Below are 72,089 nucleotides of genomic sequence, written 5' to 3'. Positions count from 1 at the left end.
TTCAATTATCACAAAGTGACAGTTGAGCTCAATGAACTTCAATGGATGTTATTCGATGATATCTGAAGAAGTTAGATGCAAACTCACTCAAATATATGAGAAATGTTGAAATTCGACTTCAAATTAGGAAGATAGAATTTGAAAATTTTCAATTATCACAAAGTGACAGTTGAGCTCAATGAATTTCAATGGATGTTATTCGATGATATCTGAAGAAGTTAGATGCAAACTCACTCAAATATATGAGAAATGTTGAAATTCGACTTCGAATGAGGAAGATAGACTTTGAAAATTTTCAATTAACACAAAGTGACAGTTGACCTCAATGAGCTTCAATGGATGTTATTCGTTGATATCTGATAAAGTTAGATGCAAACTCACTCCAATATATAAGAAATGTTGGAATTCGACTTCAAATTAGGAAGATAGACTTTGAAAATTTTCAATTATCACAAAGTGACAGTTGAGCTCAATGAACTTCAATGGATGTTATTCGATGATATCTGAAGAAGTTAGATGCAAACTCACTCAAATATATGAGAAATGTTGAAATTCGACTTCGAATGAGGAAGATAGACTTTGAAAATTTTCAATTAACAAAAAGTGACAGTTGACCTCAATGGGCTTCAAAGGATGTTAATCGACGATATCTGACAAAGTTAGATGCAAACTCACTCAAATATATGAGAAATGTTGAAATTTGACTTCAAATTAGGAAGATAGACTTTAAAAATTTTCAATTAACACAAAGTGACAGTTGACCTCAATGAGCTTCAATGGATGTTATTCGTTGATATCTGATAAAGTTAGATGCAAACTCACTCAAATATATAAGAAATGTTGAAATTCGACTTCAAATTAGGAAGATAGACTTTGAAAATTTTCAATTATCACAAAGTGACAGTTGAGCTCAATGAACTTCAATGGATGTTATTCGATGATATCTGAAGAAGTTAGATGCAAACTCACTCAAATATATGAGAAATGTTGAAATTCGACTTCGAATGAGGAAGATAGACTTTGAAAATTTTCAATTAACACAAAGTGACAGTTGCCCTCAATGGGCTTCAAAGGATGTTAATCGACGATATCTGACAAAGTTAGATGCAAACTCACTCAAATATATGAGAAATGTTGAAATTTGACTTCAAATTAGGAAGATAGACTTTAAAAATTTTCAATTAATACAAAGTGACAGTTGACCTCAATGAGCTTCAATGGATGTTATTCGTTGATATCTGATAAAGTTAGATGCAAACTCACTCAAATATATAAGAAATGTTGAAATTCGACTTCAAATTAGGAAGATAGACTTTGAAAATTTTCAATTATCACAAAGTGACAGTTGACCTCAATGAGCTTCAATGGATGTTATTCGATGATATCTGAAAAAGTTAGATGCAAACTCACTCAAATATATGAGAAATGTTGAAATTCGACTTCGAATGAGGAAGATAGACTTTGAAAATTTTCAATTAACACAAAGTGACAGTTGACCTCAATGAGCTTCAATGGATGTTATTCGTTGATATCTGATAAAGTTAGATGCAAACTCACTCAAATATATGAGAAATGTTGAAATTCGACTTCGAATGAGGAAGATAGACTTTGACAATTTTCAATTAACACAAAGTGACAGTTGACCTCAATGAGCTTCAATGGATGTTATTCGATGATATCTGAAAAAGTTAGATGCAAACTCACTCAAATATATGAGAAATGTTGAAATTCGACTTCGAATGAGGAAGATAGACTTTGAAAATTTTCAATTAACACAAAGTGACAGTTGACCTCAATGAGCTTCAATGGATGTTATTCGTTGATATCTGATAAAGTTAGATGCAAACTCACTCAAATATATAAGAAATGTTGAAATTCGACTTCAAATTAGGAAGATAGACTTTGAAAATTTTCAATTAACACAAAGTGACAGTTGACCTCAATGAGCTTCAATGGATGTTATTCGATGATATCTGAAAAAGTTAGATGCAAACTCACTCAAATATATGAGAAATGTTGAAATTCGACTTCGAATGAGGAAGATAGACTTTGAAAATTTTCAATTAACACAAAGTGACAGTTGACCTCAATGGGCTTCAAAGGATGTTAATCGATGATATCTGACAAAGTTAGATGCAAACTCACTCAAATATATGAGAAATGTTGAAATTCGACTTCAAATTAGGAAGACAGACTTTGAAAATTTCTAATTATCACAAAGTGACAGTTGACCTCAATGAGCATCAATGGATGTTATTCGATGATATCTGATAAAGTTAGATGCAAACTCACTCCAATATATAAGAAATGTTGGAATTCGACTTCAAATTAGGAAGATAGACTTTGAAAATTTTCAATTAACACAAAGTGACAGTTGACCTCAATGAGCTTCAATGGATGTTATTCGATGATATCTGAAAAAGTTAGATGCAAACTCACTCAAATATATGAGAAATGTTGAAATTCGACTTCGAATGAGGAAGATAGACTTTGAAAATTTTCAATTATCACAAAGTGACAGTTGAACTCAATGAGCTTCAATGGATGTTATTCGATGATATCTGATAAAGTTAGATGCAAACTCACTCAGATATATGAGAAATGTTGAAATTCGACTTCAAATTAGGAAGATAGACTTTGAAAATTTTCAATTAACACAAAGTGACAGTTGACCTCAATGAGCTTCAATGGATGTTATTCGATGATATCTGATAAAGTTAGATGCAAACTCACTCAAATATATAAGAAATGTTGAAATTCGACTTCAAATTAGGAAGATAGACTTTGAAAATTTTCAATTATCACAAAGTGACAGTTGAGCTCAATGAACTTCAATGGATGTTATTCGATGATATCTGAAGAAGTTAGATGCAAACTCACTCAAATATATGAGAAATGTTGAAATTCGACTTCGAATGAGGAAGATAGACTTTGAAAATTTTCAATTAACACAAAGTGACAGTTGCCCTCAATGGGCTTCAAAGGATGTTAATCGACGATATCTGACAAAGTTAGATGCAAACTCACTCAAATATATGAGAAATGTTGAAATTTGACTTCAAATTAGGAAGATAGACTTTAAAAATTTTCAATTAACACAAAGTGACAGTTGAACTCAATGGGCTTCAATGGATGTTATTCGATGATATCTGACAAGTTAGATGCAAACTCAGTCAAATATCTAAGGAAAGTTGAAATTCGACTTCAAATTAGGAAGATAGACTTTGAAAATTTTCAATTATCACAAAGTGACCGTTGACCTCAATGGGTTTCAAAGTATGTTAATCGACGATATCTGACAAAGTTAGATGCAAACTCACTCAAATATATGAGAAATGTTGAAATTTGACTTCAAATTAGGAAGATAGACTTTAAAAATTTTCAATTAACACAAAGTGACAGTTGACCTCAATAAGCTTCAATGGATGTTATTCGTTGATATCTGATAAAGTTAGATGCAAACTCACTCAAATATATGAGAAATGTTGAAATTCGACTTCAAATTAGGAAGATAGACTTTGAAAATTTTCAATTAACACAAATTGACAGTTGACCTCAATGGGCTTCAAAGGATGTTAATCGACGATATCTGACAAAGTTAGATGCAAACTCACTCAAATATATGAGAAATGTTGAAATTTGACTTCAAATTAGGAAGATAGACTTTAAAAATTTCCAATTAACACAAAGTGACAGTTGACCTCAATGAGCTTCAATGGATGTTATTCGTTGATATCTGATAAAGTTAGATGCAAACTCACTCAAATATATAAGAAATGTTGAAATTCGACTTCAAATTAGGAAGATAGACTTTGAAAATTTTCAATTATCACAAAGTGACAGTTGAGCTCAATGAACTTCAATGGATGTTATTCGATGATATCTGAAGAAGTTAGATGCAAACTCACTCAAATATATGAGAAATGTTGAAATTCGACTTCGAATGAGGAAGATAGACTTTGAAAATTTTCAATTAACACAAAGTGACAGTTGCCCTCAATGGGCTTCAAAGGATGTTAATCGACGATATCTGACAAAGTTAGATGCAAACTCACTCAAATATATGAGAAATGTTGAAATTTGACTTCAAATTAGGAAGATAGACTTTAAAAATTTTCAATTAACACAAAGTGACAGTTGACCTCAATGAGCTTCAATGGATGTTATTCGTTGATATCTGATAAAGTTAGATGCAAACTCACTCAAATATATAAGAAATGTTGAAATTCGACTTCAAATTAGGAAGATAGACTTTGAAAATTTTCAATTAACACAAAGTGACAGTTGCCCTCAATGGGCTTCAAAGGATGTTAATCGACGATATCTGACAAAGTTAGATGCAAACTCACTCAAATATATGAGAAATGTTGAAATTTGACTTCAAATTAGGAAGATAGACTTTGACAATTTTCAATTAACACAAAGTGACAGTTGACCTCAATGAGCTTCAATGGATGTTATTCGATGATATCTGAAAAAGTTAGATGCAAACTCACTCAAATATATGAGAAATGTTGAAATTCGACTTCGAATGAGGAAGATAGACTTTGAAAATTTTCAATTAACACAAAGTGACAGTTGACCTCAATGAGCTTCAATGGATGTTATTCGTTGATATCTGATAAAGTTAGATGCAAACTCACTCAAATATATAAGAAATGTTGAAATTCGACTTCAAATTAGGAAGATAGACTTTGAAAATTTTCAATTAACACAAAGTGACAGTTGACCTCAATGAGCTTCAATGGATGTTATTCGATGATATCTGAAAAAGTTAGATGCAAACTCACTCAAATATATGAGAAATGTTGAAATTCGACTTCGAATGAGGAAGATAGACTTTGAAAATTTTCAATTAACACAAAGTGACAGTTGACCTCAATGGGCTTCAAAGGATGTTAATCGATGATATCTGACAAAGTTAGATGCAAACTCACTCAAATATATGAGAAATGTTGAAATTCGACTTCAAATTAGGAAGACAGACTTTGAAAATTTCTAATTATCACAAAGTGACAGTTGACCTCAATGAGCATCAATGGATGTTATTCGATGATATCTGATAAAGTTAGATGCAAACTCACTCCAATATATAAGAAATGTTGGAATTCGACTTCAAATTAGGAAGATAGACTTTGAAAATTTTCAATTAACACAAAGTGACAGTTGACCTCAATGAGCTTCAATGGATGTTATTCGATGATATCTGAAAAAGTTAGATGCAAACTCACTCAAATATATGAGAAATGTTGAAATTCGACTTCGAATGAGGAAGATAGACTTTGAAAATTTTCAATTATCACAAAGTGACAGTTGAACTCAATGAGCTTCAATGGATGTTATTCGATGATATCTGATAAAGTTAGATGCAAACTCACTCAGATATATGAGAAATGTTGAAATTCGACTTCAAATTAGGAAGATAGACTTTGAAAATTTTCAATTAACACAAAGTGACAGTTGACCTCAATGAGCTTCAATGGATGTTATTCGATGATATCTGATAAAGTTAGATGCAAACTCACTCAAATATATAAGAAATGTTGAAATTCGACTTCAAATTAGGAAGATAGACTTTGAAAATTTTCAATTATCACAAAGTGACAGTTGAGCTCAATGAACTTCAATGGATGTTATTCGATGATATCTGAAGAAGTTAGATGCAAACTCACTCAAATATATGAGAAATGTTGAAATTCGACTTCGAATGAGGAAGATAGACTTTGAAAATTTTCAATTAACACAAAGTGACAGTTGCCCTCAATGGGCTTCAAAGGATGTTAATCGACGATATCTGACAAAGTTAGATGCAAACTCACTCAAATATATGAGAAATGTTGAAATTTGACTTCAAATTAGGAAGATAGACTTTAAAAATTTTCAATTAACACAAAGTGACAGTTGAACTCAATGGGCTTCAATGGATGTTATTCGATGATATCTGACAAGTTAGATGCAAACTCAGTCAAATATCTAAGGAAAGTTGAAATTCGACTTCAAATTAGGAAGATAGACTTTGAAAATTTTCAATTATCACAAAGTGACCGTTGACCTCAATGGGTTTCAAAGTATGTTAATCGACGATATCTGACAAAGTTAGATGCAAACTCACTCAAATATATGAGAAATGTTGAAATTTGACTTCAAATTAGGAAGATAGACTTTAAAAATTTTCAATTAACACAAAGTGACAGTTGACCTCAATAAGCTTCAATGGATGTTATTCGTTGATATCTGATAAAGTTAGATGCAAACTCACTCAAATATATGAGAAATGTTGAAATTCGACTTCAAATTAGGAAGATAGACTTTGAAAATTTTCAATTAACACAAATTGACAGTTGACCTCAATGGGCTTCAAAGGATGTTAATCGACGATATCTGACAAAGTTAGATGCAAACTCACTCAAATATATGAGAAATGTTGAAATTTGACTTCAAATTAGGAAGATAGACTTTAAAAATTTCCAATTAACACAAAGTGACAGTTGACCTCAATGAGCTTCAATGGATGTTATTCGTTGATATCTGATAAAGTTAGATGCAAACTCACTCAAATATATAAGAAATGTTGAAATTCGACTTCAAATTAGGAAGATAGACTTTGAAAATTTTCAATTATCACAAAGTGACAGTTGAGCTCAATGAACTTCAATGGATGTTATTCGATGATATCTGAAGAAGTTAGATGCAAACTCACTCAAATATATGAGAAATGTTGAAATTCGACTTCGAATGAGGAAGATAGACTTTGAAAATTTTCAATTAATACAAAGTGACAGTTGCCCTCAATGGGCTTCAAAGGATGTTAATCGACGATATCTGACAAAGTTAGATGCAAACTCACTCAAATATATGAGAAATGTTGAAATTTGACTTCAAATTAGGAAGATAGACTTTAAAAATTTTCAATTAACACAAAGTGACAGTTGACCTCAATGAGCTTCAATGGATGTTATTCGTTGATATCTGATAAAGTTAGATGCAAACTCACTCAAATATATAAGAAATGTTGAAATTCGACTTCAAATTAGGAAGATAGACTTTGAAAATTTTCAATTAACACAAATTGACAGTTGACCTCAATGGGCTTCAAAGGATGTTAATCGACGATATCTGACAAAGTTAGATGCAAACTCACTCAAATATATGAGGAATGTTGAAATTCGACTTCGAATGAGGAAGATAGACTTTGAAAATTTTCAATTAACACAAAGTGACAGTTGCCCTCAATGGGCTTCAAAGGATGTTAATCGACGATATCTGACAAAGTTAGATGCAAACTCACTCAAATATATGAGAAATGTTGAAATTTGACTTCAAATTAGGAAGAGAGACTTTAAAAATTTTCAATTAACACAAAGTGACAGTTGACCTCAATGAGCTTCAATGGATGTTATTCGTTGATATCTGATAAAGTTAGATGCAAACTCACTCAAATATATAAGAAATGTTGAAATTCGACTTCAAATTAGGAAGATAGACTTTGAAAATTTTCAATTAACACAAAGTGACAGTTGACCTCAATGAGCTTCAATGGATGTTATTCGATGATATCTGAAAAAGTTAGATGCAAACTCACTCAAATATATGAGAAATGTTGAAATTCGACTTCGAATGAGGAAGATAGACTTTGAAAATTTTCAATTAACACAAAGTGACAGTTGACCTCAATGGGCTTCAAAGGATGTTAATCGATGATATCTGACAAAGTTAGATGCAAACTCACTCAAATATATGAGAAATGTTGAAATTCGACTTCAAATTAGGAAGACAGACTTTGAAAATTTCTAATTATCACAAAGTGACAGTTGACCTCAATGAGCATCAATGGATGTTATTCGATGATATCTGATAAAGTTAGATGCAAACTCACTCCAATATATAAGAAATGTTGGAATTCGACTTCAAATTAGGAAGATAGACTTTGAAAATTTTCAATTAACACAAAGTGACAGTTGACCTCAATGAGCTTCAATGGATGTTATTCGATGATATCTGAAAAAGTTAGATGCAAACTCACTCAAATATATGAGAAATGTTGAAATTCGACTTCGAATGAGGAAGATAGACTTTGAAAATTTTCAATTATCACAAAGTGACAGTTGAACTCAATGAGCTTCAATGGATGTTATTCGATGATATCTGATAAAGTTAGATGCAAACTCACTCAGATATATGAGAAATGTTGAAATTCGACTTCAAATTAGGAAGATAGACTTTGAAAATTTTCAATTAACACAAAGTGACAGTTGACCTCAATGAGCTTCAATGGATGTTATTCGATGATATCTGAAAAAGTTAGATGCAAACTCACTCAAATATATGAGAAATGTTGAAATTCGACTTCGAATGAGGAAGATAGACTTTGAAAATTTTCAATTATCACAAAGTGACAGTTGAACTCAATGGGCTTCAATGGATGTTATTCGATGATATCTGACAAGTTAGATGCAAACTCAGTCAAATATCTAAGGAAAGTTGAAATTCGACTTCAAATTAGGAAGATAGACTTTGAAAATTTTCAATTATCACAAAGTGACCGTTGACCTCAATGGGTTTCAAAGTATGTTAATCGACGATATCTGACAAAGTTAGATGCAAATTCACTCAAATATATAAGAAATGTTGAAATTCGACTTCAAATTAGGAAGATAGACTTTGAAAATTTTCAATTAACACAAATTGACAGTTGACCTCAATGAGCTTCAATGGATGTTATTCGATGATATCTGAAAAAGTTAGATGCAAACTCACTCAAATATATGAGAAATGTTGAAATTCGACTTCGAATGAGGAAGATAGACTTCGAAAATTTTCAATTAACACAAAGTGACAGTTGACCTCAATGGGCTTCAAAGGATGTTAAACGACGATATCTGACAAAGTTATATGCAAACTCACTCAAATATATGAGAAATGTTGAAATTTGACTTCAAATTAGGAAGATAGACTTTAAAAATTTTCAATTAACACAAAGTGACAGTTGACCTCAATGAGCTTCAATGGATGTTATTCGTTGATATCTGATAAAGTTAGATGCAAACTCACTCAAATATATAAGAAATGTTGAAATTCGACTTCAAATTAGGAAGATAGACTTTGAAAATTTTCAATTAACACAAATTGACAGTTGACCTCAATGGGCTTCAAAGGATGTTAATCGACGATATCTGACAAAGTTAGATGCAAACTCACTCAAATATATGAGGAATGTTGAAATTCGACTTCGAATGAGGAAGATAGACTTTGAAAATTTTCAATTAACACAAAGTGACAGTTGCCCTCAATGGGCTTCAAAGGATGTTAATCGACGATATCTGACAAAGTTAGATGCAAACTCACTCAAATATATGAGAAATGTTGAAATTTGACTTCAAATTAGGAAGAGAGACTTTAAAAATTTTCAATTAACACAAAGTGACAGTTGACCTCAATGAGCTTCAATGGATGTTATTCGTTGATATCTGATAAAGTTAGATGCAAACTCACTCAAATATATAAGAAATGTTGAAATTCGACTTCAAATTAGGAAGATAGACTTTAAAAATTTTCAATTAACACAAAGTGACAGTTGACCTCAATGAGCTTCAATGGATGTTATTCGATGATATCTGAAAAAGTTAGATGCAAACTCACTCAAATATATGAGAAATGTTGAAATTCGACTTCGAATGAGGAAGATAGACTTTGAAAATTTTCAATTAACACAAAGTGACAGTTGACCTCAATGGGCTTCAAAGGATGTTAATCGATGATATCTGACAAAGTTAGATGCAAACTCACTCAAATATATGAGAAATGTTGAAATTCGACTTCAAATTAGGAAGACAGACTTTGAAAATTTCTAATTATCACAAAGTGACAGTTGACCTCAATGAGCATCAATGGATGTTATTCGATGATATCTGATAAAGTTAGATGCAAACTCACTCCAATATATAAGAAATGTTGGAATTCGACTTCAAATTAGGAAGATAGACTTCGAAAATTTTCAATTATCACAAAGTGACAGTTGAGCTCAATGAACTTCACTGGATGTTATTGGATGATATCTGATAAAGTTAGATACAAACTCATTCAAATATATAAGAAATGTTGGAATTCGACATCAAATTAGGAAGATAGACTTTGAAAATTTTCAATTATCACAAAGTGACAGTTGAACTCAATGAGCTTCAATGGATGTTATTCGATGATATCTGATAAAGTTAGATGCAAACTCACTCAGATATATGAGAAATGTTGAAATTCGACTTCAAATTAGGAAGATAGACTTTGAAAATTTTCAATTATCACAAAGTGACAGTTGAGCTGAATGAACTTCAATGGATGTTATTCGATGATATCTGATAAAGATAGATGCAAACTCACTCAAATATATGAGAAATGTTGAAATTTGACTTCAGATTAGGAAGATAGACTTTAAAAATTTTCAATTAACACAAAGTGACAGTTGACCTCAATTGGCTTCAATGGATGTTATTCGATGATATCTGACAAGTTAGATGCAAACTCAGTCAAATATCTAAGGAAAGTTGAAATTCGACTTCAAATTAGGAAGATAGACATTGAAAATTTTCAATTATCACAAAGTGACCGTTGACCTCAATGGGTTTCAAAGTATGTTAATCGACGATATCTGACAAAGTTAGATGCAAATTCACTCAAATATATAAGAAATGTTGAAATTCGACTTCAAATTAGGAAGATAGACTTTGAAAATTTTCAATTAACACAAATTGACAGTTGACCTCAATGAGCTTCAATGGATGTTATTCGATGATATCTGAAAAAGTTAGATGCAAACTCACTCAAATATATGAGAAATGTTGAAATTCGACTTCGAATGAGGAAGATAGACTTCGAAAATTTTCAATTAACACAAAGTGACAGTTGACCTCAATGGGCTTCAAAGGATGTTAAACGACGATATCTGACAAAGTTATATGCAAACTCACTCAAATATATGAGAAATGTTGAAATTTGACTTCAAATTAGGAAGATAGACTTTAAAAATTTTCAATTAACACAAAGTGACAGTTGACCTCAATAAGCTTCAATGGATGTTATTCGTTGATATCTGATGAAGTTAGATGCAAACTCACTCAAATATATGAGAAATGTTGAAATTCGACTTCAAATTAGGAAGATAGATTTTGAAAATTTCTAATTATCACAAAGTGACAGTTGACCTCAATGAGCTTCAATGGATGTTATTCGATGATATCTGATAAAGTTAGATGCAAACTCACTCCAATATATAAGAAATGTTGAAATTCGACTTCAAATTAGGAAGACAGACTTTGAAAATTTTCAATTATCACAAAGTGACAGTTGAGCTCAATGAACTTCATTGGATGTTATTGGATGATATCTGATAAAGTTAGATGCAAACTCATTCAAATATATAAGAAATGTTGGAATTCGACATCAAATTAGGAAGATAGACTTTGAAAATTTTCAATTATCAGAAAGTGACAGTTGAGCTCAATGAACTTCGATGGATGTTATTCGATGATATCTGATAAAGATAGATGCAAACACACTCAAATATATGAGAAATGTTGAAATTTGATTTCAAATTAGGAAGATAGACTTTAAAAATTTTCAATTAACACAAAGTGACAGTTGACCTCATTGAGATTCAATGGATGTTATTCGATGATATCTGATAAAGTTAGATGCAAACTCACTCAAATATATAAGAAATGTTGAAATTCGACTTCAAATTAGGAAGATAGACTTTGAAAATTTTCAATTATCACAAAGTGACAGTTGACCTCAATGAGCTTCAATGGATGTTATTCGATGATATCTGATAAAGTTAGATGCGAACTCACTCCAATATATAAGAAATGTTGAAATTCGACTTCAAATTAGGAAGACAGACTTTGAAAATTTTCAATTATCACAAAGTGACAATTGAGCTCAATGAACTTCAATGGATGTTATTCGATGATATCTGATAACGTTAGATGCAAACTCACTCAAATATATAAGAAATGTTGAAATTTGATTTCAAATTAGGAAGATAGACTTTAAAAATTTTCAATTAATACAAAGTGACAGTTGACCTCATTGAGCTTCAATGGATGTTATTCGACGATATGTGAGAAAGTTAGATGCAAACTCACTCAGATATATGAGAAATGTTGAAATTCGACTTCAAATTAGGAAGATAGACTTTGAAAATTTTCAATAATCACAAAGTGACAGTTGAGCTCAATGAACTTCAATGGATGTTATTCGATGATATCTGATAAAGATAGATGCAAACTCACTCAAATATATGAGAAATGTTGAAATTTGACTTCAAATTAGGAAGATAGACTTTAAAAATTTTCAATTAACACAAAGTGACAGTTGACCTCAATGAGCTTCAATGGATGTTATTCGATATCTGACAAAGTTAGATGCAAACTCACTCAAATATATAAGAAATGTTTAAATTCGACTTCAAATTAGGAAGATAGACTTTGAAAATTTTCCATCAACACAAAGTGACGGTTGACCTCAATGGGCTTCAATGGATGTTATTCGATGATATCTGACAAAGTTAGATGCAAACTCACTCAAATATATAAGAAATGTTGAAATTCGACTTCAAATTAGGAACATAGACTTTGAAAATTTTCAATCAACACAAACTGACAATCGACCTCAATATATAAGAAATGTTGAAATTCGACACCAAATTAGGAAGATAGACTTTGAAAATTTTCAATTAACACAAAGTGACAGTTGAGCTCAAAGAACTTCAATGGATGTTATTCGATGATATCTGATAAAGATAGATGCAAACTCACTCAAATATATGAGAAATGTTGAAATTCGACTTCGAATGAGGAAGATAGACCTTGAAAATTTTCAATTAATACAAAGTGACAGTTGACCTCAATGGGCTTCAATGGATGTTATTCGATATCTGACAAAGTTGGATGCAAACTCACTCGAATATATAAGAAATGTTCAAATTCGACTCCAAATTAGGAAGATAGACTTTGAAAATTTTCCATCAACACAAAGTGACGGTTGACCTCAATAGGCTTCAATGGATGTTATTCGATGATATCTGACAAAGTTAGATGCAAACTCACTCAAATATATAAGAAATGTTGAAATTCGACTTCAAATTAGGAACATAGACTTTGGAAATTTTCAATCAACACAAACTGACAATCGACCTCAATATATAAGAAATGTTGAAATTCGACACCAAATTAGGAAGATAGACTTTGAAAATTTCCAATTAACACAAATTGACCGTTGACCTCAATGGGCTTCAAAGGATGTTAATCGACGATATCTGAGAAAGTTAGATGCAAACTCACTCAAATATATAAGAAATGTCTAAATTCGACTCCAAATTAGGAAGATAGACTTTGAAAATTTTCAATTAACACAAATTGACAGTTGACTTCAATGAGCTTCAATGGATGTTATTCGATGATATCTGAAAAAGTTAGATGCAAACTCACTCAAATATAAGAGAAATGTTGAAATTCGACTTCGAATGAAGAAGATAGACCTTGAAAATATTCAATTAACACAAAGTGACAGTTGACTTCAATTGGCTTCAATGGATGTTATTCGATATCTGACAAAGTTCGATGCAAACTCACTCAAATATATAAGAAATGTTTAAATTCGACTTCAAATTAGGAAGATAGACTTTGAAGATTTTCAATTAACACAAAGTGACGGTTGACCTCAATGGGCTTCAATGGATGTAATTCGATGATATCTGAAAAATTTAGATGCAAACTCACTCAAATATATAAGGAATGTTGAAATTCGACTTCAAATTAGGAACATAGACTTTGAAAATTTTCAATCAACACAAAGTGACAGTTGACCTCAATGGGCTTCAATGGATGTTATTCGACGATATGTGACAAAGTTGGATGCAAACTCAATCAAATATATGAGAAATGTTGAAATTCGGCTTCAAATTAGGAAGATAGACCTTGAAAATATTCAATTAACACAAAGTGACAGTTGACCTCAATTGGCTTCAATGGATGTTATTCGATATCTGACAAAGTTCGATGCAAACTCACTCAAATATATAAGAAATGTTTAAATTCGACTTCAAATTAGGCAGATAGACTTTGAAGATTTTCAATTAACACAAAGTGACGGTTGACCCCAATGGGCTTCAATGGATGTAATTCGATGATATCTGAAAAAGTTAGATGCAAACTCACTCAAATATATAAGGAATGTTGAAATTCGACTTCAAATTAGGAACATAGACTTTAAAAATTTTCAATTAACACAAAGTGACAGTTGACCTCAATGAGCTTCAATGGATGTTATTCGATATCTGACAAAGTTAGATGCAAACTCACTCAAATATATTCGACTTCAAATTAGGAAGATAGACTTTGAAAATTTTCCATCAACACAAAGTGACGGTTGACCTCAATGGGCTTCAATGGATGTTATTCGATGATATCTGACAAAGTTAGATGCAAACTCACTCAAATATATAAGGAATGTTGAAATTCGACTTCAAATTAGGAACATAGACTTTGAAAATTTTCAATCAACACAAATTGACAGTTGACTTCAATGAGCTTCAATGGATGTTATTTGATGATAACTGAAAAAGTTAGATGCAAACTCACTCAAATATATGAGAAATGTTGAAATTCGACTTCGAATGAGGAAGATAGACCTTGAAAATATTCAATTAACACAAAGTGACAGTTGACCTCAATTGGCTTCAATGGATGTTATTCGATATCTGACAAAGTTCGATGCAAACTCACTCAAATATATAAGAAATGTTTAAATTCGACTTCAAATTAGGAAGATAGACTTTGAAGATTTTCAATTAACACAAAGTGACGGTTGACCTCAATGGGCTTCAATGGATGTAATTCGATGATATCTGAAAAAGTTAGATGCAAACTCACTCAAATATATAAGGAATGTTGGAATTCGACTTCAAATTAGGAACATAGACTTTGAAAATTTTCAATCAACACAAAGTGACAGTTGACCTCAATGGGCTTCAATGGATGTTATTCGACGATATGTGACAAAGTTGGATGCAAACTCAATCAAATATATGAGAAATGTTGAAATTCGGCTTCAAATTAGGAAGATATACTCAGAAAATTTTCAATCAACACAAAGTGGCAGTTGACCTCAATGGGCTTCAATGGATGTTATTCGATGATATCTGACAAAGTTAGATGTAAACTCACTCACATATATGAGAAATGTTGAAATTCGACTTCAAATTAGGAAGATAGACATTGAAAATTTTCAATTATCACAAAGTGACCGTTGACCTCAATGGGCTTCAAAGGATGTTAATCGACGATATCTGAGAATGTTAGTTGCAAACTCACTCAAAAATATAATAAATGCTGAAATTCGACTTCAAATTAGGAAGATAGACTTTGAAAATTTTCAATCAACACAAAGTGACAGTTGACCTCAATGGGCTTCAATCGATGTTATTCGATGATATCTGATGAAGATAGATGCAAACTCACTCAAATATATAAGGAAAGTTGAAATTCGACTTCAAATTAGGAAGATAGACATTGAAAATTTTCAATTATCACAAAGTGACCGTTGACCTCAATTGGCTTCAATGGATGTTATTCGATATCTGACAAAGTTCGATGCAAACTCACTCAAATATATAAGAAATGTTTAAATTCGACTTCAAATTAGGAAGATAGACTTTGAAGATTTTCAATTAACACAAAGTGACGGTTGACCTCAATGGGCTTCAATGGATGTAATTCGATGATATCTGAAAAAGTTAGATGCAAACTCACTCAAATATATAAGGAATGTTGAAATTCGACTTCAAATTAGGAACATAGACTTTGAAAATTTTCAATCAACACAAACTGACAATCGACCTCAATATATAAGAAATGTTGAAATTCGACACCAAATTAGGAAGATAGACTTTGAAAATTTTCAATTAACACAAAGTGACAGTTGAGCTCAATGAACTTCAATGGATGTTATTCGATGATATCTGACAAAGTTAGATGCAAACTCACTCAAATATATAAGAAATGTTGAAATTCGACTTCAAATTAGGAAGATAGACATTGAAAATTTTCAATTATCACAAAGTGACCGTTGACCTCAATGGGCTTCAAAGGATGTTAATCGACGATATCTGAGAATGTTAGTTGCAAACTCACTCAAATATATAAGAAATGCTGAAATTCGACTTCAAATTAGGAAGATAGACTTTGAAAATTTTCAATCAACACAAAGTGACAGTTGACCTCAATGGGCTTCAATGGATGTTATTCGATGATATCTGACAAAGTTAGATGCAAACTCACTCAAATATATAAGAAATGTTGAAATTCGACTTCAAATTAGGAAGATAGACATTGAAAATTTTCAATTATCACAAAGTGACCGTTGACCTCAATGGGCTTCAAAGGATGTTAATCGACGATATCTGAGAATGTTAGTTGCAAACTCACTCAAAAATATAATAAATGCTGAAATTCGACTTCAAATTAGGAAGATAGACTTTGAAAATTTTCAATCAACACAAAGTGACAGTTGACCTCAATGGGCTTCAATCGATGTTATTCGATGATATCTGATGAAGATAGATGCAAACTCACTCAAATATATAAGGAAAGTTGAAATTCGACTTCAAATTAGGAAGATAGACATTGAAAATTTTCAATTATCACAAAGTGACCGTTGACCTCAATTGGCTTCAATGGATGTTATTCGATATCTGACAAAGTTCGATGCAAACTCACTCAAATATATAAGAAATGTTTAAATTCGACTTCAAATTAGGAAGATAGACTTTGAAGATTTTCAATTAACACAAAGTGACGGTTGACCTCAATGGGCTTCAATGGATGTAATTCGATGATATCTGAAAAAGTTAGATGCAAACTCACTCAAATATATAAGGAATGTTGAAATTCGACTTCAAATTAGGAACATAGACTTTGAAAATTTTCAATCAACACAAAGTGACAGTTGACCTCAATGGGCTTCAATGGATGTTATTCGACGATATGTGACAAAGTTGGATGCAAACTCAATCAAATATATGAGAAATGTTGAAATTCGGCTTCAAATTAGGAAGATAGACCTTGAAAATATTCAATTAACACAAAGTGACAGTTGACCTCAATTGGCTTCAATGGATGTTATTCGATATCTGACAAAGTTCGATGCAAACTCACTTAAATATATAAGAAATGTTTAAATTCGACTTCAAATTAGGCAGATAGACTTTGAAGATTTTCAATTAACACAAAGTGACGGTTGACCCCAATGGGCTTCAATGGATGTAATTCGATGATATCTGAAAAAGTTAGATGCAAACTCACTCAAATATATAAGGAATGTTGAAATTCGACTTCAAATTAGGAACATAGACTTTAAAAATTTTCAATTAACACAAAGTGACAGTTGACCTCAATGAGCTTCATGGATGTTATTCGATATCTGACAAAGTTAGATGCAAACTCACTCAAATATATTCGACTTCAAATTAGGAAGATAGACTTTGAAAATTTTCCATCAACACAAAGTGACGGTTGACCTCAATGGGCTTCAATGGATGTTATTCGATGATATCTGACAAAGTTAGATGCAAACTCACTCAAATATATAAGGAATGTTGAAATTCGACTTCAAATTAGGAACATAGACTTTGAAAATTTTCAATCAACACAAACTGACAATCGACCTCAATATATAAGAAATGTTTAAATTCGACTTCAAATTAGGAAGATAGACTTTGAAAATTTTCCATCAACACAAAGTGACGGTTGACCTCAATGGGCTTCAATGGATGTTATTCGATGATATCTGACAAAGTTAGATGCAAACTCACTCAAATATATAAGAAATGTTGAAATTCGACTTCAAATTAGGAACATAGACTTTGAAAATTTTCAATCAACACAAACTGACAATCGACCTCAATATATAAGAAATGTTGAAATTCGACACCAAATTAGGAAGATAGACTTTGAAAATTTTCAATTAACACAAATTGACCGTTGACCTCAATGGGCTTCAAAGGATGTTAATCGACGATATCTGAGAAAGTTAGATGCAAACTCACTCGGATATATAAGAAATGTTGAAATTCGACTCCAAATTAGGAAGATAGACTGAAAATTTTCAATTAACACAAATTGACAGTTGACTTCAATGAGCTTCAATGGATGTTATTTGATGATAACTGAAAAAGTTAGATGCAAACTCACTCAAATATATGAGAAATGTTGAAATTCGACTTCGAATGAGGAAGATAGACCTTGAAAATATTCAATTAACACAAAGTGACAGTTGACCTCAATTGGCTTCAATGGATGTTATTCGATATCTGACAAAGTTCGATGCAAACTCACTCAAATATATAAGAAATGTTTAAATTCGACTTCAAATTAGGAAGATAGACTTTGAAGATTTTCAATTAACACAAAGTGACGGTTGACCTCAATGGGCTTCAATGGATGTAATTCGATGATATCTGAAAAAGTTAGATGCAAACTCACTCAAATATATAAGGAATGTTGAAATTCGACTTCAAATTAGGAACATAGACTTTGAAAATTTTCAATCAACACAAAGTGACAGTTGACCTCAATGGGCTTCAATGGATGTTATTCGACGATATGTGACAAAGTTGGATGCAAACTCAATCAAATATATGAGAAATGTTGAAATTCGGCTTCAAATTAGGAAGATATACTCAGAAAATTTTCAATCAACACAAAGTGGCAGTTGACCTCAATGGGCTTCAATGGATGTTATTCGATGATATCTGACAAAGTTAGATGTAAACTCACTCACATATATGAGAAATGTTGAAATTCGACTTCAAATTAGGAAGATAGACTTTGAAAATTTTCAATTAACACAAAGTGACAGTTGACCTCAATGAGCTTCAATGGATGTTATTCGATGATATCTGATAAAGTTAGATGCAAACTCACTCAAATATATAAGAAATGTTGAAATTCGACTTCAAATTAGGAAGATAGACTTTGAAAATTTTCAATTATCACAAAGTGACAGTTGAGCTCAATGAACTTCACTGGATGTTATTCGATGATATCTGATAAATTTAGATGCAAACTCATTCAAATATATAAGAAATATTGGAATTCGACATCAAATTAGGAAGATAGACTTTGAAAATTTTGAATTATCACAAAGTGATGGTTGACCTCAATGGGCTTCAATGGATGTTATTCGATGATATCTGACAAAGTTAGATGCAAACTCACTCAAATATATAAGAAATGTTGAAATTCGACTTCAAATTAGGAAGATAGACATTGAAAATTTTCAATTATCACAAAGTGACCGTTGACCTCAATGGGCTTCAAAGGATGTTATTCGATATCTGACAAAGTTCGATGCAAACTCACTCAAATATATAAGAAATGTTTAAATTCGACTTCAAATTAGGAAGATAGACTTTGAAGATTTTCAATTAACACAAAGTGACGGTTGACCTCAATGGGCTTCAATGGATGTAATTCGATGATATCTGAAAAAGTTAGATGCAAACTCACTCAAATATATAAGGAATGTTGAAATTCGACTTCAAATTAGGAACATAGACTTTGAAAATTTTCAATCAACACAAAGTGACAGTTGACCTCAATGGGCTTCAATGGATGTTATTCGACGATATGTGACAAAGTTGGATGCAAACTCAATCAAATATATGAGAAATGTTGAAATTCGGCTTCAAATTAGGAAGATAGACCTTGAATATATTCAATTAACACAAAGTGACAGTTGACCTCAATTGGCTTCAATGGATGTTATTCGATATCTGACAAAGTTCGATGCAAACTCACTCAAATATATAAGAAATGTTTAAATTCGACTTCAAATTAGGCAGATAGACTTTGAAGATTTTCAATTAACACAAAGTGACGGTTGACCCCAATGGGCTTCAATGGATGTAATTCGATGATATCTGAAAAAGTTAGATGCAAACTCACTCAAATATATAAGGAATGTTGAAATTCGACTTCAAATTAGGAACATAGACTTTGAAAATTTTCAATCAACACAAACTGACAATCGACCTCAATATATAAGAAATGTTTAAATTCGACTTCAAATTAGGAAGATAGACTTTGAAAATTTTCCATCAACACAAAGTGACGGTTGACCTCAATGGGCTTCAATGGATGTTATTCGATGATATCTGACAAAGTTAGATGCAAACTCACTCAAATATATAAGAAATGTTGAAATTCGACTTCAAATTAGGAACATAGACTTTGAAAATTTTCAATCATCACAAACTGACAATCGACCTCAATATATAAGAAATGTTGAAATTCGACACCAAATTAGGAAGATAGACTTTGAAAATTTTCAATTAACACAAATTGACCGTTGACCTCAATGGGCTTCAAAGGATGTTAATCGACGATATCTGAGAAAGTTAGATGCAAACTCACTCGGATATATAAGAAATGTTGAAATTCGACTCCAAATTAGGAAGATAGACTGAAAATTTTCAATTAACACAAATTGACAGTTGACTTCAATGAGCTTCAATGGATGTTATTTGATGATAACTGAAAAAGTTAGATGCAAACTCACTCAAATATATGAGAAATGTTGAAATTCGACTTCGAATGAGGAAGATAGACCTTGAAAATATTCAATTAACACAAAGTGACAGTTGACCTCAATTAGCTTCAATGGATGTTATTCGATATCTGACAAAGTTCGATGCAAACTCACTCAAATATATAAGAAATGTTTAAATTCGACTTCAAATTAGGAAGATAGACTTTGAAGATTTTCAATTAACACAAAGTGACGGTTGACCTCAATGGGCTTCAATGGATGTAATTCGATGATATCTGAAAAAGTTAGATGCAAACTCACTCAAATATATAAGGAATGTTGAAATTCGACTTCAAATTAGGAACATAGACTTTGAAAATTTTCAATCAACACAAAGTGACAGTTGACCTCAATGGGCTTCAATGGATGTTATTCGACGATATGTGACAAAGTTGGATGCAAACTCAATCAAATATATGAGAAATGTTGAAATTCGGCTTCAAATTAGGAAGATATACTCAGAAAATTTTCAATCAACACAAAGTGGCAGTTGACCTCAATGGGCTTCAATGGATGTTATTCGATGATATCTGATAAAGTTAGATGCAAACTCACTCACATATATGAGAAATGTTGAAATTCGACTTCAAATTAGGAAGATAGACTTTGAAAATTTTCAATTAACACAAAGTGACAGTTGACCTCAATGAGCTTCAATGGATGTTATTCGATGATATCTGATAAAGTTAGATGCAAACTCACTCAAATATATAAGAAATGTTGAAATTCGACTTCAAATTAGGAAGATAGACTTTGAAAATTTTCAATTATCACAAAGTGACAGTTGAGCTCAATGAACTTCACTGGATGTTATTCGATGATATCTGATAAATTTAGATGCAAACTCATTCAAATATATAAGAAATGTTGGAATTCGACATCAAATTAGGAAGATAGACTTTGAAAATTTTGAATTATCACAAAGTGATGGTTGACCTCAATGGGCTTCAATGGATGTTATTCGATGATATCTGACAAAGTTAGATGCGAACTCACTCAAATATATAAGAAATGTTGAAATTCGACTTCAAATTAGGAAGATAGACATTGAAAATTTTCAATTATCACAAAGTGACCGTTGACCTCAATGGGCTTCAAAGGATGTTAATCGACGATATCTGAGAATGTTAGTTGCAAACTCACTCAAATATATAAGAAATGCTGGAATTCGACTTCAAATTAGGAAGATAGACTTTGAAAATTTTCAATCAACACAAAGTGACAGTTGACCACAATGGGCTTCAATGGATGTTATTCGATGATATCTGACAAAGTTAGATGCAAACTCACTCAAATATATAAGAAATGTTGAAATTCGACTTCAAATTAGGAAGATAGACATTGAAAATTTTCAATTATCACAAAGTGACCGTTGACCTCAATGGGCTTCAAAGGATGTTAATCGACGATATCTGATGAAGATAGATGCAAACTCACTCAAATATATAAGGAAAGTTGAAATTCGACTTCAAATTAGGAAGATAGACATTGAAAATTTTCAATTATCACAAAGTGACCGTTGACCTCAATTGGCTTCAATGGATGTTATTCGATATCTGACAAAGTTCGATGCAAACTCACTCAAATATATAAGAAATGTTTAAATTCGACTTCAAATTAGGAAGATAGACTTTGAAGATTTTCAATTAACACAAAGTGACGGTTGACCTCAATGGGCTTCAATGGATGTAATTCGATGATATCTGAAAAAGTTAGATGCAAACTCACTCAAATATATAAGGAATGTTGAAATTCGACTTCAAATTAGGAACATAGACTTTGAAAATTTTCAATCAACACAAAGTGACAGTTGACCTCAATGGGCTTCAATGGATGTTATTCGACGATATGTGACAAAGTTGGATGCAAACTCAATCAAATATATGAGAAATGTTGAAATTCGGCTTCAAATTAGGAAGATAGACCTTGAAAATATTCAATTAACACAAAGTGACAGTTGACCTCAATTGGCTTCAATGGATGTTATTCGATATCTGACAAAGTTCGATGCAAACTCACTCAAATATATAAGAAATGTTTAAATTCGACTTCAAATTAGGCAGATAGACTTTGAAAATTTTCCATCAACACAAAGTGACGGTTGACCTCAATGGGCTTCAATGGATGTTATTCGATGATATCTGACAAAGTTAGATGCAAACTCACTCAAATATATAAGGAATGTTGAAATTCGACTTCAAATTAGGAACATAGACTTTGAAAATTTTCAATCAACACAAACTGACAATCGACCTCAATATATAAGAAATGTTTAAATTCGACTTCAAATTAGGAAGATAGACTTTGAAAATTTTCCATCAACACAAAGTGACGGTTGACCTCAATGGGCTTCAATGGATGTTATTCGATGATATCTGACAAAGTTAGATGCAAACTCACTCAAATATATAAGAAATGTTGAAATTCGACTTCAAATTAGGAACATAGACTTTGAAAATTTTCAATCAACACAAACTGACAATCGACCTCAATATATAAGAAATGTTGAAATTCGACACCAAATTAGGAAGATAGACTTTGAAAATTTTCAATTAACACAAATTGACCGTTGACCTCAATGGGCTTCAAAGGATGTTAATCGACGATATCTGAGAAAGTTAGATGCAAACTCACTCGGATATATAAGAAATGTTGAAATTCGACTCCAAATTAGGAAGATAGACTGAAAATTTTCAATTAACACAAATTGACAGTTGACTTCAATGAGCTTCAATGGATGTTATTTGATGATAACTGAAAAAGTTAGATGCAAACTCACTCAAATATATGAGAAATGTTGAAATTCGACTTCGAATGAGGAAGATAGACCTTGAAAATATTCAATTAACACAAAGTGACAGTTGACCTCAATTGGCTTCAATGGATGTTATTCGATATCTGACAAAGTTCGATGCAAACTCACTCAAATATATAAGAAATGTTTAAATTCGACTTCAAATTAGGAAGATAGACTTTGAAGATTTCCAATTAACACAAAGTGACGGTTGACCTCAATGGGCTTCAATGGATGTAATTCGATGATATCTGAAAAAGTTAGATGCAAACTCACTCAAATATATAAGGAATGTTGAAATTCGACTTCAAATTAGGAACATAGACTTTGAAAATTTTCAATCAACACAAAGTGACAGTTGACCTCAATGGGCTTCAATGGATGTTATTCGACGATATGTGACAAAGTTGGATGCAAACTCAATCAAATATATGAGAAATGTTGAAATTCGGCTTCAAATTAGGAAGATATACTCAGAAAATTTTCAATCAACACAAAGTGGCAGTTGACCTCAATGGGCTTCAATGGATGTTATTCGATGATATCTGACAAAGTTAGATGTAAACTCACTCACATATATGAGAAATGTTGAAATTCGACTTCAAATTAGGAAGATAGACTTTGAAAATTTTCAATTAACACAAAGTGACAGTTGACCTCAATGAGCTTCAATGGATGTTATTCGATGATATCTGATAAAGTTAGATGCAAACTCACTCAAATATATAAGAAATGTTGAAATTCGACTTCAAATTAGGAAGATAGACTTTGAAAATTTTCAATTATCACAAAGTGACAGTTGAGCTCAATGAACTTCACTGGATGTTATTCGATGATATCTGATAAATTTAGATGCAAACTCATTCAAATATATAAGAAATGTTGGAATTCGACATCAAATTAGGAAGATAGACTTTAAAAATTTTGAATTATCACAAAGTGATGGTTGACCTCAATGGGCTTCAATGGATGTTATTCGATGATATCTGACAAAGTTAGATGCAAACTCACTCAAATATATAAGAAATGTTGAAATTCGACTTCAAATTAGGAAGATAGACATTGAAAATTTTCAATTATCACAAAGTGACCGTTGACCTCAATGGGCTTCAAAGGATGTTAATCGACGATATCTGAGAATGTTAGTTGCAAACTCACTCAAATATATAAGAAATGCTGAAATTCGACTTCAAATTAGGAAGATAGACTTTGAAAATTTTCAATCAACACAAAGTGACAGTTGACCTCAATGGGCTTCAATGGATGTTATTCGATGATATCTGACAAAGTTAGATGCAAACTCACTCAAATATATAAGAAATGTTGAAATTCGACTTCAAATTAGGAAGATAGACATTGAAAATTTTCAATTATCACAAAGTGACCGTTGACCTCAATGGGCTTCAAAGGATGTTAATCGACGATATCTGAGAATGTTAGTTGCAAACTCACTCAAATATATAAGAAATGCTGAAATCGACTTCAAATTAGGAAGATAGACTTTGAAAATTTTCAATCAACACAAAGTGACAGTTGACCTCAATTGGCTTCAATGGATGTTATTCGATATCTGACAAAGTTCGATGCAAACTCACTCAAATATATAAGAAATGTTTAAATTCGACTTCAAATTAGGAACATAGACTTTGAAGATTTTCAATTAACACAAAGTGACGGTTGACCTCAATGGGCTTCAATGGATGTAATTCGATGATATCTGAAAAAGTTAGATGCAAACTCACTCAAATATATAAGGAATGTTGAAATTCGACTTCAAATTAGGAACATAGACTTTGAAAATTTTCAATCAACACAAAGTGACAGTTGACCTCAATGGGCTTCAATGGATGATATTCGATATCTGACAAAGTTAGATGCAAACTCACTCAAATATATTCGACTTCAAATTAGGAAGATAGACTTTGAAAATTTTCCATCAACACAAAGTGACGGTTGACCTCAATGGGCTTCAATGGATGTTATTCGATATCTGACAAAGTTCGATGCAAACTCACTCAAATATATAAGAAATGTTTAAATTCGACTTCAAATTAGGCAGATAGACTTTGAAGATTTTCAATTAACACAAAGTGACGGTTGACCCCAATGGGCTTCAATGGATGTAATTCGATGATATCTGAAAAAGTTAGATGCAAACTCACTCAAATATATAAGGAATGTTGAAATTCGACTTCAAATTAGGAACATAGACTTTAAAAATTTTCAATTAACACAAAGTGACAGTTGACCTCAATGAGCTTCAATGGATGTTATTCGATATCTGACAAAGTTAGATGCAAACTCACTCAAATATATTCGACTTCAAATTAGGAAGATAGACTTTGAAAATTTTCCATCAACACAATGTGACGGTTGACCTCAATGGGCTTCAATGGATGTTATTCGATGATATCTGACAAAGTTAGATGCAAACTCACTCAAATATATAAGGAATGTTGAAATTCGACTTCAAATTAGGAACATAGACTTTGAAAATTTTCAATCAACACAAACTGACAATCGACCTCAATATATAAGAAATGTTTAAATTCGACTTCAAATTAGGAAGATAGACTTTGAAAATTTTCCATCAACACAAAGTGACGGTTGACCTCAATGGGCTTCAATGGATGTTATTCGATGATATCTGACAAAGTTAGATGCAATCTCACTCAAATATATAAGAAATGTTGAAATTCGACTTCAAATTAGGAACATAGACTTTGAAAATTTTCAATTAACACAAACTGACAATCGACCTCAATATATAAGAAATGTTGAAATTCGACACCAAATTAGGAAGATAGACTTTGAAAATTTTCAATTAACACAAATTGACCGTTGACCTCAATGGGCTTCAAAGGATGTTAAAGTTGGATGCAAACTCAATCAAATATATGAGAAATGTTGAAATTCGGCTTCAAATTAGGAAGATAGACCTTGAAAATATTCAATTAACACAAAGTGACAGTTGACCTCAATTGGCTTCAATGGATGTTATTCGATATCTGACAAAGTTCGATGCAAACTCACTCAAATATATAAGAAATATTTAAATTCGACTTCAAATTAGGCAGATAGACTTTGAAGATTTTCAATTAACACAAAGTGACGGTTGACCCCAATGGGCTTCAATGGATGTAATTCGATGATATCTGAAAAAGTTAGATGCAAACTCACTCAAATATATAAGGAATGTTGAAATTCGACTTCAAATTAGGAACATAGACTTTAAAAATTTTCAATTAACACAAAGTGACAGTTGACCTCAATGAGCTTCAATGGATGTTATTCGATATCTGACAAAGTTAGATGCAAACTCACTCAAATATATTCAATGGATGTTATTCGATGATATCTGACAAAGTTAGATGCAAACTCACTCAAATATATAAGGAATGTTGAAATTCGACTTCAAATTAGGAACATAGACTTTGAAAATTTTCAATCAACACAAACTGACAATCGACCTCAATATATAAGAAATGTTTAAATTCGACTTCAAATTAGGAAGATAGACTTTGAAAATTTTCCATCAACACAAAGTGACGGTTGACCTCAATGGGCTTCAATGGATGTTATTCGATGATATCTGACAAAGTTAGATGCAAACTCACTCAAATATATAAGAAATGTTGAAATTCGACTTCAAATTAGGAACATAGACTTTGAAAATTTTCAATCAACACAAACTGACAATCGACCTCAATATATAAGAAATGTTGAAATTCGACACCAAATTAGGAAGATAGACTTTGAAAATTTTCAATTAACACAAATTGACCGTTGACCTCAATGGGCTTCAAAGGATGTTAATCGACGATATCTGAGAAAGTTAGATGCAAACTCACTCGGATATATAAGAAATGTTGAAATTCGACTCCAAATTAGGAAGATAGACTGAAAATTTTCAATTAACACAAATTGACAGTTGACTTCAATGAGCTTCAATGGATGTTATTTGATGATAACTGAAAAAGTTAGATGCAAACTCACTCAAATATATGAGAAATGTTGAAATTCGACTTCGAATGAGGAAGATAGACCTTGAAAATATTCAATTAACACAAAGTGACAGTTGACCTCAATTGGCTTCAATGGATGTTATTCGATATCTGACAAAGTTCGATGCAAACTCACTCAAATATATAAGAAATGTTTAAATTCGACTTCAAATTAGGAAGATAGACTTTGAAGATTTTCAATTAACACAAAGTGGCAGTTGACCTCAATGGGCTTCAATGGATGTTATTCGATGATATCTGACAAAGTTAGATGTAAACTCACTCACATATATGAGAAATGTTGAAATTCGACTTCAAATTAGGAAGATAGACTTTGAAAATTTTCAATTAACACAAAGTGACAGTTGACCTCAATGAGCTTCAATGGATGTTATTCGATGATATCTGATAAAGTTAGATGCAAACTCACTCAAATATATAAGAAATGTTGAAATTCGACTTCAAATTAGGAAGATAGACTTTGAAAATTTTCAATTATCACAAAGTGACAGTTGAGCTCAATGAACTTCACTGGATGTTATTCGATGATATCTGATAAATTTAGATGCAAACTCATTCAAATATATAAGAAATGTTGGAATTCGACATCAAATTAGGAAGATAGACTTTGAAAATTTTGAATTATCACAAAGTGATGGTTGACCTCAATGGGCTTCAATGGATGTTATTCGATGATATCTGACAAAGTTAGATGCAAACTCACTCAAATATATAAGAAATGTTGAAATTCGACTTCAAATTAGGAAGATAGACATTGAAAATTTTCAATTATCACAAAGTGACCGTTGACCTCAATGGGCTTCAAAGGATGTTAATCGACGATATCTGAGAATGTTAGTTGCAAACTCACTCAAATATATAAGAAATGCTGAAATTCGACTTCAAATTAGGAAGATAGACTTTGAAAATTTTCAATCAACACAAAGTGACAGTTGACCTCAATGGGCTTCAATCGATGTTATTCGATGATATCTGATGAAGATAGATGCAAACTCACTCAAATATATAAGGAAAGTTGAAATTCGACTTCAAATTAGGAAGATAGACATTGAAAATTTTCAATTATCACAAAGTGACCGTTGACCTCAATGGGCTTCAAAGGATGTTAATCGACGATATCTGAGAAAGTGAGATGCAAACTCACTCAAATATATAAGAAATGTTGAAATTCGACTTCAAATTAGGAAGATAGACTTTGAAAATTTTCAATTAACACAAATTGACAGTTGACCTCAATGAGCTTCAATGGATGTTATTCGATGATATCTGAAAAAGTTAGATGCAAACTCACTCAAATATATAAGAAATGTTGAAATTCGACTTCAAATTAGGAAGATAGACTTTGAAAATGTTCAATTATCACAAAGTGACAGTTGAGCTCAATGAACTTCAATGGATGTTATTCGATGATATCTGATGAAGATAGATGCAAACTCACTCAAATATATGAGAAATGTTGAAATTTGACTTCAAATTAGGAAGATAGACTTTAAAAGCTTTCAATTAACACAAAGTGACAGTTGACCTCAATGGGCTTCAATGGATGTTATTCGATATCTGACAAAGTTAGATGCAAACTCACTCAAATATATAAGAAATGTTTAAATTCGACTTCAAATTAGGAAGATAGACTTTGAAAATTTTCAATCAACACAAAGTGATGGTTGACCTCAATGGGCTTCAATGGATGTTATTCGATGATATCTGACAAAGTTAGATGCAAACTCACTCAAATATATAAGAAATGTTGAAATTCGACTTCAAATTAGGAACATAGACTTTGAAAATTTTCAATCAACACCAACTGACAATCGACCTCAATATATAAGAAATGTTGAAATTCGACTCCAAATTAGGGAGATAGACTTTGAAAATTTTCAATTAACACAAATTGACCGTTGACCTCAATGGGCTTCAAAGGATGTTAATCGACGATATCTGAGAAAGTTAGATGCAAACTCACTCAAATATATAAGAAATGTTTAAATTCGACTTCAAATTAGGAAGATAGACTTTGAAAATTTTCAATCAACACAAAGTGATGGTTGACCTCAATGGGCTTCAATGGATGTTATTCGATGATATCTGACAAAGTTAGATGCAAACTCACTCAAATATATAAGAAATGTTGAAATTCGACTTCAAATTAGGAACATAGACTTTGAAAATTTTCAATCAACACCAACTGACAATCGACCTCAATATATAAGAAATGTTGAAATTCGACTCCAAATTAGGGAGATAGACTTTGAAAATTTTCAATTAACACAAATTGACCGTTGACCTCAATGGGCTTCAAAGGATGTTAATCGACGATATCTGAGAAAGTTAGATGCAAACTCACTCAAATATATAAGAAATGTTGAAATTCGACTTCAAATTAGGAAAATAGACTTTGAAAATTTTCAATTAACACAAATTGACAGTTGACTTCAATGAGCTTCAATGGATGTTATTCGATGATATCTGAAAAAGTTAGATGCAAACTCACTCAAATATATGAGTAATGTTGAAATTCGACTTCGAATGAGGAAGATAGACCTTGAAAATATTCAATTAACACAAAGTGACAGTTGACCTCAATTGGATTCAATGGATGTTATTCGATATCTGACAAAGTTAGATGCAAACTCACTCAAATATATAAGAAATGTTTAAATTCGACTTCAAATTAGGAAGATAGACTTTGAAATATTTCAATTAACACAAAGTGACGGTTGACCTCAATGGGCTTCAATGGATGTAATTCGATGATATCTGAAAAAGTTAGATGCAAACTCACTCAAATATATAAGAAATGTTGAAATTCGACTTCAAATTAGGAACATAGACTTTGAAAATTTTCAATCAACACAAAGTGACAGTTGACCTCAATGGGTTTCAAAGGATGTTAATCGACGATATCTGACAAAGATAGATGCAAACTCACTCAAATATATGAGAAATGTTTAAATTCGACTTCAAATTAGGAAGATAGACTGAAAATTTTCAATCAACACAAACTGACAATCGACCTCAATATATAAGAAATGTTGAAATTCGACTTCAAATTAGGATGATAGACTTTGAAAATTTTCAATTAACACAAAGTGACAGTTGACCTCAATGAGCTTCAATGGATGTTATTCGATGATATCTGATAAAGTTAGATGCAAACTCACTCAAATATATAAGAAATGTTGAAATTCGACTTCAAATTAGGAAGATAGACTTTGAAAATTTCTAATTATCACAAAGTGACAGTTGACCTCAATGAGCTTCAATGGATGTTATTCGATGATATCTGATAAAGTTAGATGCAAACTCACTCCAATATATAAGAAATGTTGAAATTCGACTTCAAATTAGGAAGATAGACTTTGAAAATTTTCAATTATCACAAAGTGACAGTTGAGCTCAATGAACTTCAATGGATGTTATTCGATGATATCTGATGAAGATAGATGCAAACTCACTCAAATATATGAGAAATGTTGAAATTTGACTTCAAATTAGGAAGATAGACTTTAAAAATTTTCAATTAACACAAAGTGACAGTTGACCTCAATGAGCTTCAATGGATGTTATTCGATGATATCTGATAAAGTTAGATGCAAACTCACTCAAATATATAAGAAATGTTGAAATTCGACTTCAAATTAGGAAGATAGACTTTGAAAATTTTCAATTATCACAAAGTGACAGTTGACCTCAATGAACTTCACTGGATGTTATTGGATGATATCTGATAAAGTTAGATGCAAACTCATTCAAATATATAAGAAATGTTGGAATTCGACATCAAATTAGGAAGATAGACTTTGAAAATTTTCAATTATCACAAAGGGACAGTTGAACTCAATGAGCTTCAATGGATGTTATTCGATAATATCTGATAAAGTTAGATGCAAACTCACTCAGATATATGAGAAATGTTGAAATTCGACTTCAAATTAGGAAGATAGACTTTGAAAATTTTCAATTATCACAAAGTGACAGTTGAGCTCAATGAACTTCAATGGATGTTATTCGATGATATCTGATAAAGAGAGATGCAAACTCACTCAAATATATGAGAAGTGTTGAAATTTGACTTCAAATTAGGAAGATAGACTTTAAAAATTTTCAATTAACACAAAGTGACAGTTGACCTCAATGAGATTCAATGGATGTTATTCAATGATATCTGATAAAGTTAGATGCAAACTCACTCAAATATATAAGAAATGTTGAAATCCGACTTCAAATTAGGAAGATAGACTTTCAAAATTTTCAATTATCACAAAGTGACCGTTGACCTCAATGGGCTTCAATGGATGTTATTCGATGATATCTGATAAAGTTAGATGCAAACTCACTCAGATATATGAGAAATGTTGAAATTCGACTTCAAATTAGGAAGATAGAATTTGAAAATTTTCAATTATCACAATGTGACAGTTGACCTCAATGGGCTTCAAAGGATGTTAATCGACGATATCTGAGAAAGTTAGATGCAAACTCACTCAAATATATGAGGAATGTTGAAATTCTACTTCAAATTAGGAACATAGACTTTGAAAATTTTCAATCAACACAAAGTGACAGTTGACCTCAATGGGCTTCAATGGATGTTATTCGATGATATCTGACAAAGTGAGATGCAAAGTCACTCAAATATATAAGAAATGTTGAAATTCGACTTCAAATTAGGATGATAGACTTTGAAAATTTTCAATTAACACAAAGTGACAGTTGACCTCAATGAGCTTCAATGGATGTTATTCGATGATATCTGATAAAGTTAGATGCAAACTCACTCAAATATATAAGAAATGTTGAAATTCGACTTCAAATTAGGAAGATAGACTTTGAAAATTTCTAATTATCACAAAGTGACAGTTGACCTCAATGAGCTTCAATGGATGTTATTCGAAGATATCTGATAAAGTTAGATGCAAACTCACTCCAATATATAAGAAATGTTGAAATTCGACTTCAAATTAGGAAGATAGACTTTGAAAATTTTCAATTATCACAAAGTGACAGTTGAGCTCAATGAACTTCAATGGATGTTATTCGATGATATCTGATGAAGATAGATGCAAACTCACTCAAATATATGAGAAATGTTGAAATTTGACTTCAAATTAGGAAGATAGACTTTAAAAATTTTCAATTATCACAAAGTGACAGTTGACCTCAATGAGCTTCAATGGATGTTATTCGAAGATATCTGATAAAGTTAGATGCAAACTCACTCCAATATATAAGAAATGTTGAAATTCGACTTCAAATTAGGAAGATAGACTTTGAAAATTTTCAATTATCACAAAGTGACAGTTGAGCTCAATGAACTTCAATGGATGTTATTCGATGATATCTGATGAAGATAGATGCAAACTCACTCAAATATATGAGAAATGTTGAAATTTGACTTCAAATTAGGATGATAGACTTTGAAAATTTTCAATTAACACAAAGTGACAGTTGACCTCAATGAGCTTCAATGGATGTTATTCGATGATATCTGATAAAGTTAGATGCAAACTCACTCAAATATATAAGAAATGTTGAAATTCGACTTCAAATTAGGAAGATAGACTTTGAAAATTTCTAATTATCACAAAGTGACAGTTGACCTCAATGAGCTTCAATGGATGTTATTCGAAGATATCTGATAAAGTTAGATGCAAACTCACTCCAATATATAAGAAATGTTGAAATTCGACTTCAAATTAGGAAGATAGACTTTGAAAATTTTCAATTATCACAAAGTGACAGTTGAGCTCAATGAACTTCAATGGATGTTATTCGATGATATCTGATGAAGATAGATGCAAACTCACTCAAATATATGAGAAATGTTGAAATTTGACTTCAAATTAGGAAGATAGACTTTAAAAATTTTCAATTAACACAAAGTGACAGTTGACCTCAATGAGCTTCAATGGATGTTATTCGATGATATCTGATAAAGTTAGATGCAAACTCACTCAAATATATAAGAAATGTTGAAATTCGACTTCAAATTAGGAAGATAGACTTTGAAAATTTTCAATTATCACAAAGTGACAGTTGACCTCAATGAACTTCACTGGATGTTATTGGATGATATCTGATAAAGTTAGATGCGAACTCATTCAAATATATAAGAAATGTTGGAATTCGACATCAAATTAGGAAGATAGACTTTGAAAATTTTCAATTATCACAAAGGGACAGTTGAACTCAATGAGCTTCAATGGATGTTATTCGATGATATCTGATAAAGTTAGATGCAAACTCACTCAGATATATGGGAAATGTTGAAATTCGACTTCAAATTAGGAAGATAGACTTTGAAAATTTTCAATTATCACAATGTGACAGTTGACCTCAATGGGCTTCAAAGGATGTTAATCGACGATATCTGAGAAAGTTAGATGCAAACTCACTCAAATATATGAGGAATGTTGAAATTCGACTTCAAATTAGGAACATAGACTTTGAAAATTTTCAATCAACACAAAGTGACAGTTGACCTCAATGAGCTTCAATGGATGTTATTCGATGATATCTGACAAAGTTAGATGCAAAGTCACTCAAATATATGAGAAATGTTGAAATTCGACTTGAAATTAGGAAGATAGACTTTGAAAATTTTCAATTAACAAAAAGTGACAGTTGACCTCAATGAGCTTCAATGGATGTTATTCGATGATATCTGATAAAGTTAGATGCAAACTCTTTCAAATATATAAGAAATGTTGAAATTCGACTTCAAATTAGGAAGATAGACTTTGAAAATTTCTAATTATCACAAAGTGACAGTTGACCTCAATGAGCTTCAATGGATGTTATTCGATGATATCTGATAAAGTTAGATGCAAACTCACTCCAATATATAAGAAATGTTGAAATTTGACTTCAAATTAGGAAGATAGACTTTAAAAATTTTCAATTAACACAAAGTGACAGTTGACCTCAATGAGCTTCAATGGATGTTATTCGATGATATCTGATAACGTTAGATGCAAACTCACTCAAATATATAAGAAATGTTGAAATTCGACTTCAAATTAGGAAGATAGACTTTGAAAATTTTCAAATAACACAAAGTGATAGTTGACCTCAATGAGCTTCAATGGATGTTATTCGATGATATCTGATAAAGTTAGATGCAATCTCACTCAAATATATAAGAAATGTTGAAATTCGACTTCAAATTAGGAAGATAGACTTTGAAAATTTCTTATTATCACAAAGTGATAGTTGACCTCAATGAGCTTCAATGGATGTTATTCGATGATATCTGATAAAGTTAGATGCAAACTCACTCCAATATATAAGAAATGTTGAAATTCGACTTCAAATTAGGAAGATAGACTTTGAAAATTTTCAATTAACACAAAGTGACAGTTGACCTCAATGAGCTTCAATGGATGTTATTCGATGATATCTGATAACGTTAGATGCAAACTCACTCAAATATATAAGAAATGTTGAAATTCGACTCCAAATTAGGAAGATAGACTTTGAAAATTTTCAAATAACACAAAGTGATAGTTGACCTCAATGAGCTTCAATGGATGTTATTCGATGATATCTGATAAAGTTAGATGCAATCTTACTCAAATATATAAGAAATGTTGAAATTCGACTTCAAATTAGGAAGATAGACTTTGAAAATTTCTTATTATCACAAAGTGATAGTTGACCTCAATGAGCTTCAATGGATGTTATTCGATGATATCTGATAAAGTTAGATGCAAACTCACTCCAATATATAAGAAATGTTGAAATTCGACTTCAAATTAGGAAGATAGACTTTGAAAATTTTCAATTATCACAAAGTGACAGTTGAGCTCAATGAACTTCAATGGATGTTATTCGATGATATCTGATGAAGATAGATGCAAACTCACTCAAATATATGAGAAATGTTGAAATTTGACTTCAAATTAGGAAGATAGACTTTAAAAATTTTCAATTAACACAAAGTGACAGTTGACCTCAATGAGCTTCAATGGATGTTATTCGATGATATCTGATAACGTTACATGCAAACTCACTCAAATATATAAGAAATGTTGAAATTCGACTTCAAATTAGGAAGATAGACTTTGAAAATTTTCAATTAACACAAAGTGACAGTTGACCTCAATGAGCTTCAATGGATGTTATTCGATGATATCTGATAAAGTTAGATGCAAACTCACTCCAATATATAAGAAATGTTGAAATTCGACTTCAAATTAGGAAGACAGACTTTTAAAATTTTCAATTAACACAAAGTGACAGTTGACCTCAATGAGCTTCAATGGATGTTATTCGATGATATCTGATAACGTTAGATGCAAACTCACTCAAATATATAAGAAATGTTGAAATTCGACTTCAAATTAGGAAGATAGACTTTGAAAATTTTCAATTATCACAAAGTGACAGTTGAGCTCAATGAACTTCACAGGATGTTATTGGATGATATCTGATAAAGTTAGATGCAAACTCATTCAAATATATAAGAAATGTTGGAATTCGACATCAAGTTAGGAAGATAGACTTTGAAAATTTTCAATTATCACAAAGGGACAGTTGAACTCAATGAGCTTCAATGGATGTTATTCGATGATATCTGATAAAGTTAGATGCAAACTCACTCAGATATATGAGAAATGTTGAAATTCGACTTCAAATTAGGAAGATAGACTTTGAAAATTCTCAATTATCACAAAGTGACAGTTGAGCTCAATGAACTTCAATGGATGTTATTCGATGATATCTGATAAAGATAGATGCAAACTCACTCAAATATATGAGAAATGTTGAAATTTGACATCAATTTAGGAAGATAGACTTTAAAAATTTTCAATTAACACAAAGTGACAGTTGACCTCAATGAGCTTCAATGGATGTTATTCGATGATATCTGATAAAGTTAGATGCAAACTCACTCAAATATATAAGAAATGTTGGAATTCGACTTCAAATTAGGAAGATAGACTTTAAAAATTTTCAATTATCAAAAAGTGACCGTTGACCTCAATGGGCTTCAAAGGATGTTAATCGACGATATCTGAGAAAGTTAGATGCAAACTCACTCAAATATATAAGAAATGTTGAAATTCGACTTCAAATTAGGAAGATAGACTTTGAAAATTTTCAATTATTACAAATTGACAGTTGACTTCAATGAGCTTCAATGGATGTTATTCGATGATATCTGAAAAAGTTAGATGCAAACTCACTCAAATATATGAGAAATGTTGAAATTCGACTTCGAATGAGGAAGATAGACCTTGAAAATATTCAATTAAGACAAAGTGACAGTTGACCTCAATTGGCTTCAATGGATGTTATTCGATATCTGACAAAGTTTGATGCAAACTCACTCAAATATATAAGAAATGTTTAAATTTGACTTCAAATTAGGAAGATAGACTTTGAAAATTTTCAATTAACACAAAGTGACAGTTGACCTCAATGAGCTTCAATGGATGTTATTCGATGATATCTGATAAAGTTAGATGCAATCTTACTCAAATATATAAGAAATGTTGAAATTCGACTTCAAATTAGGAAGATAGACTTTGAAAATTTCTTATTATCACAAAGTGATAGTTGACCTCAATGAGCTTCAATGGATGTTATTCGATGATATCTGATAAAGTTAGATGCAAACTCACTCCAATATATAAGAAATGTTGAAATTCGACTTCAAATTAGGAAGATAGACTTTGAAAATTTTCAATTATCACAAAGTGACAGTTGAGCTCAATGAACTTCAATGGATGTTATTCGATGATATCTGATGAAGATAGATGCAAACTCACTCAAATATATGAGAAATGTTGAAATTTGACTTCAAATTAGGAAGATAGACTTTAAAAATTTTCAATTAACACAAAGTTACAGTTGACCTCAATGAGCTTCAATGGATGTTATTCGATGATATCTGATAACGTTACATGCAAACTCACTCAAATATATAAGAAATGTTGAAATTCGACTTCAAATTAGGAAGATAGACTTTGAAAATTCTCAATTATCACAAAGTGACAGTTGAGCTCAATGAACTTCAATGGATGTTATTCGATGATATCTGATAAAGTTAGATGCAATCTTACTCAAATATATAAGAAATGTTGAAATTCGACTTCAAATTAGGAAGATAGACTTTGAAAATTTCTTATTATCACAAAGTGATAGTTGACCTCAATGAGCTTCAATGGATGTTATTCGATGATATCTGATAAAGTTAGATGCAAACTCACTCCAATATATAAGAAATGTTGAAATTCGACTTCAAATTAGGAAGATAGACTTTGAAAATTTTCAATTATCACAAAGTGACAGTTGAGCTCAATGAACTTCAATGGATGTTATTCGATGATATCTGATGAAGATAGATGCAAACTCACTCAAATATATGAGAAATGTTGAAATTTGACTTCAAATTAGGAAGATAGACTTTAAAAATTTTCAATTAACACAAAGTGACAGTTGACCTCAATGAGCTTCAATGGATGTTATTCGATGATATCTGATAACGTTACATGCAAACTCACTCAAATATATAAGAAATGTTGAAATTCGACTTCAAATTAGGAAGATAGACTTTGAAAATTTTCAATTAACACAAAGTGACAGTTGACCTCAATGAGCTTCAATGGATGTTATTCGATGATATCTGATAAAGTTAGATGCAAACTCACTCCAATATATAAGAAATGTTGAAATTCGACTTCAAATTAGGAAGACAGACTTTTAAAATTTTCAATTAACACAAAGTGACAGTTGACCTCAATGAGCTTCAATGGATGTTATTCGATGATATCTGATAACGTTAGATGCAAACTCACTCAAATATATAAGAAATGTTGAAATTCGACTTCAAATTAGGAAGATAGACTTTGAAAATTTTCAATTATCACAAAGTGACAGTTGAGCTCAATGAACTTCACAGGATGTTATTGGATGATATCTGATAAAGTTAGATGCAAACTCATTCAAATATATAAGAAATGTTGGAATTCGACATCAAGTTAGGAAGATAGACTTTGAAAATTTTCAATTATCACAAAGGGACAGTTGAACTCAATGAGCTTCAATGGATGTTATTCGATGATATCTGATAAAGTTAGATGCAAACTCACTCAGATATATGAGAAATGTTGAAATTCGACTTCAAATTAGGAAGATAGACTTTGAAAATTCTCAATTATCACAAAGTGACAGTTGAGCTCAATGAACTTCAATGGATGTTATTCGATGATATCTGATAAAGATAGATGCAAACTCACTCAAATATATGAGAAATGTTGAAATTTGACATCAATTTAGGAAGATAGACTTTAAAAATTTTCAATTAACACAAAGTGACAGTTGACCTCAATGAGCTTCAATGGATGTTATTCGATGATATCTGATAAAGTTAGATGCAAACTCACTCAAATATATAAGAAATGTTGGAATTCGACTTCAAATTAGGAAGATAGACTTTAAAAATTTTCAATTATCAAAAAGTGACCGTTGACCTCAATGGGCTTCAAAGGATGTTAATCGACGATATCTGAGAAAGTTAGATGCAAACTCACTCAAATATATAAGAAATGTTGAAATTCGACTTCAAATTAGGAAGATAGACTTTGAAAATTTTCAATTATTACAAATTGACAGTTGACTTCAATGAGCTTCAATGGATGTTATTCGATGATATCTGAAAAAGTTAGATGCAAACTCACTCAAATATATGAGAAATGTTGAAATTCGACTTCGAATGAGGAAGATAGACCTTGAAAATATTCAATTAAGACAAAGTGACAGTTGACCTCAATTGGCTTCAATGGATGTTATTCGATATCTGACAAAGTTTGATGCAAACTCACTCAAATATATAAGAAATGTTTAAATTTGACTTCAAATTAGGAAGATAGACTTTGAAAATTTTCAAATAACACAAAGTGATAGTTGACCTCAATGAGCTTCAATGGATGTTATTCGATGATATCTGATAAAGTTAGATGCAATCTTACTCAAATATATAAGAAATGTTGAAATTCGACTTCAAATTAGGAAGATAGACTTTGAAAATTTCTTATTATCACAAAGTGATAGTTGACCTCAATGAGCTTCAATGGATGTTATTCGATGATATCTGATAAAGTTAGATGCAAACTCACTCCAATATATAAGAAATGTTGAAATTCGACTTCAAATTAGGAAGATAGACTTTGAAAATTTTCAATTATCACAAAGTGACAGTTGAGCTCAATGAACTTCACTGGATGTTATTCGATGATATCTGATAAATTTAGATGCAAACTCATCCAAATATATAAGAAATGTTGGAATTCGACATTAAATTAGGAAGATAGACTTTGAAAATTTTCAATCAACTCAAACTGACAATCGACCTCAAAATATAAGAAATGTTGAAATTCGACTTCAAATTAGGAAGATAAACTATGAAAATTTTCAATCAACACAAAGTGCCAGTTGACCTTATTGGGCTTCAATGGATGTTATTCGATGATATCTGACAAAGTTAGATGGAAACTCACTCAAATATATAAGGAAAATTGAAATTTGACTTCAAATTAGGAAGATAGACATTGAAAATTTTCAATTATCACAAAGTTACCGTTGACCTCAATGGGCTTCAATGGATGTTATTCGATGATATCTGATAAAGTTAGATGCGAACTCACTCAGATATATGAGAAATGTTGAAATTCGACTTCAAATTAGGAAGATAGACTTTGAAAATTTTCAATTAACACAATGTGACAGTTGACCTCAATGGGCTTCAAAGGATGTTAATCGACGATATCTGACAAAGATAGATGCAAACTCACTCAAATATATAAGAAATGTTTAAATTCGACTTCAAATTAGGAAGATAGACTTTGAAAATTTTCAATCAACACAAACTGACAATCGACCTCAATATATAAGAAATGTTGAAATTCGACTTCAAATTAGGAAGATAGACTATGAAAATTTTCAAACAACACAAAGTGCCAGTTGACCTCAATGGGCTCCAATGGATGTTATTCGATGATATCTGACAAAGTTAGATGGAAACTCACTCAAATATATGAGGAAAGTTGAAATTCGACTTCAAATTAGGAAGATAGACATTGAAAATTTTCAATTATCAAAAAGTGACCGTTGACCTCAATGGGCTTCAAAGGATGTTAATCGACGATATCTGAGAAAGTTAGATGCAAACTCACTCAAATATATAAGAAATGTTGAAATTCGACTTCAAATTAGGAAGATAGACTTTGAAAATTTTCAATTATTACAAATTGACAGTTGACTTCAATGAGCTTCAATGGATGTTATTCGATGATATCTGAAAAAGTTAGATGCAAACTCACTCAAATATATGAGAAATGTTGAAATTCGACTTCGAATGAGGAAGATAGACCTTGAAAATATTCAATTAAGACAAAGTGACAGTTGACCTCAATTGGCTTCAATGGATGTTATTCGATATCTGACAAAGTTTGATGCAAACTCACTCAAATATATAAGAAATGTTTAAATTTGACTTCAAATTAGGAAGATAGACTTTGAAAATTTTCAATTAACACAAAGTGACAGTTGACCTCAATGAGCTTCAATGGATGTTATTCGATGATATCTGATAACGTTAGATGCAAACTCACTCAAATATATAAGAAATGTTGAAATTCGACTTCAAATTAGGAAGATAGACTTTGAAAATTTTCAAATAACACAAAGTGATAGTTGACCTCAATGAGCTTCAATGGATGTTATTCGATGATATCTGATAAAGTTAGATGCAATCTTACTCAAATATATAAGAAATGTTGAAATTCGACTTCAAATTAGGAAGATAGACTTTGAAAATTTCTTATTATCACAAAGTGATAGTTGACCTCAATGAGCTTCAATGGATGTTATTCGATGATATCTGATAAAGTTAGATGCAAACTCACTCCAATATATAAGAAATGTTGAAATTCGACTTCAAATTAGGAAGATAGACTTTGAAAATTTTCAATTATCACAAAGTGACAGTTGAGCTCAATGAACTTCAATGGATGTTATTCGATGATATCTGATGAAGATAGATGCAAACTCACTCAAATATATGAGAAATGTTGAAATTTGACTTCAAATTAGGAAGATAGACTTTAAAAATTTTCAATTAACACAAAGTGACAGTTGACCTCAATGAGCTTCAATGGATGTTATTCGATGATATCTGATAACGTTACATGCAAACTCACTCAAATATATAAGAAATGTTGAAATTCGACTTCAAATTAGGAAGATAGACTTTGAAAATTTTCAATTAACACAAAGTGACAGTTGACCTCAATGAGCTTCAATGGATGTTATTCGATGATATCTGATAAAGTTAGATGCAAACTCACTCCAATATATAAGAAATGTTGAAATTCGACTTCAAATTAGGAAGACAGACTTTAAAAATTTTCAATTAACACAAAGTGACAGTTGACCTCAATGAGCTTCAATGGATGTTATTCGATGATATCTGATAACGTTAGATGCAAACTCACTCAAATATATAAGAAATGTTGAAATTCGACTTCAAATTAGGAAGATAGACTTTGAAAATTTTCAATTATCACAAAGTGACAGTTGAGCTCAATGAACTTCACAGGATGTTATTGGATGATATCTGATAAAGTTAGATGCAAACTCATTCAAATATATAAGAAATGTTGGAATTCGACATCAAATTAGGAAGATAGACTTTGAAAATTTTCAATTATCACAAAGGGACAGTTGAACTCAATGAGCTTCAATGGATGTTATTCGATGATATCTGATAAAGTTAGATGCAAACTCACTCAGATATATGAGAAATGTTGAAATTCGACTTCAAATTAGGAAGATAGACTTTGAAAATTCTCAATTATCACAAAGTGACAGTTGAGCTCAATGAACTTCAATGGATGTTATTCGATGATATCTGATAAAGATAGATGCAAACTCACTCAAATATATGAGAAATGTTGAAATTTGACATCAAATTAGGAAGATAGACTTTAAAAATTTTCAATTAACACAAAGTGACAGTTGACCTCAATGAGCTTCAATGGATGTTATTCGATGATATCTGATAACGTTAGATGCAAACTCACTCAAATATATGAGAAATGTTGAAATTTGACATCAAATTAGGAAGATAGACTTTAAAAATTTTCAATTAACACAAAGTGACAGTTGACCTCAATGAGCTTCAATGGATGTTATTCGATGATATCTGATAAAGTTAGATGCAAACTCACTCAAATATATAAGAAATGTTGGAATTCGACTTCAAATTAGGAAGATAGACTTTGAAAATTTTCAATTATCACAAAGTGACAGTTGAGCTCAATGAACTTCACTGGATGTTATTCGATGATATCTGATAAATTTAGATGCAAACTCACTCAAATATATGAGAAATGTTGAAATTTGACATCAAATTAGGAAGATAGACTTTAAAAATTTTCAATTAACACAAAGTGACAGTTGACCTCAATGAGCTTCAATGGATGTTATTCGATGATATCTGATAACGTTAGATGCAAACTCACTCAAATATATGAGAAATGTTGGAATTCGACTTCAAATTAGGAAGATAAACTATGAAAATTTTCAATCAACACAAAGTGCCAGTTGACCTTATTGGGCTTCAATGGATGTTATTCGATGATATCTGACAAAGTTAGATGGAAACTCACTCAAATATATAAGGAAAATTGAAATTTGACTTCAAATTAGGAAGATAGACATTGAAAATTTTCAATTATCACAAAGTTACCGTTGACCTCAATGGGCTTCAATGGATGTTATTCGATGATATCTGATAAAGTTAGATGCGAACTCACTCAGATATATGAGAAATGTTGAAATTCGACTTCAAATTAGGAAGATAGACTTTGAAAATTTTCAATTAACACAATGTGACAGTTGACCTCAACGGGCTTCAAAGGATGTTAATCGACGATATCTGACAAAGATAGATGCAAACTCACTCAAATATATAAGAAATGTTTAAATTCGACTTCAAATTAGGAAGATAGACTTTGAAAATTTTCAATCAACACAAACTGACAATCGACCTCAATATATAAGAAATGTTGAAATTCGACTTCAAATTAGGAAGATAGACTATGAAAATTTTCAAACAACACAAAGTGCCAGTTGACCTCAATGGGCTTCAATGGATGTTATTCGAAGATATCTGACAAAGTTAGATGGAAACTCACTCAAATATATAAGAAATGTTGAAATTCGACTTCAAATTAGGAAGATAGACTTTGAAAATTTTCAATTATTACAAATTGACAGTTGACTTCAATGAGCTTCAATGGATGTTATTCGATGATATCTGAAAAAGTTAGATGCAAACTCACTCAAATATATGAGAAATGTTGAAATTCGACTTCGAATGAGGAAGATAGACCTTGAAAATATTCAATCAACACAAAGTGACAGTTGACCTCAATTGGCTTCAATGGATGTTATTCGATATCTGACGAAGTTAGATGCAAACTCACTCAAATATATAAGAAATGTTTAAATTCGACTTCAAATTAGGAAGATAGACTTTGAAAATTTCCAATCAACACAAAGTGACAGTTGACCTCAATTGGCTTCAATGGATGTTATTCGATATCTGAAAAAGTTTGATGCAAACTCACTCAATTATATAAGAAATGTTTAAATTTGACTTCAAATTAGGAAGATAGACTTTGAAAATTTTCAATTAACACAAATTGACAGTTGACTTCAATGAGCTTCAATGGATGTTATTCGATGATATCTGAAAAAATTAGATGCAAACTCACTCAAATATATGAGAAATGTTGAAATTCGACTTCGAATGAGGAACATAGACTTTGAAAATTTTCAATCAACACAAAGTGACAGTTGACCTCAATGGGCTTCAATGGATGTTATTCGTTGATATCTGATGAAGTTAGATGCAAACTCACTCAAATATATGAGAAATGTTGAAATTCGACTTCGAATGAGGAAGATAGACTTTGAAAATTTTCAATTATCACAAAGTGACCGTTGACCTCAATGGGCTCCAAAGGATGTTAATCGACGATATCTGAGAATGTTAGACGCAAACTCACTCAAATATAAAAGAAATGTTGAAATTCGACTTCAAATTAGGAAGATAGACTTTGAAAATTTTCAATTATCACAAAGTGACAGTTGACCTCAATGGGCTTCAATCGATGTTATTCGATGATATCTGACAAAGTTAGATGCAAACTCACTCAAATATATAAGGAAAGTTGAAATTCGACTTCAAATTAGGAAGATAGACATTGAAAATTTTCAATTAACACAAATTGACAGTTGACCTCAATGAGCTTCAATGGATATTATTAGATGATATCTGAAAAAGTTAGATGCAAACTCACTCAAATATATAAGAAATGTTGAAATTCGACTTCAAATTAGGAAGATAGACATTGAAAATTTTCAATTATCACAAAGTGACCGTTGACCTCAATGGGCTTCAAAGGATGTTAATCGACGATATCTGAGAAAGTTAGATGCAAACTCACTCAAATATATAAGAAATGTTTAAATTCGACTTCAAATTAGGAAGATAGACTTTGAAAATTTTCAATCAACACAAAGTGACAGTTGACCTCAATGGGCTTCAATGGATGTTATTCGATGATATCTGATAAAGTTAGATGCAAACTCACTCAGATATATGAGAAATGTTGAAATTCGACTTCAAATTAGGATGATAGACATTGAAAATTTTCAATTATCACAAAGTGACCGTTGACCTCAATGGGCTTCAAAGGATGTTAATCGACGATATCTGACAAAGTTGGATGCAAACTCACTCAAATATATAGGAAATGTTGAAATTTGACTTCAAATTAGAAAGATAGACTTTGAAAATTTTCAATCAACACAAAGTGACAGTTGACCTCAATGGGCTTCAATGGATGTTATTCGATGATATCTGACAAAGTTAGATGCAAACTCAGTCAAATATCTAAGGATAGTTGAAATTCGACTTCAAATTAGGAAGATAGACATTGAAAATTTTCAATTATCACAAAGTGACCGTTGACCTCAATGGGCTTCAAAGGATGTTAATCGACGATATCTGACAAAGTTGGATGCAAACTCACTCAAATATATAGGAAATGTTGAAATTCGACTTCAAATTAGGAAGATAGACTTTAGAAATTTTCAATTAACACAAAGTGACAGTTGACCTCAATAAGCTTCAATGGATGTTATTCGTTGGTATCTGATGAAGTTAGATGCAAACTCACTCAAATATATGAGAAATGTTGAAATTCGACTTCAAATTAGGAAGATAGACTTTGAAAATTTTCAATCAACACAAAGTGACAGTTGACCTAAATGGGCTTCAATGGATGTTATTCGATGATATCTGATAAAGTTAGATGCAAACTCACTCAGATATATGAGAAATGTTGAAATTCGACTTCAAATTAGGATGATAGACATTGAAAATTTTCAATTATCACAAAGTGACCGTTGACCTCAATGGGCTTCAAAGGATGTTAATCGACGATATCTGACAAAGTTGGATGCAAACTCACTCAAATATATAGGAAATGTTGAAATTTGACTTCAAATTAGAAAGATAGACTTTGAAAATTTTCAATCAACACAAAGTGACAGTTGACCTCAATGGGCTTCAATGGATGTTATTCGATGATATCTGACAAAGTTAGATGCAAACTCAGTCAAATATCTAAGGATAGTTGAAATTCGACTTCAAATTAGGAAGATAGACATTGAAAATTTTCAATTATCACAAAGTGACCGTTGACCTCAATGGGCTTCAAAGGATGTTAATCGACGATATCTGACAAAGTTGGATGCAAACTCACTCAAATATATAGGAAATGTTGAAATTCGACTTCAAATTAGGAAGATAGACTTTAAAAATTTTCAATTAACACAAAGTGACAGTTGACCTCAATAAGCTTCAATGGATGTTATTCGTTGATATCTGATGAAGTTAGATGCAAACTCACTCAGATATATGAGAAATGTTGAAATTCGACTTCAAATTAGGATGATAGACATTGAAAATTTTCAATCAACACAAAGTGACAGTTGACCTCAATGGGCTTCAATGGATGTTATTCGATGATATCTGACAAAGTTAGATGCAAACTCAGTCAAATATCTAAGGAAAGTTGAAATTCGACTTCAAATTAGGAAGATAGACATTGAAAATTTTCAATTATCACAAAGTGACCGTTGACCTCAATGGGCTTCAAAGGATGTTAATCGACGATATCTGACAAAGTTGGATGCAAACTCACTCAAATATATAGGAAATGTTGAAATTCGATTTCAAATCAGGAAGATAGACTTTAAAAATTTTCAATTAACACAAAGTGACAGTTGACCTCAATAAGCTTCAATGGATGTTATTCGTTGATATCTGATGAAGTTAGATGCAAACTCACTCAAATATATGAGAAATGTTGAAATTCGACTTCAAATTAGGAATATAGACTTTGAAAATTTCCAATTATCACAAAGTGACAGTTCACCTCAATAAGCTTCAATGGATGTTATTCGATGATATCTGATAAAGTTAGATGCAAACTCACTCTAATATATAAGAAATGTTGAAATTCGACTTCAAATTAGGAAGATAGACTTTAAAAATTTTCAATTAACACAAAGTGAAAGTTGACCTCAATGAGCTTCAATGGATGTTATTCGATGATAGCTGATAACGTTAGATGCAAACTCACTCAAATATATAAGAAATGTTGAAATTCGACCTCAAATTAGGAAGATAGATTTTGAAAATTTTCAATTATCACAAAGTGACAGTTGGGCTCAATGAACATCACTGGATGTTATTGGATGATATCTGATAAAGTTAGATGCAAACTCATTCAAATATATAAGGAATGTTGGAATTCGACATCAAATTAGGAAGATAGACTTTGAAAATTTTCAATTATCACAAAGTGACAGTTGAACTCAATGAGCTTCAATGGATGTTATTCGATGATATCTGATAAAGTTAGATGCAAACTCACTCAGATATATGAGAAATGTTGAAATTCGACTTCAAATTAGGAAGATAGACTTTAAAAATTTTCAATTATCACAAAGTGACAGTTGGGCTCAATGAACATCACTGGATGTTATTGGATGATATCTGATAAAGTTAGATGCAAACTCATTCAAATATATAAGGAATGTTGGAATTCGACATCAAATTAGGAAGATAGACTTTGAAAATTTTCAATTATCACAAAGTGACAGTTGGGCTCAATGAACATCACTGGATGTTATTGGATGATATCTGATAAAGTTAGATGCAAACTCATTCAAATATATAAGGAATTTTGGAATTCGACATCAAATTAGGAAGATAGACTTTGAAAATTTTCAATTAACACAAATTGACAGTTGACCTCAATGAGCTTCAATGGATGTTATTCGATGATATCTGAAAAAGTTAGATGCAAACTCAATCAAATATATAAGAAATGTTGAAATTCGACTTCAAATTAGGAAGATAGACATTGAAAATTTTCAATTATCACAAAGTGACCGTTGACCTCAATGGGCTTCAAAGGATGTTAATCGACGATATCTGAGAAAGTTAGATGCAAACTCACTCAAATATATAAGAAATGTTCAAATTCGACTTCAAATTAGGAAGATAGACTTTGAAAATTTTCAATCAACACAAAGTGACAGTTGACCTCAATGGGCTTCAATGGATGTTATTCGATGATATCTGATAAAGTTAGATGCAAACTCATTCAAATATATAAGGAATGTTGGAATTCGACATCAAATTAGGAAGATAGACTTTGAAAATTTTCAATTATCACAAAGTGACAGTTGGGCTCAATGAACATCACTGGATGTTATTGGATGATATCTGATAAAGTTAGATGCAAACTCATTCAAATATATAAGGAATGTTGGAATTCGACATCAAATTACGAAGATAGACTTTGAAAATTTTCAATTATCACAAAGTGACAGTTGAACTCAATGAGCTTCAATGGATGTTATTCGATGATATCTGATAAAGTTAGATGCAAACTCACTCAGATATATGAGAAATGTTGAAATTCGACTTCAAATTAGGAATATAGACTTTGAAAATTTCCAATTATCACAAAGTGACAGTTCACCTCAATAAGCTTCAATGGATGTTATTCGATGATATCTGATAAAGTTAGATGCAAACTCACTCTAATATATAAGAAATGTTGAAATTCGACTTCAAATTAGGAAGATAGACTTTAAAAATTTTCAATTAACACAAAGTGAAAGTTGACCTCAATGAGCTTCAATGGATGTTATTCGATGATAGCTGATAACGTTAGATGCAAACTCACTCAAATATATAAGAAATGTTGAAATTCGACCTCAAATTAGGAAGATAGATTTTGAAAATTTTCAATTATCACAAAGTGACAGTTGAGCTCAATGAACTTCAATGGATGTTATTCGATGATATCTGATGAAGATAGATGCAAACTCACTCAAATATATGAGAAATGTTGAAATTTGACTTCAAATTAGGAAGATAGACTCTAAAAATTTTCAATTAACACAAAGTGAAAGTTGACCTCAATGAGCTTCAATGGATGTTATTCGATGATAGCTGATAACGTTAGATGCAAACTCACTCAAATATATAAGAAATGTTGAAATTCGACCTCAAATTAGGAAGATAGATTTTGAAAATTTACAATTATCACAAAGTGACAGTTGGGCTCAATGAACATCACTGGATGTTATTGGATGATATCTGATAAAGTTAGATGCAAACTCATTCAAATATATAAGGAATGTTGGAATTCGACATCAAATTAGGAAGATAGACTTTGAAAATTTTCAATTATCACAAAGTGACAGTTGAACTCAATGAGCTTCAATGGATGTTATTCGATGATATCTGATAAAGTTAGATGCAAACTCACTCAGATATATGAGAAATGTTGAAATTCGACTTCAAATTAGGAAGATAGACTTTAAAAATTTTCAATTATCACAAAGTGACAGTTGACCTCAATGGGCTTCAATCGATGTTATTCGATGATATCTGACAAAGTTAGATGCAAACTCACTCAAATATATAAGGAAAGTTGAAATTCGACTTCAAATTAGGAAGATAGACATTGAAAATTTTCAATTAACACAAATTGACAGTTGACCTCAATGAGCTTCAATGGATGTTATTCGATGATATCTGAAAAAGTTAGATGCAAACTCAATCAAATATATAAGAAATGTTGAAATTCGACTTCAAATTAGGAAGATAGACATTGAAAATTTTCAATTATCACAAAGTGACCGTTGACCTCAATGGGCTTCAAAGGATGTTAATCGACGATATCTGAGAAAGTTAGATGCAAACTCACTCAAATATATAAGAAATGTTTAAATTCGACTTCAAATTAGGAAGATAGACTTTGAAAATTTTCAATCAACACAAAGTGACAGTTGACCTCAATGGGCTTCAATGGATGTTATTCGATGATATCTGATAAAGTTAGATGCAAACTCACTCAGATATATGAGAAATGTTGAAATTCGACTTCAAATTAGGATGATAGACATTGAAAATTTTCAATTATCACAAAGTGACCGTTGACCTCAATGGGCTTCAAAGGATGTTAATCGACGATATCTGACAAAGTTGGATGCAAACTCACTCAAATATATAGGAAATGTTGAAATTCGACTTCAAATTAGGGAGATAGACTTTAAAAATTTTCAATTAACACAAAGTGACAGTTGACCTCAATGGGCTTAAAAGGATGTTAATCGACGATATCTGACAAAGTTAGATGCGAACTCACTCAAATATATGAGAAATGTTGAAATTTGACTTCAAATTAGAAAGATAGACATTGAAAATTTTCAATTATCACAAAGTGACCGTTGACCTCAATGGGCTTCAAAGGATGTCAATCGACGATATCTGACAAAGTTGGATGCAAACTCACTCAAATATATAGGAAATGTTGAAATTCGACTTCAAATTAGGAAGATAGACTTTAAAAATTTTCAATTAACACAAAGTGACAGTTGACCTCAATAAGCTTCAATGGATGTTATTCGTTGATATCTGATGAAGTTAGATGCAAACTCACTCAAATATATGAGAAATGTTGAAATTCGACTTCAAATTAGGAATATAGACTTTGAAAATTTCCAATTATCACAAAGTGACAGTTCACCTCAATAAGCTTCAATGGATGTTATTCGATGATATCTGATAAAGTTAGATGCAAACTCACTCCAATATATAAGAAATGTTGAAATTCGACTTCAAATTAGGAAGATAGACTTTGAAAATTTTCAATTATCACAAAGTGACAGTTGAGCTCAATGAACTGCAATGGATGTTATTCGATGATATCTGATGAAGATAGATGCAAACTCACTCAAATATATGAGAAATGTTGAAATTTGACTTCAAATTAGGAAGATAGACTTTAAAAATTTTCAATTAACACAAAGTGAAAGTTGACCTCAATGAGCTTCAATGGATGTTATTCGATGATAGCTGATAACGTTAGATGCAAACTCACTCAAATATATAAGAAATGTTGAAATTCGACCTCAAATTAGGAAGATAGATTTTGAAAATTTTCAATTATCACAAAGTGACAGTTGAGCTCAATGAACATCACTGGATGTTATTGGATGATATCTGATAAAGTTAGATGCAAACTCATTCAAATATATGAGGAATGTTGGAATTCGACATCAAATTAGGAAGATAGACTTTGAAAATTTTCAATTATCACAAAGTGACAGTTGAACTCAATGAGCTTCAATGGATGTTATTCGATGATATCTGATAAAGTTAGATGCAAACTCACTCAGATATATGAGAAATGTTGAAATTCGACTTCAAATTAGGAAGATAGACTTTGAAAATTTTCAATGATCACAAAGTGACAGTTGAGCTCAATGAACTTCAATGGATGTTATTCGATGATATCTGATAAAGATAGATGCAAACTCACTCAAATATATGAGAAATGTTGAAATTTGACTCCAAATTAGGAAGAGAGACTTTGAAAATTTTCAATTATCACAAAGTGAAAGTTGACCTCAATGAGCTTCAATGGATGTTATTCGATGATAGCTGATAACGTTAGATGCAAACTCACTCAAATATATAAGAAATGTTGAAATTCGACTTCAAATTAGGAAGATATACTCAGAAAATTTTCAATCAACACAAAGTGGCAGTTGACCTCAATGGGCTTCAATGGATGTTATTCGATGATATCTGACAAAGTTAGATGTAAACTCACTCACATATATGAGAACTGTTGAAATTCGACTTCAAATTAGGAAGATAGACTTTGAAAATTTTCAATTAACACAAAGTGACAGTTGACCTCAATGAGCTTCAATGGATGTTATTCGATGATATCTGATAAAGTTAGATGCAAACTCACTCAAATATATAAGAAATGTTGAAATTCGACTTGAAATTAGGAAGATAGACTTTGAAAATTTTCAATTATCACAAAGTGACAGTTGAGCTCAATGAACATCACTGGATGTTATTGGATGATATCTGATAAAGTTGGATGCAAACTCATTCAAATATATAAGGAATGTTGGAATTCGACATCAAATTAGGAAGATAGACTTTGGAAATTTTCAATTATCACAAAGTGACAGTTGAACTGAATGAGCTTCAATGGATGTTATTCGATGATATCTGATAAAGTTAGATGCAAACTCACTCAGATATATGAGAAATGTTGAAATTCGACTTCAAATTAGGAAGATAGACTTTGAAAATTTTCAATAATCACAAAGTGACAGTTGACCTCAATGAGCTTCAATGGATGTTATTCGATGATATCTGATAAAGTTAGATGCAAACTCACTCAAATATATAAGAAATGTTGGAATTCGACATCAAATTAGGAAGATAGACTTTGAAAATTTTCAATCAACACAAACTGACAATCGACCTCAAAATATAAGAAATGTTGAAATTCGACTTCAAATTAGGAAGATAGACTATGAAAATTTTCAATCAACACAAAGTGCCAGTTGACCCCAATGGGCTTCAAAGGATGTTAATCGACGATATCTGACAAACATAGATGCAAACTCATTCAAATATATAAGGAATGTTGGAGTTCGACATCAAATTAGGAAGATAGACTTTGAAAATTTTCAATTATCACAAAGTGAAAGTTGACCTCAATGAGCTTCAATGGATGTTATTCGATGATAGCTGATAACGTTAGATGCAAACTCACTCAAATATATAAGAAATGTTGAAATTCGACTTCAAATTAGGAAGATAGACTTTGAAAATTTTCAATTATCACAAAGTGACAGTTGAGCTCAATGAACATCACTGGATGTTATTGGTTGATATCTGATAAAGTTAGATGCAAACTCATTCAAATATATAAGGAATGTTGGAATTCGACATCAAATTAGGAAGATAGACTTTGGAAATTTTCAATTATCACAAAGTGACAGTTGAACTCAATGAGCTTCAATGGATGTTATTTGATGATATCTGATAAAGTTAGATGCAAACTCACTCAGATATATGAGAAATGTTGAAATTCGACTTCAAATTAGGAAGATAGACTTTGAAAATTTTCAATAATCACAAAGTGACAGTTGAGCTCAATGAACTTCAATGGATGTTATTCGATGATATCTGATAAAGATAGATGCAAACTCACTCAAATATATGAGAAATGTTGAAATTTGACTCCAAATTAGGAAGAGAGACTTTAAAAATTTTCAATTAACACAAAGTGACAGTTGACCTCAATGAGCTTCAATGGATGTTATTCGATGATATCTGATGAAGTTAGATGCAAACTCACTCAAATATATAAGAAATGTTGGAATTCGACATCAAATTAGGAAGATAGACTTTGAAAATTTTCAATCAACACAAACTGACAATCGACCTCAAAATATAAGAAATGTTGAAATTCGACTTCAAATTAGGAAGATAGACTATGAAAATTTTCAATCAACACAAAGTGCCAGTTGACCCCAATGGGCTTCAAAGGATGTTAATCGACGATATCTGACAATCATAGATGCAAACTCACTCAAATATATAAGAAATGTTTAAATTCGACTTCAAATTAGGAAGATAGACTTTGAAAATTTTCAATCAACACAAACTGACAATCGACCTCAATATATAAGAAATGTTGAAATTCGACTTCAAATTAGGAAGATAGACTATGAAAATTTTCAATCAACACAAAGTGCTAGTTGACCTCAATGGGCTTCAATGGATGTTATTTGATGATATCTGACAAAGTTAGATGGAAACTCACTCAAATATATAAGGAAAGTTGAAATTCGACTTCAAATTAGGAAGATAGACATTGAAAATTTTCAATTATCACAAAGTGACCGTTGACCTCAATGGGCTTCAAAGGATGTTAATCGACGATATCTGAGAAAGTTAGATGCAAACTCACTCAAATATATAAGAAATGTTGAAATTCGACTTCAAATTAGGAAGATAGACTTTGAAAATTTTCAATTAACACAAAGTGACAGTTGACCTCAATGGACTTCAATGGATGTTATTCGATATCTGACAAAGTTATATGCAAACTCACTCAAATATATAAGAAATGTTTAAATTCGACTTCAAATTAGGAAGATAGACTTTGAAAATTTTCAATCAACACAAAGTGACAGTTGACCTCAATGGGCTTCAATGGATGTTATTCGATGATATCTGACAAAGTTAGATGCAAACTCACTCAAATATATAAGGAAAGTTGAAATTCGACTTCAAATTAGGAAGATAGACATTGAAAATTTTCAATTAACACAAATTGACAGTTGACCTCAATGAGCTTCAATGGATGTTATTCGATGATATCTGAAAATGTTAGATGCAAACTCACTCAAATATATAAGAAATGTTGAAATTCGACTTCAAATTAGGAAGATAGACATTGAAAATTTTCAATTATCACAAAGTGACCGTTGACCTCAATGGGCTTCAAAGGATGTTAATCGACGATATCTGAGAAAGTTAGATGCAAACTCACTCAAATATATAAGAAATGTTTAAATTCGACTTCAAATTAGGAAGATAGACTTTGAAAATTTTCAATCATCACAAAGTGACAGTTGACCTCAATGGGCTTCAATGGATGTTATTCGATGATATCTGACAAAGTTAGATGCAAAGTCAGTCAAATATCTAAGGAAAGTTGAAATTCGACTTCAAATTAGGAAGATAGACATTGAAAATTTTCAATTATCACAAAGTGACCGTTGACCTCAATGGGCTTCAAAGGATGTTAATCGACGATATCTGACAAAGTTAGATGCAAACTCACTCAAATATATAGGAAATGTTGAAATTCGACTTCAAATTAGGAAGATAGACTCTGAAAATTTTCAATTAACACAAATTGACAGTTGACCTCAATGAGCTTCAATGGATGTTATTCGATGATATCTGAAAAAGTTATATGCAAACTCACTCAAATATATGAGAAATGTGGAAATTCGACTTCGAATGAGGAAGATAGACATTGAAAATTTTCAATTATCACAAAGTGACCGTTGACCTCAATGGCCTTCAAAGGATGTTAATCGACGATATCTGAGAAAGTTAGATGCAAACTCACTCAAATATATAAGAAATGTTTAAATTCGACTTCAAATTAGGAAGATAGACTTTGAAAATTTTCAATCATCACAAAGTGACAGTTGACCTCAATGGGCTTCAATGGATGTTATTCGATGATATCTGACAAAGTTATATGCAAACTCACTCAAATATATGAGAAATGTTGAAATTTGACTTCAAATTAGGAAGATAGACTTTAAAAATTTTCAATTAACACAAAGTGACAGTTGACCTCAATGAGCTTCAATGGATGTTATTCGATGTTAGCTGATAACGTTAGATGCAAACTCACTCAAATATATAAGAAATGTTGAAATTCGACTTCAAATTAGGAAGATAGACTTTGAAAATTTTCAATTATCACAAAGTGACAGTTGAGCTCAATGAACATCACTGGATGTTATTGGATGAAATATGATGAAGTTAGATGCAAACTCATTCAAATATATAAGGAATGTTGGAATTCGACATCAAATTAGGAAGATAGACTTTGAAAATTTTCAATTATCACAAAGTGACAGTTGAACTCAATGAGCTTCAATGGATGTTATTCGATGATATCTGATAAAGTTAGATGCAAACTCACTCAGATATATGAGAAATGTTGAAATTCGACTTCAAATTAGGAAGATAGACTTTGAAAATTTTCAATAATCACAAAGTGACAGTTGAGCTCAATGAACTTCAATGGATGTTATTCGATGATATCTGATAAAGTTGGATGCAAACTCACTCAAATATATCAGAAATGTTGAAATTCGACTTCAAATTAGGAAGATAGACTTTGAAAATTTTCAATTAACACAAATTGACAGTTGAGCTCAATGAACTTCACTGGATGTTATTCGATGATATCTGATAAATTTAGATGCAAACTCATTCAAATATATAAGAAATGTTGAAATTCGACTTCAAATTAGGAAGATAGACATTGAAAATTTTCAATTATCACAAAGTGACCGTTGACCTCAATGGGCTTCAAAGGATGTTAATCGACGATATCTGAGAAAGTTAGATGCAAACTCACTCAAATATATAAGAAATGTTTAAATTCGACTTCAAATTAGGAAGATAGACTTTGAAAATTTTCAATCATCACAAAGTGACAGTTGACCTCAATGGGCTTCAAAGGATGTTAATCGACGATATCTGACAAAGTTAGATGCAAACTCACTCAAATATATAGGAAATGTTGAAATTCGACTTCAAATTAGGAAGATAGACTTTGAAAATTTTCAATTAACACAAATTGACAGTTGACCTCAATGAGCTTCAATGGATGTTATTCGATGATATCTGAAAAAGTTATATGCAAACTCACTCAAATATATGAGAAATGTTGAAATTCGACTTCGAATGAGGAAGATAGACATTGAAAATTTTCAATTATCACAAAGTGACCGTTGACCTCAATGGGCTTCAAAGGATGTTAATCGACGATATCTGAGAAAGTTAGATGCAAACTCACTCAAATATATAAGAAATGTTTAAATTCGACTTCAAATTAGGAAGATAGACTTTGAAAATTTTCAATTAAAACAAAGTGACAGTTGACCTCAATGAGCTTCAATGGATGTTATTCGATGTTAGCTGATAACGTTAGATGCAAACTCACTCAAATATATAAGAAATGTTTAAATTCGACTTCAAATTAGGAAGATAGACTTTGAAAATTTTCAATCATCACAAAGTGACAGTTGACCTCAATGGGCTTCAATGGATGTTATTCGATGATATCTGACAAAGTTATATGCAAACTCACTCAAATATATGAGAAATGTTGAAATTCGACTTCGAATGAGGAAGATAGACATTGAAAATTTTCAATTATCACAAAGTGACCGTTGACCTCAATGGGCTTCAAAGGATGTTAATCGACGATATCCGACAAAGTTAGATGCAAACTCACTCAAATATATGAGAAATGTTGAAATTTGACTTCAAATTAGGAAGATAGACTTTAAAAATTTTCAATTAACACAAAGAGACAGTTGACCTCAATGAGCTTCAATGGATGTTATTCGATGTTAGCTGATAACGTTAGATGCAAACTCACTCAAATATATAAGAAATGTTTAAATTCGACTTCAAATTAGGAAGATAGACTTTGAAAATTTTCAATCATCACAAAGTGACAGTTGACCTCAATGGGCTTCAAAGGATGTTAATCGACGATATCCGACAAAGTTAGATGCAAACTCACTCAAATATATGAGAAATGTTGAAATTTGACTTCAAATTAGGAAGATAGACTTTAAAAATTTTCAATCATCACAAAGTGACAGTTGACCTCAATGGGCTTCAGTGGATGTTATTCGATGATATCTGACAAAGTTATATGCAAACTCACTCAAATATATGAGAAATGTTGAAATTCGACTTCGAATGAGGAAGATAGACTTTGAAAATTTTCAATTAACACAAAGTGACAGTTGACCTCAATGGGCTTCAAAGGATGTTAATCGACGATATCTGACAAAGTTAGATGCAAACTCACTCAAATATATGAGAAATGTTGAAATTTGACTTCAAATTAGGAAGATAGACTTTAAAAATTTTCAATTAACACAAAGTGACAGTTGACCTCAATGAGCTTCAATGGATATTATTCGATGTTAGCTGATAACGTTAGATGCAAACTCACTCAAATATATAAGAAATGTTGAAATTCGACTTCAAATTAGTAAGATAGACTTTGAAAATTTTCAATTATCACAAAGTGACAGTTGAGCTCAATGAACATCACTGGATGTTATTGGATGATATATGATGAAGTTAGATGCAAACTCATTCAAATATATAAGGAATGTTGGAATTCGACATCAAATTAGGAAGATAGACTTTGAAAATTTTCAATAATCACAAAGTGACAGTTGAGCTCAATGAACTTCAATGGATGTTATTCGATGATATCTGATAAAGTTAGATGCAAACTCACTCAAATATATAAGAAATGTTGAAATTCGACTTCAAATTAGGAAGATAGACTTTGAAAATTTTCAATAATCACAAAGTGACAGTTGAGCTCAATGAACTTCAATGGATGTTATTCGATGATATCTGATAAAGTTAGATGCAAACTCACTCAAATATATAAGAAATGTTGAAATTCGACTTCAAATTAGGAAGATAGACTTTGAAAATTTTCAATCAACACAAACTGACAATCGACCTCAATATATAAGAAATGTTGAAATTCGACTTCAAATTAGGAAGATAGACTATGAAAATTTTCAATCAACACAAAGTGCCAGTTGACCTCAATTGGCTTCAATGGATGTTATTCGATATCTGACAAAGTTAGATGCAAACTCACTCAAATATATAAGAAATGTTGAAATTCGACTTCAAATAGGAACATAGACTTTGAAAATTTTCAATCAACACAAACTGACAATCGACCTCAAGATATAAGAAATGTTGAAATTCGACTCCAAATTAGGAAGATAGACTTTGAAAATTTTCAATTAACACAAATTGACCGTTGACCTCAATGGGCTTCAAAGGATGTTAATCGACGATATCTGACAAAGATAGATGCAAACTCACTCAAATATATAAGAAATGTTTAAATTCGACTTCAAATTAGGAAGATAGACTTTGAAAATTTTCAATCAACACAAACTGACAATCGACCTCAATATATAAGAAATGTTGAAATTCGACTTCAAATTAGGAAGATAGACTATGAAAATTTTCAATCAAAACAAAGTGCCAGTTGACCTCAATGGGCTTCAATGGATGTTATTCGATGATATCTGACAAAGTTAGATGGAAACTCACTCAAATATATAAGGAAAGTTGAAATTCGACTTCAAATTAGGAAGATAGACATTGAAAATTTTCAATTATCACAAAGTGACCGTTGACCTCAATGGGCTTCAAAGGATGTTAATCGACGATATCTGAGTAAGTTAGATGCAAACTCACTCAAATATATAAGAAATGTTGAAATTCGACTTCAAATTAGGGAGATAGACTTTGAAAATTTTCAATTAACACAAATTGACAGTTGACTTCAATGAGCTTCAATGTATGTTATTCGATGATATCTGAAAAAGTTAGATGCAAACTCACTCAAATATATGAGAAATGTTGAAATTCGACTTCGAATGAGGAAGATAGACTTTGAAAATTTTCAATTAACACAAAGTGACAGTTGACCTCAATGGGCTTCAAAGGATGTTAATCGACGATATCTGACAAAGATAGATGCAAACCCACTCAAATATATGAGAAATGTTCAAATTCGACTTCAAATTAGGAAGATAGACTTTGAAAATTTTCAATCAACACAAACTGACAATCGACCTCAATATATAAGAAATGTTAAAATTCGACTTCAAATTAGGATGATAGGCTTTGATAATTTTCAATCAACACAAAGTGCCAGTTGACCTCAATGGGCTTCAATGGATGTTATTCGATGATATCTGACAAAGTTAGATGGAAACTCACTCAAATATATAAGGAAAGTTGAAATTCGACTTCAAATTAGGGAGATAGACATTGAAAATTTTCAATTATCACAAAGTGACCGTTGACCTCAATGGGCTTCAAAGGATGTTAATCGACGATATCTGAAAAAGTTAGATGCAAACTCACTCAAATATATGAGAAATGTTGAAATTCGACTTCGAATGAGGAAGATAGACCTTGAAAATTTTCAATTAACACAAAGGTACAGTTGACCTCAATGGGCTTCAATGGATGTTATTCGATATCTGACAAAGTTAGATGCAAACTCACTCAAATATATAAGAAATGTTGAAATTCGACTTCAAATAGGAACATAGACTTTGAAAATTTTCAATCAACACAAACTGACAATCGACCTCAAGATATAAGAAATGTTGAAATTCGACTCCAAATTAGGAAGATAGACTTTGAAAATTTTCAATTAACACAAATTGACCGTTGACCTCAATGGGCTTCAAAGGATGTTAATCGACGATATCTGAGAAAGTTAGATGCAAACTCACTCAAATATATAAGAAATGTTGAAATTCGACTTCAAATCAGGAAGATAGACTTTGAAAATATTCAATTAACACAAATTGACAGTTGACTTCAATGAGCTTCAATGGATGTTATTCGATGATATCTGAAAAAGTTAGATGCAAACTCACTCAAATATATGAGAAATGTTGAAATTCGACTTCGAATGAGGAAGATAGACCTTTAAAATATTCAATTAACACAAAGTGACAGTTGACCTCAATTGGCTTCAATGGATGTTATTCGATATCTGACAAAGTTAGATGCAAACCCACTCAAATATATAAGAAATGTTTAAATTCGACTTCAAATTAGGAAGATAGACTTTGAAAATTTTCAATCAACACAAACTGACAGTTGACCTCAATGGGCTTCGATGGATGTTATTCGACGATATGTGACAAAGTTAGATGCAAACTCAATCAAATATATGAGAAATGTTGAAATTCGACTTCAAATTAGGAAGATATACTTTGAAAATTCTCAATCAACACAAAGTGACAGTTGACCTCAATGGGCTTCAATGGATGTTATTCGATGATATCTGACAAAGTTAGATGGAAACTCACTCAAATATATAAGGAAAGTTGAAATTCGACTCCAAATTAGGGAGATAGACATTGAAAATTTTCAATTATCACAAAGTGACCGTTGACCTCAATGGGCTTCAAAGGATGTTAATCGACGATATCTGAAAAAGTTAGATGCAAACTCACTCAAATATATGAGAAATGTTGAAATTCGACTTCGAATGAGGAAGATAGACCTTGAAAATTTTCAATTAACACAAAGTGACAGTTGACCTCAATGGGCTTCAATGGATGTTATTCGATATCTGACAAAAATAGATGCCATCTCACTCAAATATATAAGGAATGTTTAAATTCGACTTCAAATTAGGAAGATAGACTTTAAAAATGTCCAATCAACACAAAGTGACGGTTGACCTCAATGGGCTTCAATGGATGTTATTCGATGATATCTGACAAAGTTAGATGCAAACTCACTCAAATATATAAGAAATGTTGAAATTCGACTTCAAATAGGAACATAGACTTTGAAAATTTTCAATCAACACAAACTGACAATCGACCTCAAGATATAAGAAATGTTGATATTCGACTCCAAATTAGGAAGATAGACTTTGAAAATTTTCAATTAACACAAATTGACCGTTGACCTCAATGGGCTTCAAAGGATGTTAATCGACGATATCTGAGAAAGTTAGATGCAAACTCACTCAAATATATAAGAAATGTTGGAATTCGACTTCAAATTAGGAAGATAGACTTTGAAAATATTCAATTAACACAAATTGACAGTTGACTTCAATGAGCTTCAATGGATGTTATTCGATGATATCTGAAAAAGTTAGATGCAAACTCACTCAAATATATGAGAAATGTTGAAATTCGACTTCGAATGAGGAAGATAGACCTTTAAAATATTCAATTAACACAAAGTGACAGTTGACCTCAATTGGCTTCAATGGATGTTATTCGATATCTGACAAAGTTAGATGCAAACCCACTCAAATATATAAGAAATGTTTAAATTCGACTTCAAATTAGGAAGATAGAATTTGAAAATTTTCAATCAACACAAAGTGACGGTTGACCTCAATGGGCTTCAATGGATGTAATTCGATGATATCTGAAAAAGTTAAATGCAAACTCACTCAAATATATAAGAAATGTTGAAATTCGACTTCAAATTAGGAACATAGACTTTGAAAATTTTCAATCAACACAAAGTGACAGTTGACCTCAATGGGCTTCGATGGATGTTATTCGACGATATGTGACAAAGTTAGATGCAAACTCAATCAAATATATGAGAAATGTTGAAATTCGACTTCAAATTAGGAAGATATACTTTGAAAATTCTCAATCAACACAAAGTGACAGTTGACCTCAATGGGCTTCAATGGATGTTATTCGATGATATCTGACAAAGTTAGATGCAAACTCACTCAAATATATGAGAAATGTTGAAATTCGACTTCAAATTAGGAAGATAGACTTTGAAAATTTTCAATTTACACAAAGTGACAGTTGACCTCAATGGGCTTCAAAGGATGTTAATCGACGATATCTGACAAAGATAGATGCAAACTCACTCAAATATATGAGGAATGTTTGAATTCGACTTCAAATTAGGATGATAGGCTTTGAAAATTTTCAATCAACACAAAGTGCCAGTTGACCTCAATGGGCTTCAATGGATGTTATTCGATGATATCTGACAAAGTTAGATGGAAACTCACTCAAATATATAAGGAAAGTTGAAATTCGACTTCAAATTAGGGAGATAGACATTGAAAATTTTCAATTATCACAAAGTGACCGTTGACCTCAATGGGCTTCAAAGGATGTTAATCGACGATATCTGAAAAAGTTAGATGCAAACTCACTCAAATATATGAGAAATGTTGAAATTCGACTTCGAATTAGGAAGATAGACTTTGAAAATTTTCAATAATCACAAAGTGACAGTTGAGCTCAATGAACTTCAATGGATGTTATTCGATGATATCTGATAAAGTTAGATGCAAACTCACTCAAATATATAAGAAATGTTGAAATTCGACTTCAAATTAGGAAGATAGACTTTGAAAATTTTCAATCAACACAAACTGACAATCGACCTCAATATATAAGAAATGTTGAAATTCGACTTCAAATTAGGAAGATAGACTATGAAAATTTTCAATCAACACAAAGTGCCAGTTGACCTCAATTGGCTTCAATGGATGTTATTCGATATCTGACAAAGTTAGATGCAAACTCACTCAAATATATAAGAAATGTTGAAATTCGACTTCAAATAGGAACATAGACTTTGAAAATTTTCAATCAACACAAACTGACAATCGACCTCAAGATATAAGAAATGTTGAAATTCGACTCCAAATTAGGAAGATAGACTTTGAAAATTTTCAATTAACACAAATTGACCGTTGACCTCAATGGGCTTCAAAGGATGTTAATCGACGATATCTGACAAAGATAGATGCAAACTCACTCAAATATATAAGAAATGTTTAAATTCGACTTCAAATTAGGAAGATAGACTTTGAAAATTTTCAATCAACACAAACTGACAATCGACCTCAATATATAAGAAATGTTGAAATTCGACTTCAAATTAGGAAGATAGACTATGAAAATTTTCAATCAAAACAAAGTGCCAGTTGACCTCAATGGGCTTCAATGGATGTTATTCGATGATATCTGACAAAGTTAGATGGAAACTCACTCAAATATATAAGGAAAGTTGAAATTCGACTTCAAATTAGGAAGATAGACATTGAAAATTTTCAATTATCACAAAGTGACCGTTGACCTCAATGGGCTTCAAAGGATGTTAATCGACGATATCTGAGTAAGTTAGATGCAAACTCACTCAAATATATAAGAAATGTTGAAATTCGACTTCAAATTAGGGAGATAGACTTTGAAAATTTTCAATTAACACAAATTGACAGTTGACTTCAATGAGCTTCAATGTATGTTATTCGATGATATCTGAAAAAGTTAGATGCAAACTCACTCAAATATATGAGAAATGTTGAAATTCGACTTCGAATGAGGAAGATAGACTTTGAAAATTTTCAATTAACACAAAGTGACAGTTGACCTCAATGGGCTTCAAAGGATGTTAATCGACGATATCTGACAAAGATAGATGCAAACCCACTCAAATATATGAGAAATGTTCAAATTCGACTTCAAATTAGGAAGATAGACTTTGAAAATTTTCAATCAACACAAACTGACAATCGACCTCAATATATAAGAAATGTTAAAATTCGACTTCAAATTAGGATGATAGGCTTTGATAATTTTCAATCAACACAAAGTGCCAGTTGACCTCAATGGGCTTCAATGGATGTTATTCGATGATATCTGACAAAGTTAGATGGAAACTCACTCAAATATATAAGGAGAGTTGAAATTCGACATCAAATTAGGGAGATAGACATTGAAAATTTTCAATTATCACAAAGTGACCGTTGACCTCAATGGGCTTCAAAGGATGTTAATCGACGATATCTGAAAAAGTTAGATGCAAACTCACTCAAATATATGAGAAATGTTGAAATTCGACTTCGAATGAGGAAGATAGACCTTGAAAATTTTCAATTAACACAAAGGTACAGTTGACCTCAATGGGCTTCAATGGATGTTATTCGATATCTGACAAAGTTAGATGCAAACTCACTCAAATATATAAGAAATGTTGAAATTCGACTTCAAATAGGAACATAGACTTTGAAAATTTTCAATCAACACAAACTGACAATCGACCTCAAGATATAAGAAATGTTGAAATTCGACTCCAAATTAGGAAGATAGACTTTGAAAATTTTCAATTAACACAAATTGACCGTTGACCTCAATGGGCTTCAAAGGATGTTAATCGACGATATCTGAGAAAGTTAGATGCAAACTCACTCAAATATATAAGAAATGTTGAAATTCGACTTCAAATCAGGAAGATAGACTTTGAAAATATTCAATTAACACAAATTGACAGTTGACTTCAATGAGCTTCAATGGATGTTATTCGATGATATCTGAAAAAGTTAGATGCAAACTCACTCAAATATATGAGAAATGTTGAAATTCGACTTCGAATGAGGAAGATAGACCTTTAAAATATTCAATTAACACAAAGTGACAGTTGACCTCAATTGGCTTCAATGGATGTTATTCGATATCTGACAAAGTTAGATGCAAACCCACTCAAATATATAAGAAATGTTTAAATTCGACTTCAAATTAGGAAGATAGACTTTGAAAATTTTCAATCAACACAAACTGACAATCGACCTCAATATATAAGAAATGTTAAAATTCGACTTCAAATTAGGATGATAGGCTTTGAAAATTTTCAATCAACACAGAGTGCCAGTTGACCTCAATGGGCTTCAATGGATGTTATTCGATGATATCTGACAAAGTTAGATGGAAACTCACTCAAATATATAAGGAAAGTTGAAATTCGACTCCAAATTAGGGAGATAGACATTGAAAATTTTCAATTATCACAAAGTGACCGTTGACCTCAATGGGCTTCAAAGGATGTTAATCGACGATATCTGAAAAAGTTAGATGCAAACTCACTCAAATATATGAGAAATGTTGAAATTCGACTTCGAATGAGGAAGATAGACCTTGAAAATTTTCAATTAACACAAAGTGACAGTTGACCTCAATGGGCTTCAATGGATGTTATTCGATATCTGACAAAAATAGATGCCATCTCACTCAAATATATAAGGAATGTTTAAATTCGACTTCAAATTAGGAAGATAGACTTTAAAAATTTCCAATCAACACAAAGTGACGGTTGACCTCAATGGGCTTCAATGGATGTTATTCGATGATATCTGACAAAGTTAGATGCCAACTCACTCAAATATATAAGAAATGTTGAAATTCGACTTCAAATAGGAACATAGACTTTGAAAATTTTCAATCAACACAAACTGACAATCGACCTCAAGATATAAGAAATGTTGATATTCGACTCCAAATTAGGAAGATAGACTTTGAAAATTTTCAATTAACACAAATTGACCGTTGACCTCAATGGGCTTCAAAGGATGTTAATCGACGATATCTGAGAAAGTTAGATGCAAACTCACTCAAATATATAAGAAATGTTGAAATTCGACTTCAAATTAGGAAGATAGACTTTGAAAATATTCAATTAACACAAATTGACAGTTGACTTCAATGAGCTTCAATGGATGTTATTCGATGATATCTGAAAAAGTTAGATGCAAACTCACTCAAATATATGAGAAATGTTGAAATTCGACTTCGAATGAGGAAGATAGACCTTTAAAATATTCAATTAACACAAAGTGACAGTTGACCTCAATTGGCTTCAATGGATGTTATTCGATATCTGACAAAGTTAGATGCAAACCCACTCAAATATATAAGAAATGTTTAAATTCGACTTCAAATTAGGAAGATAGAATTTGAAAATTTTCAATCAACACAAAGTGACGGTTGACCTCAATGGGCTTCAATGGATGTAATTCGATGATATCTGAAAAAGTTAAATGCAAACTCACTCAAATATATAAGAAATGTTGAAATTCGACTTCAAATTAGGAACATAGACTTTGAAAATTTTCAATCAACACAAAGTGACAGTTGACCTCAATGGGCTTCGATGGATGTTATTCGACGATATGTGACAAAGTTAGATGCAAACTCAATCAAATATATGAGAAATGTTGAAATTCGACTTCAAATTAGGAAGATATACTTTGAAAATTCTCAATCAACACAAAGTGACAGTTGACCTCAATGGGCTTCAATGGCTGTTATTCGATGATATCTGACAAAGTTAGATGCAAACTCACTCAAATATATGAGAAATGTTGAAATTCGACTTCAAATTAGGAAGATAGACTTTGAAAATTTTCAATTTACACAAAGTGACAGTTGACCTCAATGGGCTTCAAAGGATGTTAATCGACGATATCTGACAAAGATAGATGCAAACTCACTCAAATATATGAGGAATGTTTGAATTCGACTTCAAATTAGGATGATAGGCTTTGAAAATTTTCAATCAACACAAAGTGCCAGTTGACCTCAATGGGCTTCAATGGATGTTATTCGATGATATCTGACAAAGTTAGATGGAAACTCACTCAAATATATAAGGAAAGTTGAAATTCGACTTCAAATTAGGGAGATAGACATTGAAAATTTTCAATTATCACAGAGTGACCGTTGACCTCAATGGGCTTCAAAGGATGTTAATCGACGATATCTGAAAAAGTTAGATGCAAACTCACTCAAATATATGAGAAATGTTGAAATTCGACTTCGAATGAGGAAGATAGACCTTGAAAATTTTCAATTAACACAAAGTGACAGTTGACCTCAATGGGCTTCAAAGGATGTTAATCGACGATATCCGACAAAGTTAGATGCAAACTCACTCAAATATATGAGAAATGTTGAAATTTGACTTCAAATTAGGAAGATAGACTTTAAAAATTTTCAATTAACACAAAGAGACAGTTGACCTCAATGAGCTTCAATTCATGTTATTCGATGTTAGCTGATAACGTTAGATGCAAACTCACTCAAATATATAAGAAATGTTTAAATTCGACTTCAAATTAGGAAGATAGACTTTGAAAATTTTCAATCATCACCAAGTGACAGTTGACCTCAATGGGCTTCAATGGATGTTATTCGATGATATCTGACAAAGTTATATGCAAACTCACTCAAATATATGAGAAATGTTGAAATTCGACTTCGAATGAGGAAGATAGACTTTGAAAATTTTCAATTAACACAAAGTGACAGTTGACCTCAATGGGCTTCAAAGGATGTTAATCGACGATATCTGACAAAGTTAGATGCAAACTCACTCAAATATATGAGAAATGTTGAAATTTGACTTCAAATTAGGAAGATAGACTTTAAAAATTTTCAATTAACACAAAGTGACAGTTGACCTCAATGAGCTTCAATGGATGTTATTCGATGTTAGCTGATAACGTTAGATGCAAACTCACTCAAATATATAAGAAATGTTGAAATTCGACTTCAAATTAGGAAGATAGACTTTGAAAATTTTCTATTATCACAAAGTGACAGTTGAGCTCAATGAACATCACTGGATGTTATTGGATGATATATGATGAAGTTAGATGCAAACTCATTCAAATATATAAGGAATGTTGGAATTCGACATCAAATTAGGAAGATAGACTTTGAAAATTTTCAATTATCACAAAGTGACAGTTGAACTCAATGAGCTTCAATGGATGTTATTCGATGATATCTGATAAAGTTAGATGCAAACTCACTCAGATATATGAGAAATGTTGAAATTCGACTTCAAATTAGGAAGATAGACTTTGAAAATTTTCAATAATCACAAAGTGACAGTTGAGCTCAATGAACTTCAATGGATGTTATTCGATGATATCTGATAAAGTTAGATGCAAACTCACTCAAATATATAAGAAATGTTGAAATTCGACTTCAAATTAGGAAGATAGACTTTGAAAATTTTCAATCAACACAGAGTGCCAGTTGACCTCAATGGGCTTCAATGGATGTTATTCGATGATATCTGACAAAGTTAGATGGAAACTCACTCAAATATATAAGGAAAGTTGAAATTCGACTCCAAATTAGGGAGATAGACATTGAAAATTTTCAATTATCACAAAGTGACCGTTGACCTCAATGGGCTTCAAAGGATGTTAATCGACGATATCTGAAAAAGTTAGATGCAAACTCACTCAAATATATGAGAAATAATGAAATTCGACTTCGAATGAGGAAGATAGACCTTGAAAATTTTCAATTAACACAAAGTGACAGTTGACCTCAATGGGCTTCAATGGATGTTATTCGATATCTGACAAAAATAGATGCCATCTCACTCAAATATATAAGGAATGTTTAAATTCGACTTCAAATTAGGAAGATAGACTTTAAAAATTTCCAATCAACACAAAGTGACGGTTGACCTCAATGGGCTTCAATGGATGTTATTCGATGATATCTGACAAAGTTAGATGCAAACTCACTCAAATATATAAGAAATGTTGAAATTCGACTTCAAATAGGAACATAGACTTTGAAAATTTTCAATCAACACAAACTGACAATCGACCTCAAGATATAAGAAATGTTGATATTCGACTCCAAATTAGGAAGATAGACTTTGAAAATTTTCAATTAACACAAATTGACCGTTGACCTCAATGGGCTTCAAAGGATGTTAATCGACGATATCTGAGAAAGTTAGATGCAAACTCACTCAAATATATAAGAAATGTTGAAATTCGACTTCAAATTAGGAAGATAGACTTTGAAAATATTCAATTAACACAAATTGACAGTTGACTTCAATGAGCTTCAATGGATGTTATTCGATGATATCTGAAAAAGTTAGATGCAAACTCACTCAAATATATGAGAAATGTTGAAATTCGACTTCGAATGAGGAAGATAGACCTTTAAAATATTCAATTAACACAAAGTGACAGTTGACCACAATTGGCTTCAATGGATGTTATTCGATATCTGACAAAGTTAGATGCAAACCCACTCAAATATATAAGAAATGTTTAAATTCGACTTCAAATTAGGAAGATAGAATTTGAAAATTTTCAATCAACACAAAGTGACGGTTGACCTCAATGGGCTTCAATGGATGTAATTCGATGATATCTGAAAAAGTTAAATGCAAACTCACTCAAATATATAAGAAATGTTGAAATTCGACTTCAAATTAGGAACATAGACTTTGAAAATTTTCAATCAACACAAAGTGACAGTTGACCTCAATGGGCTTCGATGGATGTTATTCGACGATATGTGACAAAGTTAGATGCAAACTCAATCAAATATATGAGAAATGTTGAAATTCGACTTCAAATTAGGAAGATATACTTTGAAAATTCTCAATCAACACAAAGTGACAGTTGACCTCAATGGGCTTCAATGGATGTTATTCGATGATATCTGACAAAGTTAGATGCAAACTCACTCAAATATATGAGAAATGTTGAAATTCGACTTCAAATTAGGAAGATAGACTTTGAAAATTTTCAATTTACACAAAGTGACAGTTGACCTCAATGGGCTTCAAAGGATGTTAATCGACGATATCTGACAAAGATAGATGCAAACTCACTCAAATATATGAGGAATGTTTGAATTCGACTTCAAATTAGGATGATAGGCTTTGAAAATTTTCAATCAACACAAAGTGCCAGTTGACCTCAATGGGCTTCAATGGATGTTATTCGATGATATCTGACAAAGTTAGATGGAAACTCACTCAAATATATAAGGAAAGTTGAAATTCGACTTCAAATTAGGGAGATAGACATTGAAAATTTTCAATTATCACAAAGTGACCGTTGACCTCAATGGGCTTCAAAGGATGTTAATCGACGATATCTGAAAAAGTTAGATGCAAACTCACTCAAATATATGAGAAATGTTGAAATTCGACTTCGAATGAGGAAGATAGACCTTGAAAATTTTCAATTAACACAAAGTGACAGTTGACCTCAATGGGCTTCAAAGGATGTTAATCGACGATATCCGACAAAGTTAGATGCAAACTCACTCAAATATATGAGAAATGTTGAAATTTGACTTCAAATTAGGAAGATAGACTTTAAAAATTTTCAATTAACACAAAGAGACAGTTGACCTCAATGAGCTTCAATTCATGTTATTCGATGTTAGCTGATAACGTTAGATGCAAACTCACTCAAATATATAAGAAATGTTTAAATTCGACTTCAAATTAGGAAGATAGACTTTGAAAATTTTCAATCATCACCAAGTGACAGTTGACCTCAATGGGCTTCAATGGATGTTATTCGATGATATCTGACAAAGTTATATGCAAACTCACTCAAATATATGAGAAATGTTGAAATTCGACTTCGAATGAGGAAGATAGACTTTGAAAATTTTCAATTAACACAAAGTGACAGTTGACCTCAATGGGCTTCAAAGGATGTTAATCGACGATATCTGACAAAGTTAGATGCAATCTCACTCAAATATATGAGAAATGTTGAAATTTGACTTCAAATTAGGAAGATAGACTTTAAAAATTTTCAATTAACACAAAGTGACAGTTGACCTCAATGAGCTTCAATGGATGTTATTCGATGTTAGCTGATAACGTTAGATGCAAACTCACTCAAATATATAAGAAATGTTGAAATTCGACTTCAAATTAGGAAGATAGACTTTGAAAATTTTCTATTATCACAAAGTGACAGTTGAGCTCAATGAACATCACTGGATGTTATTGGATGATATATGATGAAGTTAGATGCAAACTCATTCAAATATATAAGGAATGTTGGAATTCGACATCAAATTAGGAAGATAGACTTTGAAAATTTTCAATTATCACAAAGTGACAGTTGAACTCAATGAGCTTCAATGGATGTTATTCGATGATATCTGATAAAGTTAGATGCAAACTCACTCAGATATATGAGAAATGTTGAAATTCGACTTCAAATTAGGAAGATAGACTTTGAAAATTTTCAATAATCACAAAGTGACAGTTGAGCTCAATGAACTTCAATGGATGTTATTCGATGATATCTGATAAAGTTAGATGCAAACTCACCCAAATATATAAGAAATGTTGAAATTCGACTTCAAATTAGGAAGATAGACTTTGAAAATTTTCAATCAACACAAACTGACAATCGACCTCAATATATAAGAAATGTTGAAATTCGACTTCAAATTAGGAAGATAGACTATGAAAATTTTCAATCAACACAAAGTGCCAGTTGACCTCAATTGGCTTCAATGGATGTTATTCGATATCTGACAAAGTTAGATGCAAACTCACTCAAATATATAAGAAATGTTGAAATTCGACTTCAAATAGGAACATAGACTTTGAAAATTTTCAATCAACACAAACTGACAATCGACCTCAAGATATAAGGAATGTTGAAATTCGACTCCAAATTAGGAAGATAGACTTTGAAAATTTTCAATTAACACAAATTGACCGTTGACCTCAATGGGCTTCAAAGGATGTTAATCGACGATATCAGACAAAGATAGATGCAAACTCACTCGAATATATAAGAAATGTTTAAATTCGACTTCAAATTAGGAAGATAGACTTTGAAAATTTTCAATCAACACAAACTGACAATCGACCTCAATATATAAGAAATGTTGAAATTCGACTTCAAATTAGGAAGATAGACTATGAAAATTTTCAATCAACACAAAGTGCCAGTTGACCTAAATGGGCTTCAATGGATGTTATTCGATGATATCTGACAAAGTTAGATGGAAACTCACTCAAATATATAAGGAAAGTTGAAATTCGACTTCAAATTAGGAAGATAGACATTGAAAATTTTCAATTATCACAAAGTGACCGTTGACCTCAATGGGCTTCAAAGGATGTTAATGGACGATATCTGAGAAAGTTAGAT

Source organism: Diorhabda sublineata, chromosome 7 (genome assembly GCF_026230105.1).
Source record: "Diorhabda sublineata isolate icDioSubl1.1 chromosome 7, icDioSubl1.1, whole genome shotgun sequence".
In the NCBI taxonomy this organism is placed as follows: domain Eukaryota; kingdom Metazoa; phylum Arthropoda; class Insecta; order Coleoptera; family Chrysomelidae; genus Diorhabda; species Diorhabda sublineata.
This window is presented reverse-complemented; position numbering follows the sequence as displayed.